At 36.1% G+C, this 72,089-nt stretch overlaps 6 protein-coding genes across 7 annotated transcripts; 1 reads left to right on the top strand and 5 right to left on the bottom strand.

Annotated features, from left to right (window-relative positions):
- Positions 1-7,860: 7,860 nt before the first annotated feature.
- Positions 7,861-10,334, bottom strand: LOC125130362 (olfactory receptor 6C2-like). Its single transcript, XM_047785732.1, has 2 exons — positions 10,324-10,334; positions 7,861-8,821 (listed from the first exon to the last, which is right to left on the bottom strand). The coding sequence occupies exons 1-2, from the start codon at positions 10,332-10,334 to the stop codon at positions 7,861-7,863; spliced, it is 972 nt and encodes a 323-aa protein (XP_047641688.1).
- A 16,448-nt stretch (positions 10,335-26,782) lies between these two features.
- Positions 26,783-27,721, top strand: LOC125130360 (olfactory receptor 6C2-like). Its single transcript, XM_047785731.1, has one exon. The coding sequence runs from the start codon at positions 26,783-26,785 to the stop codon at positions 27,719-27,721; it is 939 nt and encodes a 312-aa protein (XP_047641687.1).
- A 6,585-nt stretch (positions 27,722-34,306) lies between these two features.
- Positions 34,307-35,253, bottom strand: LOC125130359 (olfactory receptor 6C2-like). Its single transcript, XM_047785730.1, is given in 2 exon segments — positions 34,307-34,890; positions 34,893-35,253. Coding segments are annotated over 2 exon segments (945 nt in total).
- A 10,003-nt stretch (positions 35,254-45,256) lies between these two features.
- Positions 45,257-49,479, bottom strand: LOC125131711 (olfactory receptor 6C76). 2 transcript variants are annotated; one of them, XM_047788478.1, is made up of 2 exons: positions 48,566-49,479; positions 45,257-45,290 (listed from the first exon to the last, which is right to left on the bottom strand). In XM_047788478.1, exons 1-2 carry the CDS (start codon positions 49,477-49,479, stop codon positions 45,257-45,259), a joined length of 948 nt encoding a protein of 315 aa, XP_047644434.1. The 2 variants fall into 2 exon arrangements, with proteins under 2 accessions (XP_047644434.1, XP_047644435.1); XM_047788479.1 differs by lacking the exon at positions 45,257-45,290 and having other exon boundaries at positions 48,538-49,479.
- Positions 49,480-54,865: 5,386 nt separating this feature from the next.
- LOC125131710 (olfactory receptor 6C65) lies at positions 54,866-55,927 on the bottom strand. Its single transcript, XM_047788477.1, has one exon. The coding sequence runs from the start codon at positions 55,834-55,836 to the stop codon at positions 54,898-54,900; it is 939 nt and encodes a 312-aa protein (XP_047644433.1). The 5' UTR covers positions 55,837-55,927; the 3' UTR covers positions 54,866-54,897.
- An 8,876-nt stretch (positions 55,928-64,803) lies between these two features.
- LOC125131708 (olfactory receptor 6C76-like) lies at positions 64,804-65,739 on the bottom strand. The gene has a single exon (XM_047788476.1). The coding sequence runs from the start codon at positions 65,737-65,739 to the stop codon at positions 64,804-64,806; it is 936 nt and encodes a 311-aa protein (XP_047644432.1).
- Positions 65,740-72,089: the final 6,350 nt, after the last annotated feature.

Below are 72,089 nucleotides of genomic sequence, written 5' to 3'. Positions count from 1 at the left end.
GTGGCTTACTCTCTGGCTTTCAACCTCACAGTTTTGATAAAGCACTCCATTATGTATTTTCCTATGAATTGATTCAATATAAATATAATATAAATGTATTTCCATGCAATCATAATAACATACTCACACATCTCTTGCTATGGTCCAGGCACTGGTCTAAGTATATTATAGATGTCATCCATAGAAGCGTTATGATATCCTGTGAGGTAGGGATTTATATGTTCTCCACTTTAAAAATGGGAAAAATGGGGCACAGAGAGATAAAGTCTATGTCCACTGTTTCCTAGATGAATAGTAGTCACCCAGAACGGCTCCAGAGTCCTGGCCTGAATCACTGCACTCTGGTTATTGATGCACATTTACCTGAATATCTTGGTTTCATGACAACATTATTTGTATCGGTAATTTAAACAAAGGTACTATTACTATATAATTCATGGTCAAAACCAAGATACTTGAGATGCAAAGAGGAGAAGGAGTAACAAATAATTATATTTATGCATCTGATGTGATTGTTCACCTGAGGGAAAAAACTAAATGTGTTCAGTCACTCAATTCATGCAGCTGATGGGGCTGCACATCACCAGAGTGCAGCTAGCTAATTTTCTATTTTGTTTTTCATTCCTGTTTGTATATTGATTCTTCCATTATGGTTCAATATTTCTTTCAGTGAAGTATTAAGTCTGAAGAGTAGGGACTATATTATTCTGGCTTAATAAGATCAAGGTCGGTGAGAATCATTTCTCACATATCCTCAATTATACTGATAGATTATCATAGTTTTCTAACCTATAAGTAATGTCCTCAGGACTCCAGTCTTTTGCGTTTACTGAATACAAAATGGATCTCCTAGGAATAAGCTATTTTCTCATGTTTTTAGAATATTTTTCTCAGAAAGTACTCATACATGTACTATCAGAGCTTTTTCTTTTTTTAAAGAAAATTTCCCTTTATTTACTAATTTTTAAAATAATTCATTGTTCCTTTAGCATTGTCCACATATGACCAAGGAAATTTTTTTTTTAATTAAGGTATAGCTACATTTTAGCGTTATATTACTTTCAGGTAAGCAACATAATAATTCATTGTTTGTACACTTTGTGAAATATCATCACATTAAGTATAGTTAACATCCATCACTTTATATAGTTACCAAACATTTTTTTCCTTGTGATGAGGACTTTTAAGATCTACTTTGTTACTTTCAAATATGCAGTACATTATTATTAACTGTAGTCACCATGCTGTAAATTCCATCCCCATGACTGACTGACTTTTTAGCTGAAGTTTCTATCCTTTGAGCCCCTTCTACCATTTCTCCTCCTACTCCATACTCCCCATCTCTGAAACCACCAGTCTGTTCTCTGAATCTGTGAGTCTAGTTTGTTTGTTTATTTTTGTTTTATAGAGTCTACATATATGTGAGATCATACAGTGTTTGTCTTTCTCTGTTTATTTCATGGAGTTTTGAACAATATCTTTCTTTCATCTGAGCAAGTAAATCCTACCTACTTTACTATAGGCTCAGTATACAGGACGAAGTCCCCATTCTAGCCAGATGCCATCACAGGGAGGGATATTAATTGAGGCTCAGGATAGATAAAGTTTAATGGAAAGCTAATACCCTCTTGAACAGTGCATTATCATCTGATGGTGACCATAGCTGACATTGAGAAACTCTGTTCTGTTTTTTTTCTTTTTCATGAAATCACTTCACCTCCCAGTAGTTCTCTTGGTATTTGACTCAGTTTTGTTTGGGCCTTGAAACTATTTCATTTTTAATAATCAATATTTTGCTTTTACCTTAATCCAGTCTTACATAAATATTAAATATTTAACAATGCCAACCTATTCAAATTGACGAAGTCCTGCTGTAAGTATTTAACTTTAACAGAGTATTTTATTTGTGCAAAAGATGAAAAAAATGAATAAAATTTCAGTATGTGAGTCTGCAGTTGGTGTGTGTGTATGTACACTTGGATTTTATTTTTTGTGTGTCCATGTGTGTTTGTGGGATATTTTATTTCTGAATATTCCTCAACCAGGCCTGCTAATGATTTCTGGGGCTTTCATTCTAGAAAAAAAACTGTATCTCATAAATGACTGAAGTATAGTCCCTTCAAATGCTAACCATATTGGTTATTGAAGTCTAACCTTTTGCTTAAAGAGAGAAAACTATCCTGACATTTCCCATCCACCTCCCACCTTCTGCCAGAATTCATGCATACATGCTGTGAAAATAACTGAGGCAGAAACATTTTCATACTCACCCTTTAAGCTGTAGGTTACTTCATGGCATCTCTTGACAGTTTATTTGAACATTCTCTTAATGAGACACAGACTGAACAGGAATATGCTAGTGGAGACCTGAATACCCAAGTTTTCTGAGGAAACCACACTTGGCTAGAAAATCCCTGGAAATACCCAGAGCCCTCCTATATCATATATCACACCATGTACTTCCTATTCCATAGAACTTCTATAAGAAAACTGTGCCATTTTACACCAGGAATATATACTCTCTTGCTAGCTAAAATAAAGTAATGGCTGTTCTAAAGGGCTGGGTATATCATAGGCTATAGAGTGATCAGGGTTAGTCAGTCTTTTAAACTCACTGGTTAGGAGAACATATTTGGCACCAAATAGTGTGGCTTGTTAATTTATGTATTCCACCTATAGCAAGAATCATTAAAGTCAAAAAACAAGAGAGTCCATGGAGACCCAGGTTTGAAAGTCACCAAGGAATATTAGTATAAAGTTTTGGTCATTAACCTTATGGCAGTGGGGACACTGCCCTTAAAGACAAGAAAATGAAATAATAATATTAGATACACCATGATGGTGCTGGCTAATATAAGTCAAACAAGGAAATGTTTAATTTTTTTCCTATGTAGTCTAAGGCAATGAAACTGGCAGATAAAATCTTCTCTACTTTCCTTATGTAGTTCATGGATATTATGAAAAAATGTAAAGGTAAAAAGGAAAAAATGACATGGAGATTACCACTGTAAGTTATTTTATAAAAGTAGTGTCCGAGATTTTCTCACTCAGACCTAAGTGCATAAGTAAACCTACAAAAACTGCGGTAATCTAACATTTCATCCAACCTGTTATGGTCGTCCTTAATTATTAACACATGGAGATTTATAGCAATTTTTAATGACTGAATTTATATAAGTTAATGTCTCTTTTATAATAATTACCACCAGCTTGGAAACTTATGCTGTTCACATTTTTTGTAATAAAAAAATACTACTGTAAAGTTTTTATGTAAATATCTTTGCACACATGACTGCTTATACTCCAGACAATTCCTCTACGAGAAATTCTTAATTGTAGGTAGACAAGTTTTTATATTTTTATGGCTTTTGATATAGATTTCCCATCAGATGTATTAAAAGTATATGTAGTCCGAAAGAGACTTGTGGCTGCCTGATGGGAGGGGGAGGGAGTGGGAGGGATCGGGAGTTTGGGCTTATCAGACACAACTTAGAATAGATTTACAAGGAGATCCTGCTGAATAGCATTGAGAACTTTGTCTAGATACTCATGTTGCAACAGAAGAAAGGCTGGGGGAAAAATGTAATTGTAATGTATACATGTAAGGATAACCTGACCCCCTTGCTGTACAGTGGGAAAAAAAAAAAGTATATGTAGTCTCAGTCCAGAAATAAAAATCATAAGTATGAATGTGATTGGGTGGATAATCTTTTCTTTTCTTTTTTTTTTTTTTTTTTTTTGTCTTTTGTCCATTTAGGGCTGCACCCCTGGCATATGGAGGTTCCCAGGATAGGGGTCTAATCGGAGCTTTTGCTGCCAGCCTACACCACAGCCACAGCCATGCCAGATTCGAGCCGCATCTATGACCTACACCATAGCTCATGGCAATGCCAGATCCTTAACCCACTGAGCAAGGCCAGGGATTGAACTGGCAACGTCATGGTTCCTAGTTGGATTCGTTTCTGCTGTGTCATGACGGGAACTCCTGGGTGGATAATCTTAATATATTGTCTTAGAAAAAGACTGAGCATCTTTGTACTAGAGAGAGGTATCTGCACCTCCACAAATATAGAGATCAGTAGGCCATTCAATATATAATCTTGTCTTCCGTAGTATAAAGGGACATCACTAGAGGCTTCTGGGGAGAACTGCCTCCAGTAAGGATCAGAGATGTCAGAGAATAATGAATTAAAAAACCACCTTCACTACTTCAGTAAACTCTTGAGAGGCTGAGTGAGACCTTAACAAAAAAGCTAGAAAAGTGCACTACAGCAGGAGCTCCTAATGTTAATTTTTCACTCCCAGAAACACTAAGCAAGTGAATATGTCCCAGTGATTATCTGGGTTTAAAAAAAAAAAAAAAAAAAAAGAAAAGAATTGCCCTGTGCTTTTTTTGTGGCCATCTGCAAGTGCATGGATTACATGACAGTGTCTGGAGACACCTTCACCTGCTGTTTTCTGGCAGCAGGGAGCATCACCCTCATTTCAGTTACTTCAGATTTCTCCTTGGATGTCTGTGAATGTTTTCTGTAATCACTTTTGTTCTCTAATGTATAGTCTATGCTCAAAAATCCCATGATCAGAATCCTGGTTCATAAAGCATGTAGTTGCAGAGGTTGCTGTTGTAATATTCATTATTACCTTATATATGTATATCTATCCTATGTGTACACCATTAGGACAATTTTAATCTTAAGGATTGTTTTCTCCTGTTTTGCACCCATTATTGTATTTTCTCTGACTGAAGAAATTGAGCTTAAATGTTTATCAACTTTCAAACAATGAAGACATGTATACAAAGAAAGATTTTAATATTAGTGTCATCTAGTAAATTCAGTTGAAGCCATTTTTTATATGCTGAGAAATAAGGCAGAAAAATAAGAACATAACATAATCCAAACAATTGTCTTTTAAAGAAAGCAGTAAACATTTCCTAAAGCCTTGTGTTAGTTTTTTATTGTTTTTTATTGTGTTTTTATAGTTTTTTTAACTTAAGACCACCAACTTAGTGGTTTAAAACTGCATGCTTAATATCTCATAGTTTCTGTGCATCAGGATTCCAGGCACAGCTTTGCTGGGTCTTCTGCTTAGGATCTTTAGTCAAGGGGTGAACTGTGTTGTGTACTCATATGGAGGCTTAACTGAGAAAGGATTTGCTTCCAAGTTCATTCAGGTTGTTTTGAGAATTTATTTCATTATACTTGAGGGCCTGAATCTTTGTTCTATAATCATGGTATATCTATCTATCCATTCATTTAGACTGCTAAAATATTTTTTCACCAGTGGTCAGTGGGTTGCATTAGAGAGGTCTTGGATACTTTTTGTTGGGCTTTTTTTCCCTTACATATTTAGTATTATTTGATGCTTTGGTTTTTTTTTTTTTTGACATTTCTAGGGCCACACCTGTGGCATATGGAGGTTCCCAGGCTAGGAGCCACAGCATTGTGGGATCCAAGCCACATTTGCGACCTACAGTACAGCTCACGGCAATGCCGGATCCTTAACCTGCTGAGCGAGGAGGCCAGGGATCATACCCACAACCTCATGATTCCTAGTCCTACTCATTAACCACTGAGCCACGATGGGAACGCCTGATGCTATATTTTAATTAACTTTCTGATTACTGCATTTTATTGACCTTGTATCTCTTAAACTTATTAAAATAGTTACAGGAGATTTTTGAATATATTTTTAAAAATTTTCTATGTAAATAGAAATGCAATGAAATATTAAGACAGTTTGTGTCTTTCTTTCCAATCTGGACTTTTTTTCTTGCCTTATTCCTTTGGTTAGAAACTCTAGTACAGTAATGAATAGAAGTGGTGAAATTAGACCTTCATATCTTGGTACTGATCTTAGAAGGGAAGAATTCATTAATTCACCATTGAATGTGATGTAAACTATATGTTATATATGTCAGCTTTAAACCATCATTTTAATTAATTATCTGACTTTGAGTAAATAATGTTCAATTTAATTTTAACCTATTTTTTTTAATGGCTGCCCCTGTAGCATATGGAAGTTCTCAGACCAGGGATTAAATCTGAGCTGAGGCTGCAAACTACACCACAGCTACTCAACATCAGATCCCTTAACCCACTGTACTGGGCTGGGTATTGAATCCATGCCTCCTCAGAAACCCTAGCCACTGCAATCAGATTCTTAACCCACTGTGCCACAATGGGAACTCCCTTATTTTAATTTTGAAATGGAAATTGCCAGTATCTACTTTAAATACCTAGGACATAAAAGTTTCTTTTTTTTTACATTAGACAAAATATAAGAATTAATAAATATACTTTTTTAAAAAAATAGTTAAAATTTCTGGCAGGATTTAGTAAGAAGTATTCAATAATTTTTATCTTGGATGGTCTCTTCATGTTAAGGTGGCTTTGCCCAAAAATGAAAGGCTGCTTGTATGTGAATGCAGGGCAGGCTGCTCTTGTGATGACGCAGCCAGAGAGCACTCATGAGACATTATGCAAACTAGACAATATTGTACATTTATGGCACAAAAAATAGTTTAGCACATTGATGGGCAGGCCAAGCAGATGGCCTTACCTAGAATTCAGTTGCCAATACAAATATATTGCTTGATTTTAAATTGTACATATACAACTTTGGGAGTTGTAAGTAAGTCTGTTTTTTTCAGGGAAGGTGGAGGCGAGATTCTGGATTTATAGAAATTGGTAAGCTGAATAAAATTTCCTGTGAAATGGCCAGGCAATTGAATTCTCCATTTGCTATAAAACAGTGTTATGGTTCTAACTTTAGTTGTTAGTATGAGCTCTAGGTGGATAGAACAGGCAGAGTTTTCCAGGATCTCATCCTTTGAAATTCTGTTTTGAAGTACATTCAGGGACGAAAGGGAAGATTGCAGAAGGATGGACAAATTGCATTCTTTCACCAGGCCAAGTGTAAGAGTTATACCTGGAAACAGCTGGGGAGATGAAGAGATTGTTAGTTGCTTAGCAACCTACCCCTCATTATTTTTTCCCAAATGATACAAAATCATAAAAATGTATAAGTAAATTCTACACCAGGGGTGGGCAAACTTTTTCAGTCAAAGGCCAGGTAGTAAACACTAAGGCTTTGGGGACCATGAGGTCTCTATTAGACTACTTCACTCCTCCATTAAAAGCAGCCAGAGGAGTTCCCGTCACGGCTCAGTGGTTAACGAATCCAACTAGGAACCATGAGGTTGCAGGTTCGATCCCTGGCCTTGCTCAGTGGGTTGATGATCCGGTGTTGCTGTGAGCTGTTTCGTAGGTTGCAGACACAGCTCGGATCCCACGTTGCTGTAGCTCTGGCGTAGGCCGGCGGCTACAGCTCCGATTAGACCCCTAGCCTGGGAACCTCCATGTGCCACGGGAGTGGCCCAAGAAATGGCAAAAAGACAGAAAAAAAAAAGCCAGAGATATTATACAAATGCGTGGGAGTGGACATGTTCCAATAAAACTTCATAAGAACCACTGATGTGTGTATATATAACTGAATCACTTTGTTATATAGCAGGAAATATCACAACATTGTATATCAAGTACAAGTCAATCAAATGTTAGGACCGGTGGTGGATAGATCTTACCCTCAGGCCTTAATTTTCTGACTCTTGACGTACAATGTGGTCCTAACTGCTAAGTTACTTCTAAGTCATTTTCCCAAGTGTTCAGCAGGGGGGCCTGTGGTGGAAGAGATGTTGACAGTGTCTCTTTATAGTTATAATTGTGGTTGAGAGGGAGAGAATTTGTTCCATGTAGATTCACAAATCAAGATTTGAAGGATTCATAAGAAGGTTAATCTTACTGAACTAGGATTTTCAGAAAAAAAAAGTTGAGTAATAAATCCGTCATTTTGATTTGATTATTTAAATTCAGCTTGCTCTTGTGTAGGATAGATGTAATTTTTTTTGATCGTGTCATTGAAAGCTTGTTTCACTTGCTTGTTCCTCAAAGTATAAATAAAGGGGTTCAACAATGGAGCAATAGATGTAGTGAGCACAGATGCTCCTTTGTTAATGTCCACCTCTTCTTTGGCTGAAGGCTTGATATAGATAAAAATATAGCTGCCGTAGGTAATGGAAACAACAATCATGTGAGAAGAACACGTGGAGAAAGCCTTTCTTTGTGAAGCAGAAGGAAATCTGAGAATTGTCCTGATGATACATATGTATGAAAGAACAACACCTATCAGTGTAATGATGAATGTCACGACCGCACAGATTATAACCATCTGTTCTATGAGCCATGTATCTGAGCATGAGATCTTAAAGAGAGGAGATGCGTCACAGCCAAAATGATCAATGGCGTTGGAGTCACAGAATTCCAGCTGGAGGCCCACACTGAGTGGTGTGATGATGATCATCAACCCAGAGGTCCAGCAGCAGAGGATAAGGATGGTGCAGACTCTGCCGTTCATGATGCTCGTGTAATGCAGGGGTTTGCAGATGGGCACACAGCGGTCATAGGACACGGCGGCCAGGAGAATAAATTTGGTGGCTCCAAAAAGTCCAATAAAAAATGTTTGACTGGCACAGGCATTATAAGTAATGGTATTGTCCCCACTTGATATACTGTACAGGAATCTGGGAATACAGACTGTTGTGAATGAGATTTCTAAGAAGGAGAAGTTTCGAAGAAAAAAATACATAGGCGTTTTAAGATGAGAATCTGTGAGTGTAAGAATGATAATGGTCAGGTTCCCAGTAACGCTCAGCATGTAGGTAAGAAATAAGAAGATAAAAACCAGAACTTGTAGCTCTGGGTCCTCGGTAAGTCCCACCAAGATGAATGTTGTTATGACCGTGTGATTTCTCATTATTACCCTCGGGGTTCTAGGCGATCTGTGTGTAAAAAGTCAAACTACACAGAAGAAAGGAAATAATGAGTCAGAAATTGGTGAAATAGAAAACAGAAAAAACAAGAGAGATGATTACTAGAATCCAAAGCTGATTCTTGGAGAGGATGACTAACATGGATAAAACTGTCATGGAGACTGATGTGGAAAAAAGAGAAAAGATGAAATTTATCAGGAATGTGAGATGTGACATCATTACAGATAATACAGACAATAAAAAGATTAAAATGGAATATTTTGAAAAAGTTCTGCAAAGTAGATTTGGCCATTTAAGTGAATGAACTAATTCTATGAAAAATATTATCTGCTAAAGCTAATTTAAAATGAAATCTCTAACCATTGTAGCCCTATCTCTAATATTAAAGTAAATAAACGCATACTTAAATCATCCCACAAGAAGAACTGCGTTCTCAGGTAGCTGAACTGTAGATTTCTCCCAAACATTTAAAATCACATAGAAAAATACCAGCACTTTACCAATCCTCTCATACAGTTGTTGGAAGCCAATATTTAACATTATCTGATGGAATTTCCAATGTGCATAGATAAGATATAAATGATAACCCTAATAAAAAAGGGAAGAGTAAAGGCTATACGTATATTTACAAATAAATATCAGGATACATTCTTTACTTATGTTTCAAGGTTCTACTTGACAGAAGTTATTTACTCCCGATCCTCAGAGCAGATACTATGATGATGTTGAAGGTACTTTCTTCCACGGGAGTTTGTGTCATGCCTCCCTGACCCTTCAGTGCACCAATTTTTGAGCAGTAGAATGCAGTTGCTCAGGCTGGGCGTTTTATCAGCTCAACTGGCCACAGCTCCATGACTGTTCATTCAAATTTTTGCTAATATAGATCACTTACAAAATGGGAATTATAGACAAGTAACTCTAAGGTAGTGAGGCTTTTAAAAAGTTCTGGATATGAGCTAAGGATAATTTTCTATTGTGTTGTATTTACTTGAACTTTTTGGTGGAAAGTCCCTTGATTGTGTGTGGGGGATACTGTTTTTTATTTTACTGATAGTACAGAGGGCAAACTACTTAGATGGTTGTCTAGATAGACTAGAATTAGCCTTTTGTCTGGATGTTGTGTTATTGGATGGTTAGTTTCAACCACAGCTGGCTCCTGAATACCTTCTTTGACCAAATTGTCTCCGATGGAACCTATGTAATGAAAGGCAGATTCAGATTCTCTAGACATTATCAGTGAGGACAAACACTGATGTAGGTTCATGGGTGAATAATTTGGTCTAAATGCTGTTCCCTCTCCTGCTTTGTAGATCCACCGTTGAAGTACTTACAGTAGCTCAAATTGAGAAACACAGGATCGTTTTCCCTTAGAGCCCACCTTCCTTCCTTCTTGTGATCATCCGTTCTTCATTTCCCGTTGTAACCTGTAGCAAAAGTCTCTACTGCCTTAACCCAAGATGAAAAACCACCTTTTTGTCCTTTTAGTCACATACTTCAGAAACATGTCTCAGAAACCTTCAGACAAGTTGTATTGCAGGTGTATCTTACTAATTTGTATCAGCAATTTTTGTTTAATATGCCTAGATGTCAAAAATATCTATTTTTAAAAAGACAAGATTTTCTAGACGAAATATCAAGCCAAGTTTTATTAAGTTGGAGAGATATATTTATGTATTTGAGAATGTATCTGTGCACATGCACATGTGTCACTGTGGGAGCAACAGATGTTACATTATATGCCCATCAATATTGACTGTATTATTGCCCACCCACTTAGCAAATTTATAAAACAAGCTTAGAAATTTCTTAATTGCTGCCATGATGAATATTCTTGAAAATGACATTCAAGAAGTGAAATTAACTCCCCATATCCTTGTGAACTCTTCAAATTAAAAAATACAGGGAGTTCCCGTCGTGGCGCAGTGGTTAACGAATCTGACTAGGAACCATGAGGTTGCGGGTTCGGTCCCTGCCCTTGCTCAGTGGGTTAACGATCCGGCGTTGCCGTGAGCTGTGGTGTAGGTTGCAGACGCGGCTCAGCTCCCGCGGTGCTGTGTGTCTCTGGCATAGGCTGGCAGCAACAGCTCCAATTTGACCCCTAGCCTGGGAACCTCCATATGCTGCGGGAGCGGCCCCAGAAAAGGCAAAAAAAAAAAAAAAAAAAAAGAAAGAAATCATTAGGGAGTTCCCTGGTGGCCTAGTGGTTAAGAATCAGGTGTTGTCACTGCTGTGGCTTGGGTAACTACTGTTACGCAGGTTCATTTCCTGGTCCAAGAACTTCCATGTACCACAAGCGTGGACAAAAAAAAAAAAAAAGAGAGAGAGAGAGAGAAAAGAAACCATTAGTTTACACTGCTGCTTCTAATTTTAATTCAACACCATTGAATTATTTTCCCATTCATGTTTGATTCCCTCCCACTTCTTTTTTTCCAACCTATAGTGACATTGCTGGTTTGCAACATCAGTATATTTCCTAATTTGCCCAATGCTCAAATTCACAAAAAATGAAATTGGAATTATCCAATCAGTACCGCCAATGATAACACACAAATTATATGAAGTTAAAGATGTGTTTGTAATCCTTTTACCCTTTAGGTTCTCCTGCATAGTATAAATCATCAGGACATTTTATTTTATTTTTTGATTGGTATCATGTTTTTAAAATGTAGGTATAGTTTTTAATACTGTTGTTTTATATGTACGTATGTCATGTATATATGATTCTTTTGCCTTAAAGGTTATTACAAAATATGTACTTACAACATATTGAGGTGTTATACAGTAGATCCCTGTGTTATATAGTAGGTCCTTGGCGGGTTATCTGTTTTATACATAGTAGTGTGTATATGTTTATCCCAACCTCTCTCCACCATCCCTTTCCCCTTTAGTAAACATAAGTTTGTTTTCTATGTCTCTGAGTCTCTTTCGTTTTTGTAAATTAGTTCATTTGTATAAATGTATTTTTTAGATTCTTCCTGTAAGCCATATCATGTGATATTTGTCTTTCCCTGACTTACTTGGTATGATAATCTCTAGGTCTATCCATGTTGCTGCAAATGACATTATTTTTTTCTTTTCTATGGCTGAGTAATATTCCATTGTATATATAGAGAGATATATAGATATGGATAGATATATATCATCTTTATCCTTTCATCTGTCAGTGGATAGTCAGGTTGCTCCTATGTCTTGGTGATGGTAAACTGTGTCGCAGTAAACATCAGGGTTCATGTATCTTTTCAAATTAGAGTTTTCTCCAGGAATAGGCCCAGTCATGGGATTGTTGGATCATATGGCAACTCTACTTTTTGGTTTTAAAGGAATCTCTGTACTGTTCTCCATGGTGGCTATTTACATTCCCACCAGCAGTGTAGGAGGGTTCCCTTTTCTCCGCATTTATTATTTATAAACTTTTGATGATGACAAATCTGACTGAAGTGACCTGGTACCTCCTTGTACTTTTGATTTGCCTTCCTCCAATACTGAGCAATGTTGAGCATTTTTTTGTTTCATGTTCCTATAGGCCACCTGTATGTCTTTCTTGGAGAAATGTTTAGGTCTTCTGCCCCTTTTTTAATTGGGTTGTTTGTTTTTTGGTAATGTGCTATATGAGCTTTTTGTATATTTTGGAAATTAATCTCTTGTCAGTTGCATTGTTTGCAAATATTTCACCCATTCTATAGGTTGTCTTTTTGTTTTGCTTATGGTTTCCTTTTCTGTACAAAAGATTTTAAGTTTAATTAGGTACCAGCTGTTTATTTTTGTTTTTATTTGCATTACTCTAGGGGGTGGATCTGAAAAGACATCGATGCGATTTGTATCGGAAACTGTTCTGCCTATGTGTTCCTCTAAGGGTTTTATAGCATCGAGTATTTTATTTAGATCTTTAATCCATTTTGAGTTTATTTTTGTGTATGGTGTTAGTGTTCTAGTTTCATTCTATTACATGTCACAGTCCAGTTTCCTCAGCACCACTTACTGAAGAGACTGTATCTTCTCCATTGTGTATTCTTGCCTCCTTTGTCATAAATTGACCATAGGTGCATGGCTTTATTTACCAGAGCATGATATTTTAAAAAGTTACATACTAAATTGTTTGTTTCTTTGTTTTCCACACCTTTGGTTTTTTATTCAATGTGAAATACATTTATTTCATTTAATTATATTTATCTTCAATTTCATTTTTTCTTATGGTGCTTTAAACTTTAATATGTATAAAAAACTTCATGATTTCATTTCTTTCAAATTTTTTCCATATATGATATGTACAAGAAATGTACATTTACGTTGAAATGTAAATATTTCAGTTATTTTTTATCATTAAAAATATTCAACATTTCAAATTTGAGGTTTGGTTAGAGGCACTAGATTATCTACCTATCGATCATCTACTTGTAATTTAACTATCCATTTACTTAATTAGAAGTATTGCATAATGGCTAACAAATTATACTTTGGAATCAAAAGATCTGATTGCAATCCTATCTCTGTAATTTCTTAGTTTTGTTTTGACTGTGAGCAAGTAAAATGATTTCCCTAAATCTTTTTTCAAAAGCAAAAAAAAAGTTCATAATTTTGTGTACTTTGCCTATTGAAGATTCAATTAAACAATGTTAAGAGAGCAGTTAGCAAGGTACATCGTGCATAATAAGATGGGTGTGATAATAATGGTGGGTGTTATAATAATTAGTAGTTCTTCAAAAAGCTTGAACATGGATGGGTGCACATCCTCAAAATATTCATGCTCAAATCATAGTATTATGCAGAAGTTCTAATTTTTTCTTAATATTAAACAAAGGTCTTTAAAAAAATAAATAGGAGTAATATTTGTGGTAGGTATCCACATGCTCCTCTCCTAGTGATAATTCACGTATTGAAAAAGGAAAAAACCTCAAAAGAAATTGTCTTAGCACATCTTCCATATGAACCAATATAAACTGCTAGTTTGCAGTGTTTAAATGACTCATTTGTTGGTGGCTTTTTTTTTCTTTCTTTCTATTTTTTTAGGGCCACACCTGGGGCATATGGAAGCTGCAGCTGCTAGCCTATGCCACAGCCACAGCCACAGCAACACCAGATCTGAGCCACATCTGCCACATCTATACCACTGTGGCAGCACCAGATCCCCAGCCCACTGAAGAAGGCCAGGGATCAAATGCGCATCCTCATGGATACTAGTTGGGCTCTTAACCCGCTGAGCCACAATGGGAACTCCCTAAATGACTCTTTCAAAATGAATATTTTTTAATGCGAATAATCTTGGCCAGGGCCATACCACCCTGAATGCCTGATCTCATATGACAATGTGGTAATTCTAGTGATATGTTATCATACTTGAAGCAGTAAGTTCGTTTTTAATTAAATGATAAAAGACAAAGGCCAAGTGGTGTTTTGTGTGCTCTTCTGAGTATTTTTTCATCTTTCCTATTTCTCCTTAGAGACATCATCTCCTTAGGTTTCCTATAAAAAAGCACTCACTCCTTTTAAATAATTTGAACCTAGCAGGTATTTCCCATGTTTCAAACTAGCGAATCATCTCGTCTATAATAATCTTTATGAATGTTTGTGAAGTGGGATTAGTTGCACACAAATCTTAGGATTTATCTGGTATCAAAAAGAAGAGTTTATTAGAAATCTTTATTATTCAAGACATAAATCCTACCATATATGTGATAGTGAAGAAAATGATTACTAAAATGGTCACACTTTAGCTCTCTGGAATTAACCTGAACAATTAATTTATACTGTTTTTCACAATTAAATATTGTTTTCCAGTAAATATGTTTGTCTTTTATTATGGGGATCCTTGATCATGTAGTCTAGAGGAAAAAAAAAATACCATCATATTCCACTAATGGTCAGTAAAACAGAGTCTTACTTTTCTTTTGTAAATTTAAGAGTAATTACAGCTATCATTGTAAATTACGTACAAGGAAAAGACAGAGATTTAAAGGTGATGTTTTATTATTTCCCTTTAGTAGAAATAGAATTTATTTCTCCTCATCTATTTGATGAGTCCGCAAATGCAAGAGGATGAAAGTTGAGCTATGCATTTGCACCCATTTCCGATACTTAGCAGCTTAAACCAGACTGCCCTGTGGAGTCGTGGAGGGAGTGATTATCACCGGACTGCTCTCCAGACAAACAGAACCTCAACAACCCCAAAAGTCCATCACACATAATAAAAATGGAGGATATTTTTCCTGGACAATTGACTTCACATGTTTTAATACATTTTTTAAAAATAGAAAAAAATAGCTCTTTAGGGAGTGCTAATTCTGATCAACATTTTAAGCTAATTGAGCTATGAAAATTTGTCATTTATAATTCATGATTACCAAATTTGTACTGGTTGCTGAACAAATATCTGCCTCTTAATTTTGAAATTACTCTGATACTAATAGTAAAAGTAGAGGGATGTGCAGTATATTTTTCAGAAAAGTAGAAATTAGGGTAAGGGCAAGGACATAGTAACAAAATGAACAGGGCCCAAGGAAGATGAGATCAAGGAAGGAAATTTAGATTCATCTGTGGTTCTCTAAGATCTACCATTTCCCAGCAACCTGGAGCTAATTCACTGGACAGTTAGTATAAGAGGAGAAGAAATGTGCTAAGAAATATGAAATGAAAAACAATTTGCTAAAGTAATAAAATTGTTAATCTAAATGATTCGTGAATTCCTATATGAAGTAATGGGCCAACTGATATAGAAGGAAAAATATTATGTAGTCAGTAAAAAACAGAAAGCTTCAGAACAGGCAAAAATACTGATTGGCAAAACAGTTTCTGAGAAGAAATGCAATTAAAAACTTTATTTACAAGAAAGAAAGCATTGTATATTGCATGATGTAGTTTATTTTCTCTATCAGTGTGTATGTATGTTCCAAGTTTGTTTGGAAACAGTCTATTGCAAAGATTAACAAAGATTTCTTCAGGGTAAGAGGAAACTAAAGGGCCTCACTAGATATATTTTAGTTGAAAATATGGCTTTAAAATATACAACCAATCAATAATCTGAAATTACTGAGTTTTTTTTTGCCTTTTAAAAGTGACAAGTTAAAGAATTAAAAAAGTTTTATTGAATGATTTCCTTTGATAGGATATTAAGAAACATATTTTTGATGAAAAATATATATGTACTCTAATTTAATATATCACTGAAATAGTACTTTTTTCCAGCTACTGTTGTTTTTGTATCTATTTGGGGAAGACCTACCTGAATTTACCATATGTATACAGCTATAAAAATAGGGTGAGTTTTTATAAACTTTTTTGTAATTTTGTATCTAAAATATATTCAGAATATTTTAATGAGAATATATATCCATCAGAGTCCTTACTTCAGAGTGTAATTATCTGAATGAATAAATTATTTAAGGAACTCCTTGTTTTAAAATACTTAGGCTGTTTTTTATTTTTAACCATTCAACTCTGCCATGACCTATAGCTTATATCTAATATGGAAGTTGAATTGCTTTTTGAGAAAGGTAGGTTTCCATTATATGTCTTAGACATTTTTTTCTTTTTTAGAAATTTGGTTGTTTTCCTTCATATCACTGAACTATTTATATCTTCTGGTTGTAATAGTTTTGGTGTATTATCTTAGATGGTCTTTAAAAATTTATTCTTTTTTTTTGTTTTTTTTTGTCTTTGTTGTTGTTGTTGCTATTTCTTTGGGCCGCTCCCTCGGCATATGGAAGTTCCCAGACTAGGGGTTGAATCGGAGCTGTAGCCACCGGCCTACCCCAGAGCCACAGCAACGCGGGATCCGAGCCGCGTCTGCAACCTACACCACAGCTCACGGCAACGCCGGATCGTTAACCCACTGAGCAAGGGCAGGGACCGAACCCGCAACCTCATGGTTCCTAGTCGGATTCGTTAACCACTGCGCCACGACGGGAACTCCTAAAAATTTATTCTTAAACAATAAAAGGCAGGTTCAAGCTTTCATCTTAAGCGTGACTTGTCCTTTGTCTCAGTAGCCATAACTGAGTTCTTCTTCCTCAGCTCTTTAGCTGCATTATTTGTGGATGGGCGCAGTTGTGGGTTAGTTTGTAACTGCTAATAGGCCCCCAGCATTGCTATACTTCTATTCCATCCTTGGCCATCTGAGATTCTGAAAACCTGCAATTACAAACACAGTTGTCCCAGCCAAACTTCCTACACCAGTGCCTCTTTAGATTCATAGTTACTGTTCAGGTGTATGAGTGTTTACTGGGAATGTGGCATAGGTAATGTGATAAGACCATGATTTTTCACTCTCACAGACCTGCATCTGGAAAACAGGATTAGACTCTGGGTATCTGTAACTGAGTGGAGACTGTGATGGCACTTTCTGTGTTTTCTCTTTTCTTCTCATGACCTCCATTATGTGTGGCAAAATGTTGACGTTCTAAATATACTATTAATTTTTGGTAAATGTGTTTATATATGTTTCGTCTTCAGTTTCATTTTTTCCTTGATTCAGCTGGTATTTATTTTGTTATGATATTAGACACATACACACTCTCTCTCTCTCTCTCTCTCTTGTTTTTTTTTTTTTTGTCTTTTTAGGCCACACCTGCAGCATATGGAAGTTGCCAGGCTAGGGGTCAAATCGGAGCTGTAGTTGCTGGCCTATGCCTCAGCAGCTCCAGATCTCTGCTGTGTCTGAACAGTTCACAGAATTTCCAAGAAGCTATAATTGGGCTCTAATCAAATGTCATTTTAATATGAAATCTAAAGTTTTGGAATTTAACTGTAGGTCTTTATTCTGGCATAATGGTATTTTGATGAAGTTAATGATTAAAAATGAATGAACTATTTTTGAATCCTGAACCAAGAACTTATCTAACTTATTTAACAATGGACCAATTTGGAATCAGTTATAATTGACTGGAAGGTTGTATATAAGGGTGAAAAAATCAACCTTTGCAGGATTTTACAGGTCAATTCAGGATTTTGCAGATCAATTCCAAAACTGACTTCTGTAGTAATAGTTTTTACAGCGCAGTTCTGGACCGTATCTTTAACCTGATGTAAATGGGTGTGTTAGTACACATGGATCCTTATATATATCATATCTTGGAATTAAATCTACTCATACGCTTTCTTATTTTTGTACCTTTTTATTTCTAGAATTTGTTTGAAATCACAAAAGAGAAATGACGGACCATACAAGGCAGATAGAGTTTGTCCTTCTGGGACTGACGGACAATCCTCAGTTACAGATTGTAATTTTTTTATTTCTGCTTCTAAACTTCATGTTGAGCATGCTAGGAAACTTAAGCATCATTGCCTTCCCTCTACTGGATTCCCATCTTAAGATCCCTATGTATTTCTTCCTCTGTTAATTTCTCTTTCTCGGAAATTTCCTTCATAAGTGCTTTGCATTCCCAGATACCTAATCACCCTTGTAACCTGGGAAAAGACCATTTCTTATAATAGTTGTATATCTCAGTTGTATTTTTATATATTCATGGGGGCTACAGAGTTTTTCCTTCTTGCAGCAATGTCCTATGACCACAGTGTTGCCATCTGCAAACCTTTGCATTATACATCCATCACGAGCAGCAACATTTGTCAATCAGCTTGTACTCAGTTCTTGGGCACCTGGATTCTTGGTCATTTTCCCTCCACTGATTTTAAGTCTTAGCCCGAATTTCTGTGCTTCAAATGTTATTGATCATTTTGCTTGTGATATTTCTCCCATCCTGAAACTTTCTTGCTCAGACACAGGTTTCCTAGAAATGATTGCATTTTCTTAGCTGCGATGACCCTCACTGTCACATTGTTGTTGGTTCTTCTTTCTTACTCTTACATCATGAAGACAATTCTAAAATTCCCCTCAGCTCCACAAAAGAAAAAAGCCTTTTCCACCTGTTCTTCTCACATGATTGTTGTGTCCATCACTTATGGTAGTTGTATATTCATCTGCGTAAAACCATCAGCAGATGAAAGAATCACTTTAAGCAAAGGAGTAGCTGTGCTCAACACTTCAGTCGCCCCTTTGCTGAACCCATTCATTTATATTTTCAGGGTCTAGCAAGTAGAACAAACCTTTGGAGATGCATTTAGAAAGATATTTTCTGCTTCAGAGAAGCAGTACTGTTTACTGAAATAATTAACATGGAAACATAAAAGGGTGTCAAACAGAAAACTATTTTGACACTTTAAGAATTCATCTCTACTGTTTAATTATTTGGATCACTTTAACTTACCTGATCTTAGAAACTCATTCCGTTCTAAACATTCTGAATTTAATTTTTTGTTCTTCATAGAAAGTGAATTCTTTCTATGTTAGAAATATAAAATTGCAAAGTTAATATTCTCTAATAGCATGTTAAAACAAATGGTTTTGATTGTATTATGGACTATCAGTTCTAGAAGAGCTGTACCTCTCCTCTTAAGTAATTTAAATGAATGTACCATGTTTTGTTTAAAAGCCATATTGTTTGAGATTCTTAAATTGGATTTTGTCATGGTTAAACATGCTGAAGATGTTCCAAGAGATCCTACTCTTTAGAAGAGTGATGTAGAGAATTAATTTGTCAAGTGATTCTTTGAGATGTCAATTGTCAACGTAGAAAGCATAACATCCCTTGAAATGAGGCACACAGTTCATCTGTGTGATTTTATATTAGTATTTATGTTGGTTAGATTTTTCAAATTTCAGGAGATAATAAAACATGGTCTAATATGCAACTAGTTTATGTCTCATGCAGTCTTTTCTAAGAGCATATAAGAAAGTTAAAGTGAACATGGCAATGAACATATTTAATACATAGGAATATATGATGAATTTCATGATGTCATATAATTATTCATTTTTAATTCTATACAAGTTTCCCACACTAAATCAAATATAAATTTCTCAAAATTCAAATGACTTCCTTAAGGATAAAATTATGTTTCATTTCCTCCAAAACTGGGGTATGAATTTTTTTTTCACTCCAAGTGTCAGGGCTAAGAACACATAGATGTCACAACTCTGTAATTGTCCTAATGTATATGTCATACCAGTTGGTTTATACCACAATGGTGATTAAACTCTTTGCACAAGATTCCATATCTTCCATTTGTATTTGTTCTTGTCTATTTCTATAGGTACCACACATTTCTCTAATCAAATATCTTGAAAATATTTATCTGTTAATTATAATGACAATAGCAAAGAAAACATGAATGGATTAAATAAAATTGTTTTCCAGATTATTGATAGGTTCTGCTCTTCATAGTAAAGTATAAGATGGCAGGACTTTTAGAAAGATACTTGCAAGATTAAAAAGACTGTTTCTTAAACATCAAGATAATGATTGTTGTCGTCAGTCTGCCTGGAATAACTGGAGGGATAAATGTGTAGAGTAATGTCTGCATAAACCTCTCATAATTATTCCTTATCTCTACAGCCTCATTGAAAAAGAAGTAAAGCTTATTTCACTTGGTATGAAAATCTCTAGTTGCCTCCATGTTGCTGTACACGGCATTATTTTGTCCTTTTTTATGGCCGAGTAGCATTCTCTTATAAATATGTAGCATATCTTCTTAATCCATTCACCTGTTGATGGAAATGTAGATTGTTTCCGTGACTTGGCTGTTGTGACCAGTGCAGCAATGAACATAGGGGTGCATATATCTTTTCGAGTGACTGTTTTGTCTAGAAATATGTCCAAGGGTGGTATTGCTGGGTCATATGGTAGTTCTATAATTAATTTTCTGAGGAACCTCCATACTTTTTTCCATACTGGTTATACCAATTTACATTCCCACCAACAGTGAATGAGGGTTCTCTTTTCTCTACATGCTCCCCAGCATTTATGTGTTGACTTGTTAATGTTGGAAATTCTGACATTGTAGTTTTAATTTGCATTTCTCTAACAATGAGTGATGTTGAGCATTTTTTCATGTGCCTACTGACTAACCTTATGTCTTTGGAGAAATGTCTCTTAGGTCTTTGCCCATATTTCATTTGGGTTTGTTGGTTTTGAGTTGTATGAGTTTTTTGAATATTTTGGAGAGGCAAACTGGGACATTAGGAATGGAGAAGCAATGGGGTCCTACTGTACAGCACAGAGAACAATGTCCAATCTCTTGCGTTGGAAATGAAGGAAGATATTATGAAAAAAAATTTTTTAATGTACATATATGTATGACTGGGTCACTCTGCTGTACAACAGAAATTGAATAAACATTGTAAATCAACTATAATTTAATTTTAAAAGTGTTTCCAAAAAGGAAAAAGAAGTAAAGCAATGTGTTGTATACTCCACTTTCAGCTCTGATGCAGAGTCTGCCCCTAATGTCAGTAACACATCTCCCATCCAACATCCTCTTATAATATGACTTTGACACTCCTTCCAAGGAGAAGTAGAATTTAAATTCCTTCCTTTGAATTTGGACAGAAGCTGGTGACTACTCTAACCAGTAGAGTTGATACTGTGTCATACAAGGTTAGGTCATAAAAAAAATATGGCTCTTGTCAAATCCCTCTATTTTGGGAACTTACATTTGGAACCCAATCACCATGCTGTGAAGAAGGCCTAAGTGGCTCTGGAGGGAAACCACATGGAGAAGTGTGTGTTTGAAGACCGACCCTGAAACTGAGGCCTCACCCTGACAGCCAGGTTCATTGAGCTGCCAGACATGTGAGTGAAGGTGTCTTAAGAGGATTCCCGTTCTCAGTCTTCAGGTTTTTCCTATGAGGCCCCAGTCACCATAGAACAGAAGTAAAACCTGGTGTACACTCTGTATAAATTCCTGACAGCAGGATCTGTGAGCATAGGAAATGGTTGCTTTTTGCAATAAAGTATTGAAGGGATTTTTAGTGGTGATCTCCTGGCCTATAAGTGCTTACAATCGATGGAAATCATACCCAAAGTAATCCACAGCTAAAAGAAACCTGCAGTTGATTAAATGATCGATGTTAATAATTAATAGGAATGTAGCTTATATTTGTCAAAACTCACCCAATTGGATACTTAAGATTTTTATATTTCTCCATGTGTAAAGTTGGAAAACCCCTATATATCCTAGCTCCCCGACTTGCCTCCTTGGAGCAGTTTGTTTCTCAGGGCTATTTGAGATGTTGCCTCTGGGGCTATAGCCCTCATTTTGTCCTGAATAAAACTCAGCTCACAACTCTCATGTGCCTTTTTTTTAAGTCAACACTGTGATCCAGCTTATGTATTGTATTGATCAAATCCTCATTTTGTTGTGGGAATTTGGCCTCTGTCTGCTGGTGATGTGTTGAAATGCAGAAACAGAGTTTTTGGTAAAGGAGAAAAAAATAGCTTTATTGCTTTGCCAGGCAAAGGCGGGGGGGGGGGGTCCCAGCAGGCTAATGCCCTAAAGACTGTGCTCCCCATTAGAAAGAATTGCAAGGAGTTTTTTAGTAAAAAGGAGATAAACAGGTTTTCATATAGGAATCAGGGTTGGGACAAACATGCATTCTTCTTTCTTTGGGGAAATCTTAGTCATCAAAGCTGATGTCAGGAGATCTTGGTGTGGTCATGATGGCTGGCTTCTGGGTGTTGCCTAGAATAACAGTACTTGGGAAAAGGGCATATTGCTCAGAGAAGAGAGCAAACTAGGAAAGTCCCTGCAAAACATCACGTGCTATTAATCTTTAACCCACAGGCAACTGTGCTCAGGGTGCCTGATCTTTAGTTTATGGGTGATTGTATTTAGGGTGCAATTAAGTCAGGGAGAAGGACAAGGAAGGAGTCTAAGCTGTTTGGTTTTAAAGTATTCTTTTCTAAAAGAAGCATAAGGAATATAACTTTTCTCTTAGATGTATACAATGTCTATATTATTTTGTCTATTCCTTGAGAGGGAACCCGGATCCTGCCCCAAGGCTGTACTATTGCTTGATGGTTCCTCCGTTGTGTTTGCATCCTCTTCCTTCCCTGATCAGCAGCTGTCTCAACCTGCCCCTGGGATCTCAGGGAAGGTCGTGGTGGCTGAATGAGGCCCATTTCCTAAGAGCAAGTGATGGAGGACACAGAAAGGCTTTTACGCCCTGGAGCCCCTCCAGGCTGTGGTCAGTTTCAATTTCATATACTCATTTCCTTTTCTGCTTGTTCCGTTAATTACTAAGAGAAATATAGTAAAAGCTTACTACTCTGGGAGTTCCCACTATGGTACGTCTTAGGTGGAAAATGAAACAGGGCCTAAAAGAACAAAAACATCAGCATAACTCAGCTGAAGCCAGACTTGCGGATTCCTTCTTATTGAAAGGCCCTTGTAATGGCTTGAGTTTCCTAAAACAAAGATAGCCCCAAGGCTGTAGACTACAAGGCTCAACAAAATGACCCGTGTATTAAAAAAAAAAACAAAAAAACAACCAAGTACTCCCCTGTGGCTGTGGGGGCAGCACTGAGTCTTGCATGCTCAGAGCTCCAGACCACTCTGTTGGTAAATAAATAAACTCTGTTTGCAATCCTACTGCTCCAGCCTCTGCCTCCTTCTTCCTGGCTGATCTAACAGTGCAGTGGGTTAAATGATCTTGCATTGTCTCTGAGGCAGCTTGGGTTCCTCTCCAGCCTGGCAAGTGGGTTAAAGATCCAGTGTTGCTGCAGCTCTGGTGTAGGTTGTAGATCACAGCAATGGCTCAGATTTGATCCCTGGCTTGGGAACTTCCATATACCCTGGATGCGGCCAAAAAAGAAAGAAAACAAAACAAAACAAAAACTTGTTGCTCTGTTTCTACCTCTGGATGTTAAACCTTGAAGATTTTTACACAAACTTATACACACACACACAGACACCTTGTAAATATATATAAGAATTGTTTTGTCTTTATCTGAATTCCTGGCACAGAGCTCCTAAAACTCTTTGAATTTTCTGACTGATAGGGGTGTATTTTGTTACCCTGACTTTAAGCCAAAAAGGAGACTTAGGGTGGGGACCCTAGGTAGCTTCAGAATAGGGCTGGTCATTAGAAAGACCCAATGACTAGAGGACTGAAAGTTTCAGCCCTGTCCACTGATCTCTGGGGAGGGTGGGCAAGAGATGGTGATGATACTTAAATACTATAAAAGGGGGGAGTTTCCAGGTTGGTGAACACATTGAGTGCTGGGAGGGTTGAGCCAGGAGATGGCATGGATACTATGCCTCTCCATCCCCCCACACCTCGCTCTTCCACCTGGCTGTTCCAGAGACTTATCTTTTATAATAAACTAGTCGTAGTAAGTATAACAGTTACATAGTACTATAGGCAATATTTAGAAGGACAAACACCAAGATAATTTCCTTTCTGGAATTGACAGTTTCTATGTTTTTTCTAGTTTTTAAAATCTGTTTTTGAATTTTTCTGTATTAAATATTTTTATGGATATAATTTTAGATAAGATGGCTATCTTCCTATTGCACTGCATAAACCATGTGTGAACAAATAATAAGATTCTGATTGGTCACTGGAATCATTTTTTTTTTGAATTGTTTAGATTGCATTTATTACGATGATTTCATCTTTTTCTCTCTAAGGAAATTATCCTCATTGGTGCTTGTCCTAGGGCTTTTTTTGGGGGGGGGGAGAATAAATTACATTTTAAATTCAATAGAGAGTTTTGAATGAGGTCCTCCAAGGATGTTTTAACTCAGATGTTTTCTTCTCGCCTGTTGAAGGAAATAAACTCTTTGCCCAGAGAAAATGAGAACGTCTGCTTTTGCAGAGGCGTAAAGGCTTTTGAATTCCTCCTTGCTCTTTGGACTTTGTCTTCTTTCAGTTACCCAGAGTGCACAGAAGTATGTCTTAATTTTAAAGTAGGATCATATTTCTTATAAGTTTAGAGACCATATATATATATATATATATAAATATACAGTGACCACTGGTTTCTGGGGGCAGGGGACTAGGAGTGCACTTAGATAATCATACTGGTCCTTTTTTGTTAATCTGTGAAGCTCACTAAGGTCATCTGAGGTAGAGTTTTCTGGTGAAACCATGAAGAATGTCCAAGGTCAGTAATGGGATGTGTTCCAGCAAGCACATTCACACAGGTAATTTATACAGCATGTGTTTGTGATTATGTTTCCTTCTAGTAAAAAAAAAATGAATTACTAATTTCAGTATTTCTTTTTGATATTTTATTAAGAAATCCAGTTATTCCTGAGATTATTCATAGAGTTCATGAATCTTCCCTAATTGAAAATATGCACAGGGCTCATTTTATGTATCACGTTGATACAATCCCACGTACAGTGATTGATCCACACACAGGAAACGTTTTCCTAATCTTTCTCTCTCTTTCTTTGTCTGTCTCTGTCTCTCATTTATCTATTATGTGTACATGATACAGGTAAGTATTTGGGGAGTGGTCTTAATACTCCATTGAAAGATAAATTAAATAGAAAAGAATTGCATTCATAATGAGAGGTAAATTATATGCTTGGAAGATAAGATATTTTATTTTATTTATTTATTTATTTATTTTGTCTTTGTTGTTGTTGTTGTTGTTGTTGTTGCTATTTCTTGGGCCGCTCCCGCGGCATATGGAGGTTCCCAGGCTAGGGGTCCAATCGGAGCTGTAGCCACCGGCCTACACCAGAGCCACAGCAATGCGGGATCCGAGCCGCGTCTGCAACCTACACCACAGCTCATGGCAACGCCGGATCGTTAACCCACTGAGTGAGGGCAAGGACCGAACCCGCAACCTCATGGTTCCTAGTCGGATTCGTTAACCACTGCGCCACGACGGGAACTCCAAGATAAGATATTTTATTTTTGAGTGTGTAGATTAATATGTTTCCTAAAATAAAAACTATATAAATGGTTTGCCACTTCCTACTAGTATTTTTATTCTTTCTTTTTAAAATATAGGCCATACCAGAGAGTATTTGTATGCTGAGGATATGAATCTAGAAAAGTAGAAGAAATTGATGTGTGTGTGTGTGTCTGAGAGAGAGAGGAGGGGAAGAGAGAGGGTTTGGGGGGGTACAGAGAAGAGAGATAATGCTTCTTATACAGGTAAATGCCTTCTTGAGCTAATGAAAGATTGGCTTCAGGAGAAAAAAATGTATACTGTTAATTATTTGCGAAGTACAATTATATACATGTTACATGGTTTCTCTCATTTAAACCTGACCTTAACCCCATAATGCAGTATTCCTGGGGATCCAGTTTACAGCTTGGGAAACAGGGAGTACACAGAGATCAAATAACTTGCCCAAGATCACGAGGCTCATGGAGAGATAGGACTTGGTCCCAGACAAACTGTTCCAAGGTCCATATGCTTAACCGCTGGGTGTTACTGTGAGACCTCTGTTGTCTAAAAGGAGGGAAAGCAAAGTTGTGTTGATATACTTCAACTATTTATACCTTTCGACCCTTTAAAAAATTAAACTAAAATAATCATGCATGTAAGCCCTTTGCTGAGGAGAGTCATGGAAATAAAGGAATACCAGAGGAACTTAGCGAAATTCAGGAGAAAGGGCCATTGAATGACTTATTTTCTGGGAGAAATCTGACTTGAGGGCTCTGAAGAGATTATGCACCCAGACCATAATCCCCTCCTCAGTATATTTGCATTTTCTCAGGTAACACAACTTGAAGCAAAGGAATTTTAGGATTTAGCTTTTGAGTGCAAGTGTTGAAAAACACTCTGTGACCCATACAAGTATAGCTCAGAAGCAGCCAACTCCTGATCCAACAGGAGAAAGCTCAACCAAAATAGGAACTTAAAGTGAGTTGGAAACAGAGCTGTGAACTGGGAAATCCTAGAATATTGAAAACAATTTCAATAGCAGTAATCTTCAAGAGAAACTTCCCATCAGCTTAGCCTCCCCGTGGTAGATTTCAGTGGACTTGAGGGAATTCCCTCATCAAAACCTGATCATGACGTTACACAAGGAAGTGTGTGTGTGACTGGATTTGTTTGGTGTTGGTAGATGCTGTCTGATTCGGTCATATTTTGATGTTGCTTCTCAGATTGTGTTTCTGTGACTTTTATGTGAAGATTGGGCATGAAGCCAGTGATGAGAAACCATTCAGCCATAAGAACATTTATCATACTCGGTTTGACAGGTGACCCACAACTGGAGATTCTGGCCTTTATCTTTCTGTTGATCGCATATATGTTCAGTGTGATTGGGAATCTGACCATAATTTCTCTGGTCTTGGTGGATTCTCATTTAAAAACAGCTATGTATTTTTTCCTTCAAAATTTCTCTTTCTTAGAAATCTCATTCACAACAGCCTGTGTGCCCACCTATCTGCACATCATATCAAGTGGGGACAAAACCATCACCATCAGTGCCTGCTTCAGCCAAATCTTTTTTATTGTCCTCTTTGGAGCTACAGAATTTTTCCTCTTGGCAGTGATGTCCTATGATCGCTACGTGGCCATCTGCAAACCCCTGCATTACATGAGCATCATGAACAGCAGAGTGTGCAGGAATCTCATCCTCTGTTGTTGGGTATCTGGCTTATTGATTATCCTACCACCCTTTGGCCCGAGCCTCCGTCTGGAATTCTGTGACTCTGTTATTGACCATTTTTTCTGTGATGCTTCTCCAATCCTGAAGAATTCCTGTTCAGATACATGGTTCATAGAGCAGCTGATTGTATTCTCTGGCGTGTTGACTTTGATAGTGACCCTTGTGTGTGTCGTTCTGTCCTACATATACATCATCGGGACGGTCCTAAGATTTCCGTCTGCCCATCAAAGGAAGAAAGCCTTTCTCACCTGTTCTTCCCACATGATTGTGGTTTCCATGACCTATAGCAGCTGCATCTTTATGTATATTAAACCTTCAGCCAAGGATGAAGTGGCCATTAATAAGGGAGTATCTCTGCTCCCTACATCTGTTGCCCCTTTGTTGAACCCCTTCATTTATACCCTGAGAAATAAACAAGTAAGGCAGTCTTTCTATGACACCTTTAAAAGACTTGCCAATCTTTCAAAGAAATTTTGATTGAGATATATTTCGATCTTTTTTTTTTTGTCTTTTGTTGTTGTTGTTGCTATTTCTTGGGCCGCTCCCGCGGCATATGGAGGTTCCCAGGCTAGGGGTTGAATCGGAGCTGTAGCCACCGGCCTACGCCAGAGCCACAGCAATGCGGGATCCGAGCCGTGTCTGCAACGTACACCACAGCTCACGGCAACGCCGGATCGTTAACCCACTGAGCAAGGGCAGGGACCGAACCCGCAACCTCATGGTTCGTAGTCGGATTCGTTAACCACTGCGCCACGACGGGAACTCCTATTTCAATCTTCACATTGGGAATTCAAATTAAAACATAAATGTCAACCTATGGATGGAAACTGAGGCACTGGAGTTGTGTAATCCCCTAATGTTGAGGAGCAGTAGAGATTTGAGAAGCAAGTCAGAACCTTGATAGTCCTGGCATCGTGCAGGTGGACAGTTCTCCACTTTTCTGAAACTTATGTCACCTCGTTCCACATTTCAATGCATTCTTTTTAGTTTTCTCAAATACACATTAGTCATTAGTCTTCTGTATTGAATCTATTCTATGTTGTGCTTTCCCCTCTTTGTAACATGACCTCTTTCAAATCACTTTCCATTTTCAACAGGATAAAAAACATTGATTCTTAGGAAATATAAGTGCCTTACATCTTTAGATCTGCCTCATTAACCCTGCCTCATGATAAATACTTGGGTTTTCAAAAATTATAATAAATAATATTCCTTGCCTGTGCTAATCTGAATTTATTAAAACATATGCCCCCCCAATCATAACATAAATACAAACATAACCAAATAGTCTTTAAAGATAATTGACAGACTTCCTCTTCTGATCACAGGCATACCTTGTTTTGCTGTGCTTTGCTTTAATTGCACTTTGCAGATATGGCATTTTTAACAAATTGAAGGTTTGTAGCAAGCCTTCCTTGTCAAATGATGGTTAGCATTTCTTAGCAGTTAAGTATTTTTAAATTAGGATATGCACATTGATTTTTTTAGACATAGTGCTATTGAACACTTCATAGGATTTAGTATTGTGTGAGCGTAACTTTAAAATGCACTAGGAACCAAAAAATTTTTGTCACTCCTCTTATTATGATATTTACTTTTATTACAGTGTTCTGGAACTGAACGTGCAATATCTTTGAGGCATGCCTCAAAAACAACTAGCCAATATGGGTAAAACACAGAAATTAGTGACTTTGAGACATCAGACTGAGTTTGAAACAATGGGGACCATAGAGGCTGAGATTCTAAAAAGGGCAGAACTGTGGAAGGATGGACTGATTGTAAATAGCTCCTTTTGCCCTCGAGACCATTTTCAGATTCATGACTGTGGTGGATTAAAGAAATTTTTCAGTTTCTTTGTAAGTTCCTGATCAAAAAACGGTTTCTTTTCTCTTCTTTTAATTTTGACTGGCTCTTTGACTCGATGTTGACCATTGGAATGTTGTAGATGTGAAGTTGTGTCCCTTCATAGATTAGGTCATTGGAGACGTGTAGCTTCTATCTTCTTTTTTGGAACATACGCTCTAGAAGAGTCCAGGAGTTATGTGAGAAGCTCATATACCCTGAGACTGCCATGCAGTGAAAGCCCAAGCTGGCCAGAGACACCTATGATTAGCCCCCATCTCATCCAGCCATCTTCGCTGTAGTGACACGTGTCTCAGAAGTCATCTTGGATATCTGCTCAGTTGAGTCTTTACATGCGGTCAACACTGATTACAACAAAATGAAAGACCCACTTGAGAGCCACTCAGCTATCCCCATTCACTCTTATAACTATTAGTGATAAAATTTTGTCTTATGCACTAAAATTTGGGGTGATAAATTGCACAGCAACAGATACTCAAAAAACAGGGTAGAGGGAACATGCTTTGCCTGCTTAGTGGACTACAGGGAACCAGCAGAACACTCCATGATCTCCTAAGTCTAGAGAAAACACATTGGCTACCAGAGAAACAGAAAGGAAAAATCTCAAACTGTAGAATTTTGGAGATTTTTCCTTTCTGTATGTACAGCATATTAAAAAAATTATTAACCAAAATCTTAAAAAAATGAAGCCTATATATAGAAATAATGGATCAAAAACAATTTGAGCACCAATGAAAATATATTGCACTTTCAAAGAATATAAGGCTTATAGTAATGTGGAGTTCCCATGGTGGTGCAGCAATAAGGAATCAGACCAGTATCCATGAGGTTGCTGGTTCTATCCCTGGCCTTGTTCAGTGGGTTAAGGATCTGGCATTGCTGTGGCTGTCGTAGGTCGCAGCTACAGCTCCTTTCTGCCCCTGGGCTGGGAACCTCCATATGCTGTGGGTGTGGCCCTAAAAAGACAAAAAAAAAAGTGTTAGTAGGGGAAATACATGTGGTGATAAGATTATGATTGATTAAGAAAGCTGGTTTTCAATCATACTGATAAGTGCGTGACATTTTATGTATTATTGCTGATTCTCGAAACAATATTTTATGAAATTTTAAAATCTCGTTTTACATTTAGAGAAAATGAGACTCTTAGAGGTTGGGTAGTTTTATAAGTGATGGATTCATGATCAAATCCACTTTTACATGACTCCAAAGTTGTGTTAATATCATACCTGATATTGCCTCAGAGAAGTGCATTTTTTTTTCTAATGAGGTAATTTGAAAGCTGACTTGAGAACAGTCTATATTTACTGAGACAGGCAAAATTTAACTGTTAACAGTACTAAAACTTTCAGAACAATTTTCTTTGTTTCTCTGGCAAAATAGCACATATTATTTTATTAGGAAATACACCCTAAGATAGTTAAATAGGAATAAAAAGGCATGGCTTCCGACTTAATATGGTTCAGAAAAGTGTAAGTATGTATATATATATACACACACACACACACATACATACATATAAATCATATAAAATGTAAAAAAAAATGTAACTGAATAAAGGGCACATGGAGTACTTTGTACTATTTTTGGACTACTTAATTTTAAAATTACAAAAAGGCTGCAAAAAACAGGCTTGTACTAAAAAGAACAGTCTCAAAATATAAGTCATTGCTGTGGGTTTGCCTTGTAAGAGTAGTTATGATGGGCTATGGATTGCACTAAAATTCTCTGTCATTTCTTCATGTGTAAGTTGATTTGAAGATGACTAAAAGCTATTGAATACCTTAATTACTGACTCATTATGAGTTTCTAAAATTTTAAGATCATGCAGCATGTTACAACATTGTAAATATTTACTGACGAGTAATTTGGTATTTTATTAAGGATAACTTGATCCCCTTGCTGTTTAGTGGGAAAATAAAAAAAAAAAAAGAAACCAAGGAAGAGCCTAATGTAAATCAAAAGAGGATGTGAATAAATTAATCCTGTTCAAGTGGAGAAAAAAAAAAAGAAGCTTGTATGCCACAAACACATGTGAAAATTTTGCCTTTGTTCACCATTCTCTTTGAGAAATGAGTAACATGATCTTACATGATCTTACATTGATTGAAGTTTTCACTTGGTATTATTTTCTTTTTTTAATACAGAAGTATTATTTGATTAAATTCAAACTTATCATTTACCTCCCTTTTGAGTTTTGGGTTATTTTAAGAGAACATAGCAATAATAATGGCATCTAACACAAATATTTTAACCTTTTTTAAAAAGCTGAATTATAGTTAATTTAAAATTTTGTGTTAGACTCAGGTGTATAGTAAAGTGATTCAGTTATACTTACTTTTTTTCAGATTCTCTTCCATTGAATGTTATTGAAAAATGTTGACTATAGTTTCCTGTGCAATACAGTAGTCCTTGTTTGTTATCCATTTTACCTATAGCAGTGTGTATATGTTAATCGCAAACTCCTAATTTATTTCTCTCTGCCCATCCCCTTTGATAACCATAGGTTAATCGCAAACTCCTAATTTATTTCTCTCTGCCCATCCCCTTTGATAACCATAGGTTTATTTTCTATGTCTGTAGATATACTTATGTTTTGTAAATAAGTTCTTTTATATCACTTTTGGCCAATTTTGTGGCTCCTACTATTATAGCTTTTCAATTTTACATATTGGTGTCCTGAACTTTTACTCATTTTAACTTACAGATTTCATATTACATTATATAAATTAAGTAATTAAAATTATTTGTTTCTTTTGCAAATATATGTAATATAGTTATTGTATTCACTATTTATTAACGTATTAACCACAGATTTCTAAATGTCACATAATTACTTTGGTCTCAATAAAGAGACTTTAGGGTATCTTGTGCAGATTTCTTTTTTTCCTTCTTTATTTTTTCAGGGCCGCACCAGTGGCATGTGGAGGTTCCCAGACTAGAGGTCTAATCAGTGTTGTAGCCGCCACCCTTTGCCACAGCCACAGCAACGCAGGATCCAAGCCGTGTCTGCAACCTACACCACAGCTCATGGCAACACCAGTTTCTTAACACACTGAGCGAGGCCAGGGATCGAACCCACAACCTCATGGTTCCTAGTCAGATTCATTTCTGCTGCACCATGAGGGGAACTCCCAGATTTCTTTATTCATATATTTTTTTATAGTAACTTTAGTACTGAAGAGCTCTTTGTTGTGTGCTCCATGAGATCACATTCATAATACGTTTTGGGAAAGTGATAATTACAGTTTTATCTCATGTTCCTTCTTCTTATAAAAACATAAAATCTAAATATGCTACAACAGGACGAATTGTGCTATAAAAATCTAGTACATATATTATGAAATATTTAGACAACTTAATTTTTGATGTGATGTCAATAAACAACAAACAGAGATAAGCAGACGCATTTATAACCTTAGAGTATATATTTGCAAAGAGAGAGCTTTTCTGCTATGTTGGCTTATACACTTTCAATTAGTGTCTTTTCTCACCCCTCTCCCACCAAAACTACACTACTGCTTGACAGGTAATGTACTGCAGCAGGTTGACCTTGACTTGAAATCAGAATCCAGCCTCCATTATTTGCTACAGAGATATATAGGTTAATTCCCTCAATCTTTTTCAGATTGTATCTGTTGATACAACTAAAACATACTGACAGGATTAGGAAAGGCATGTTTGAAAACATTTTAATGTATCATTGGTAGTTCAAAAAATACCTTTATTTTCAAAATTATGCCAAAAAAGATAAGTTAAAAGAATCTTTAATGGCTATTTCAAAGCCCACTTTAAAATAAATAGTTCTTGAATATTTAATATAATATCAGGCACATTTTTTCAATTTTTAAAAAAGAATTAATTCTTTGTTCATTTTGTTAGCCAGATGTTATTATTTTCTTCCAAAGATAATAATGAAAAGGGGAGGGGGCTATTATCAGTGAAGAGTAGTTGTTTTCTTTCTTTCTTTCTTCCTTCTCTCCCTCCCTTCTTCCCTCTTTCCTTCCTTCCTATTTTTTCTTTTATTTGACAAGCACTTTGTTAACTTGCTTCAAACTCTAACAACTTTAGTTTAGCAGTTGTTCTTCTATTGTCCCCTTGATCAAAATTCCAATATTTAGTCCCTTTTTAATTCCTTTTTTTTAAAATTGCTGCTGGTTAGAAATCCTTGATATCTTCTTAAATCATTCAGTTAGCCTTGTTTTGATGTGAATATTTGACTTATTTCATTAGCATTTAAAATTTGGTCTTCCAACTCACTCATACATCTAATCTAATTTTGTAACTCAAGTGATGTGCATTCACATTTGTTTTAAATGTATACCTTTTAAGTGAAGTTCACTCAAGAATATAAATAAAATATCTGATACATCTTATCAGTGATTATGTAGATGCTTCCATTTTGTAAGTTATGATCATTCCCCAAATCCTGTTTATAGCTCCATTTCCACTTTGTTGTTTCATTACTGTAATTAGTCTGGGATGCCTTATTTGGTTAAATTTATTTTTAATAATCTTTGCTGTTGTTTCTTTCTATTTTTATTTGATTCTTAGATTTACGGTATTAATTTTTTTTTTTGGCCTTTTTTTGTCTTCTCAGGGCCAACACCTGCAGCATAGGGAGGTTCCCAGGCTAGGGGTCCAATCGGAGCTACAACTGCTGGCCTACACCACAGCCACAGCAATCTGAGTCCAAGCCGCCTCTGTGACCCACAGCCCATGGCAACACCAGATCCTTAACCCATTGAACGAGGCCAGGGATTGAACCAGTCACCTCATGATTCCTAGTCAGATTCATTTCCGCTGCACCACGATGGGAACTCCATATGGTATTAATTTTGATAACTGTTTTAGAGGAGGAAACTAATATTATTGTGACATAATGTATCTTCCATATAATTTATACTCTCTAAAAAACTATTACTTTCCTTCCTCCCTGGGATCCTTGAAGAAAAGACTAGGTCAGACGTGGAGACACATTTAATTACTTGGAAATATATTTTATGGCTTCACAATGAGAGAAAACAACATGTATGAGTTTGGTTTGAAAGAAGGAGTTGGGTTAAGGTGAGACTAGGATGCAGTGTGAAATGCGTTTGGGAAGTTTAATTCAACTAAATTATAGGTACAAAGCAATGAAAGATGTCAGACACTGTAGTGAAACATTTAAAGGACTTTCTTCTTTCATTTTTTTCTGATTCATTAAAACTTTGACTTCTTTGAGAGAAATGTAATCCTCTTTATGGAGTTATTAAAAGCTTGTTTCACTTGCTTATTCCTCAGGGTGTAAATGAAGGGATTTAACAAAGGTGCAACAGAAGTGGTGAGCACTGAAACGCCTTTATTTATGGCCACCTCCTCCTTTGCCGAGGGCCTGACATAGATGAAGATGCAGCTACCGTAGGTCATGGAAACGACAATCATGTGGGAGGAACAGGTGGAAAAGGCCTTTTTCCGTTGTTGGACTGAGGGGAATCTCAGGATTGTCCTGATGATGTATGTGTAGGACAGAAACACACACACTAGGGTGATAATGAGTGCAAATACAGCCACAAGGATAACCATTTGTTCTATTACCCATGTATCTGAGCATGAGATCTTTAGGAGGGGCCCTGCGTCACAGCTGAAGTGGTCAATGGCATTGGAGTCACAGAATTCCAGCTGGAGGCCCAAGCTAAGGGGTGGAACAATGATCATCAAGCCAGATACCCAACAGCTGAGGACTAATAAGGTGCAGACTCTACTGTTCATGATGCTCATGTAATGCAGGGGTTTGCAGATGGCACGTAGCGGTCATAGGACATAGCTGCCAGGAGAAAAAACTCGGTGGCTCCAAAGAGAATAACAAAAAATATTTGACTTGCACAAGCATTATAGGTAATGGTATTATCCCCAGTTGATATACTATACAGGAATCTAGGAATACAGACAGTGGTAAATGAAACTTCTAAGAAGGAAAAATTTCGCAGGAAGAAGTACATAGGCGTTTTCAGATGGGAGTCCACCAACGTGAGGCTGATGATGGTCACGTTCCCTGTTACGCTCAACATGTAGGTGAGAAATAGAAAAATAAAAATCAGGACTTGGAGTTGTGGGTCATCCGTCAGTCCCAGCAGGATAAAAGTTGTCACTGCTGTGTGATTTTTCATCACCGAGTTTTGAAATCTACCCAATCGGCATGTCAGAATCACAGAGATTTTTATAAGGAGGTCAGTCTTTGAATTCTGTAGCAAAGGGACCTTGCAGATAAAAGCCAGACAAAGCAGTCTGCATTTATTTTCTCCCTTCACATGATAATGAATATTGCCACTGGTGCAATAGCCTTTCTGAATTTACTTGGGTGGACAGTGAAGTATTCCTTCAGGATTCGTGTTATTATGAAACGATCCAAATTTTTCCCAGATCACTCTTTGCCCCTGAGTAGGTACAAATGTCGTTGGTTGTAATTTGTGACCTGGATTGGGTTCACAAATAAATTAGGGCAAAGAAAGAAGATTTTACTTCATGTGTACTCAAACATTATTTTCCAAGACAAATCTTGGATGTATGACATATCCAGATAATGAAGAACATGAGTTCTCTTCAGCTGTTACTTTCTAAGGATTCTTTGAAGGATGAGGTACATTTTTTCTTCTTGGAAAACAAACAACAAAGAAAATAAAACCACCTTGGATCCTGAGATTTTGCTTGTCTGTTAATTCTTCTCTACTTGCATTCTTAACTCTTAATTCATCGATGCTTTGAATTACCCCTATTTTACCTACAGTGTGAGGAAAGGTTGTGTTCATGATACTCGAAAAAGGAATATTGTTGTGTGCATTCATGTTATTTTTCAGGTAATTGAAGTGGTTCCTAAAGTTCTGAGACAAAACTGTGTTTAATAATACAAAAAATAGTCTTCAAGCTGTGTTTCTTTCATCCATTATGTTTTTAATTTCTTTGCAAAGACATTACTGTCTTCACCTTCTCATCCTACCCTCTCTCGGGTTATGCTTTTAATTCAGCAACCTGACTTTCACTTCCAATATCCCACTGCTTTTCTGATACCTACTAGAATTTCATTACTGCCGAAGCCAATGGCGCATTTGAGGGGGTACTTATTTTGTCTGGTATTCCCACTGTGTGTGTATATTATATATATATATATATATTTTTCTTTCAGTTAAAGTTCATTCTTTAAATGGATTCCATATCATCATTCTGATTTTTCTCTTAGCTCCAGAATTTTTTTTTTAGTGTCCTACACAGTCTCCTCATCCTCTATTCATCTGTGAAATACTGTCATTCCCCAATATTTTATCTTGAGATGTCTCACTTCTTTTCTCTTGTTCTGTTTCCAGCTTCATATTCTCTAAGGTTGATATCACTGGTGAAATTGGTTTGATTATCATTGATATGATGGACTCCTAAGGCCAACACTTTCCCAAATACAAATCATTGCCAAGTACTTATCAGTGAGTGGGATATTTCACAGACATCTCACATACTATATGCTCAAAGTGAAATCATGCTCTCTGTCCAAGTCGAGGGTTAACTCTTGATAAAGGTTAATGTTGTTTCTGTGGCCTGCAAGGTTCTTCATGGGCAGAACCTTCCTTATTTTCTCACCTCATCACAAATTCCTTACCTTTCTTCCTCATAACTTAAGTTCCACCAACCTTGAGTACTTGCAGTTCTTTGTATTTTCTACAGGCTGTCTCCTCTACAAGGGCAATCCTTTGACTACTTAATGCCCATTGGTCCTTCTTATTCTCCTTAGGTGTCACTTCTTCAAGGAAATCTTCATTTACTCACCCAGACAGACTATGTGAGATTGTATTGCTGTGTTATTTCAAACACCTGTTTCATACCCTGCTTTGGGATGTATCCCATTGAATGCTTCGGTATCGTATTTCTCTTCTTTGTTTCTCCAAACTTCTCCAAAGTAGAGACTATATTTTATATACCATTCTATTCTCTTATATTGGAACATGTTGAGTGTTATGTTCATGTGAACTGAAGAAACAAAACAGAGTTGTCTATGAGCTGAAACTCAGCTATGTTCTTTAGTGCCTATTCTGTCAGTTGGCCCAGGATTCTTATTTTCACATGTGTTTCAAGTTGCTCTGTCATGTCAAGTGTATTCTTAAATAAAAGACCCGAAAAAATCCCAAACCTGAACTTTATAAATCTTCCTTCTCTGGACATTTTCCTCTGGCCTTTAACCTAGTCCTTACTCTATCTTTAATATTCTAATTCTCCATCTTCTGTTTGTTAGTTTGTTTCTAGTGATCTTCCTCCTGGACCTCTGCTTGTTAGGTGGTTAGATTTTTTTTTTTCTGTCATCCAGAATTTGTTTTGTTATTTGCTGTTTGTTGGTTTTCCAGGAAAAATAAATCTTCAAAGAAGCCTTTGAAAGTGACAATTGAAGATAATTCATGTGCATGTGAAGTAAAATCATCTCTTTTTCCCCTAATTTATTTGTAAATCCAATGCAGATTGTGAATTACAAACAAGCAGCTACATTTGTAAACACTGGGGGGCAACGAATGATTTAAGAAGAAGTTGGATTGATTTATAATAACATGAATCCTGAAAGAATAACCCTTAGGCTTGACCATGGACCCCAGGAAAAGCAGACTCCCTGTCTCCCTCTCCCCCCACTTCTCCATCTCTCTTCACATGACCTCACTGTGTGGCCCCAGATAATTCATACCATGTCTACCCCAAGTTTTCATATCACAAGCTGAAACAAGTGTAACTACATCATAGCAGAAAGTGACAACAATTATTTCTTTCTCTTATCTCTCAAAAGAGAAAGTGATTTTCCTGTCTACCTTGTGGTACTTACCCTTTTGATAAGCTTTTGATATTTTTTCCTGGGTTCAGCTGGCAGCTCCTTACCGTGTTGTCTCGCGTTGTGATAAGGGAGTGTGCTTCTGCGCTAGGCCGCCAGGATCATCAGCCTACATTTCCTCTCCAGGCATCTTCTGGAGAGTCTTGAGTTCTGCATCTCCCATTTTCATAGCATAGAAAGACTCTCATTAGAGACTCACTGTTGTATCAAGCCTTGGAAACGCTTCCCTTTGGTCTCTATCCTGAGGGAAGAGAACCTAATGTAAGAGAGGAGAACAAAAGACCTTCCTCTGGGTTTTGGAAGAACGTTGCTGTTTCTAAGCAGGGAATTGGGTTTCCTGCTTCAACATTGATGCTACTTATAGTCTTTTGCCCAGTCTTCTGAAGGTGCCTTGGGATCTCTTGAATGAATACAGTAAAGGGTCCTCACTGACCTAAGTTCTAATATCACTAATGAATGTTTTGCATAATGAGCTTTGGCAAAGCACCTAAAATAGGCAGTAGCCTAGATACTGTCCTTTGAGAACGTAAATAGCCAAACAGCATCAGACAAAGACCAGGTTCCCATTTTACTGATGAGGAAAAAAAACAATAGACGGATTCAATTCTCTACTACATTTTTTAAGAATGTAAGAGATTTTAATAAGCTATTTTACTTGTCCTGATCTTCCATGATATAATTTTGGTAAAATATTTATTTAAAGTGAAAATATACATTTTGAAAATACTATGTATTCAATACTAGTAGGTTAAATTTATGTGTTTTTATTCACAAGAACATTTACTTAAATTTGAAAAAAAAATATATATGCAGACATATTCTTTACTCTGCCTACAGACAATGTACTCTAAGACCATGGAACATGAATGACTCAAAATAAATTCTTCCAGTTAAAAATACACAACTGATCTAATGAATTCCTGCTTTGAAATATCTGCCTCTGTAATTTGAAATAGGTGTGTTTCAAAGGAACATCTCAACCCATCTGAGAGTGTTTTAAGATGTAAAATTAGGAGTTCCTCTCCTGGCGCAGTGGTTAACGAATCCGACTAGGAACGATGAGGTTGTGGGTTCAATCCCTGACCTTGCTCAGTGGGTTAAGGATCCGGTGTTGCTGTGAGCTGTGGTGTAGGTCTCATTGCTGTGGCTGTGGCTGTGGCTGTGGCATAGGCCAGCGGCTACAGCTCTGATTGGACCCCTAGCCTGGGAACCTCCGTATGCCCCGGGAGCGGCCCTAGAAAAGGCAAAAAGACAAAAAAACAAAAAAAGATGTAAAATTAAGGTTTGGAGGAATGGTTAGAAGAAATGTTGCTTTTGGTCAATTAAAACGTGAGGTAAATGGTATAGTAACTTGAAAATGGGATGACTATTTGGAAATCTAGAAAAACTTTGCACAATTATTTGTTAGTTGCTTAGGAGTTTATGGTTTGATGATGGTGGATTAGGGCTTATGATTAATAAATTTGTCCTGATTAAGAAAGAAAGTTCCTATGTTAAAGGGAAATGTCCTTATTCTGTTTGCTTGAATAAATGAAACTCCTCTTTTTTTATAGTTTTTATTATATCAAAATTTCTTTTATGAATTAGTTTTCCTAATTCTCATTTAACATTTTATATAAGGCAAATATTTGTTTTTAATTATTATATATTTTCATATTTTCAAATGTATGTAATAAACTTTATTCATAATTGGGACGTGTGGGAGACAATATATTATAGGATTATCATGACAAGAAATATGCAAATTTTTGATCTGGGACATAGGAAGAAGCTAAAACAGTACATTTCATTAAAATTTATAAAAATCATGACTTTATATGTGAGATTTGATGAAGAGAATGAATCATACCAAGAAAGTAATGTTATGCAGTTATGCAGATTTAGTCCTAGATAGTTTTTTATTTTTTTATCTGTTAAATCATTGGTTGTCGAGGTTTTATATTTTTTTCTAGTGGGATTTAGACTCCAAATATGCTGCTAATCATCACTTTTTATTTATCCCACAAATTTCATATTTCATAACTCCCTATGACATAACAAACATTTTTCTGATATTTGTTGTGATTTATTCATTGATCAATCAATGTTGTGTTGCTATTTAAAAATGTCCAAATGTATGATGATTTTCAATTTATTTTTTTAATATAATGATTTTTTTTTTTTCCATTAGAGCTGGTTTACAGTGTTCTGTCAATTTTCTACTGAACAGCATGGTGACCCAGTTACACATACATGTATACATTCTTTTTTCTCACATTATTATGCTCTGTCATAAGTGACCAGACATAGTTCCCAGTGCTACACAGCAGGATCTCATTGCTAATCCATTCCAAAGGCAAAAGTCTGCATCTGTTTTTTCTTTACTGCCATTCTAGGCAGAATTTATGCTGTACTAACTTCACTTTTTTGTAATTTTTAATATTTGTTTTATGGCTCAACATAAGGTTATTCTCAGTGTATATTCTGTAAGTACTTGCATAGAATACCAATTCTCGAGTAGGAGGAGACAGTATTTTTTTGCATCTCAGTTAAAATTTATATATTACACTTGCCAAGTTTTTTCATCCTTAAAGATATGTTTTATATCTTAACTTATTTATTATTGTCTCTTATCAGCTACTGAGAGTAGTTTGTTGAAATATTTACTGTGGATGTGTCTATTTCTCTTAAAAGTTGTAATGATTTTGCTGTGTATATTTTGATCCTCTTTATTAAAGACATATAAATGTAGACTTAAATTAGCTGCAAACCTTTTGTCCTTTTGAAGTTTCTCTTTATCCTTAGTGATTTTTAAAATTTAATCTTAAAGAATACTTAACCTTATAATCGACATTGGTATACCTGTTTTTTTTTTCCAGTGTATGTATTATGTACGCTTTCTGTGCTTTTACTTGAAATCTGTACACATATTTAGAAGTGTCTTTTGCAAGAAAACATATAGACTTAAACTATTCTGACAAGGCTTCTATTTAAATACAGCATTTATTTTACAAACATTTATAAGTTTGTAAAAAAAAGCAGTTTCAACAAAAAAATTTTTTCCTCTTGCGCAGGGGAAATAAACTGTGTATTACACATCTTAACGCTGTGTTTTATACTTCTCTCTGATAAAGGTAACATATCAGCTGTTATTCTAGGCTGCATCACTTATAGTAATTCCAATCCTGATTGTCATGTGTACTGGGACAAGTGTGAATGAACTGAAAATACAAATTGGGTGACCTTAGCTTTGGACTTTGCTGAGTGTGGTAACTAGAAACTTGCCATGTCTCTTCTAGGTACCGTGGAAGCTGTGCTCACAGATTATTACGAGACACTTTAATTTCCTGGAAGCATGAGGCTTCTAAACTTAAGTGGATCTGCACTTATCCATGAGAATTATGATTCTTTTGCACTTGGAATTCTAAAGGAGGCTTGTTTTGGATGCTACAAGGACTGGGAGACACCTGATGTTACTGTTCTGACATGGTGAGTTTCCTGCGCACAATACTTGTGAGTTAATACTGTAAACTGTTCTGGTTTTGTGAAATGCAGTATCTGTTTGAGCCTCAGAAGAGTCACTGTGTGTTTTGTTATATTTAAAACTATTACTGATATATTTGAATTTACATCTACAATTTTATCACTTGATTTATTTATTTTGTTTGCTCAGGTGTGCAGTTGTTGGATTGTAGGGTAAGTGTATGTTTAAATTTCTAAGATATCACCAAGCTCTCTTCCAAAGTGGCTATACTGTTTTGGATTCATATAGTAATGCATGGGGTTTTCTGTTGTTACACATCCTGGTCAGTATTTCGTGTTGTCAGTGCTTCAGATTTTAACCTTTCTGATAGGTTTTTGGTTTTTTGTTTTGCCTTGTCTTCTGTAAAGAAAATATGTAAGTTTCAGGTGTACAGCATTATGTTCAGTATCTATATACACTATAGAGTGATAGCACCACAGGTGTATATACCTCCATCACCGTAGAGTTGACCCCCCTCACTCATTTTACCTACCCCCTACCTCATGCCTCTGGTAACCACAGGTGTATTTTATGTATCCATGAGTTCAGTATTTTTCTGTCTTGTTTTGTTTTTGGATCGCATATGTAAGTGAGATCCTATGGTAATTTTCTCTTTCTGAGTTATTTCACTTAGCATGATACTCTCAAAGTCCATTCATGTTGTCCCAAATGTCAGGATTTCATTCTTTTTATGGCTGAGTAATACTCCATCGTGTATATATGTCATGTCTTTTTTTATCTGTTCATTCATTCATGGACCCTTAGGTTGTTTCCATGTCTTGGCTATTGTCAATAATGCTGCTATGAACATAGAGTTGCATATATATTTTCAAATTAGTGTTTTCATGTACCTGAATCTAATTCAAGTTGGTTATAAGCCTATATTGCTACCAAGCAAAGCTATTGTTTCCTATGTTGCAAAACAATAACTTAAAAATAACATTTTTTTCTTAAGATTTTCACTTGTTTTTTTCTAATAGATTTTTAACTAGTACCTCATTATTTTAATCTATAATTTTCTAATGATACATGATGTTAAACATCTTTCATGTCCTTATTTGGCATCTGTATATCAGTATTGGCGAGGTGTCTGTCCGTTTTAATTAGGTCGTATATATTATTATTGTTGAATTTTAAGAGTTATTTGTTTATTTTGGTTAATAGTCCTTTATCAGATATGTCTTTAGCAAATATTTTTTCCCCAGTCTTCTTAATTTCTTGACAGGGTCTTCCACATAACAGAAGGTTTTAATTTTTAATAAAACCCACCTGATAATGTTGCATTTTCATAAGTTATGCCTTGGTTGTTGGTATCTAAAATACTGTAAAATTATTACCAATACAGACTAATGTAAAATTATTGCCAAATGCAAGGTCATTCGTATTTCCTCCTATGTTACTTTAGTTTTGTTCAGTTGTTTTGCATTTTAATTTTATGTTTATGATCCATTTTCAGTAAATTTTTGTGTAGGGTGTAAGGATTGGGTCTAGATTTCTCTCTTTTTTTGCATATGGATATCCAATTTTTCCTTTGACTCTTCATAATGAATTCATGGTACTTCCAGTTCAAAGCCTTGGGATGATTACCTGAACTTTGCCTCTTGTGTCCCCTAATCCAAATTATATAATTTTTTTTTCACAATTCCATGGTTCTGTTATAAACTGTATTTAGCTTCTAAGCTTCACAACAATCTCTTCCAGTATCAGCAGATGTCTCAGGGGAAAGGTAGCCTTAAATGATGAGTAACGATATTGCTAATTAACTCTACTTAAAAATATGTATGTCCATCTTTTTTTTTCTGATTTTCAGTATAATTTTAGATATAAACCACTTAGCCCATCATTTTCAGGAATAGAATAATATTTAATTCAACTTTTCCTTAACTTCATTCCTCAAGAAAGCTAAATTTCCAAAATATTTAGATGTCACTTTCTTCATTTGTTAAGTGACTTTCTTAGCCTTTCTGGATGAAATGGCAGTTAGTGTTTTTTTGAAATTCACAAGTTATGCATGTGATAAATGGTATGCTCTTGAAGAGATTATGGAGAAAAGGCATGTATTTCAGAGTTCTAAAGAAAGAACAGAATAAGATAGACTAAAAGAAGTTTGACTCAGCAGTTTATGACCTTTTAATTCATTGTGGTTCTTTTCCATCTGTTGTCCATTAGAAGAAGTAGTTTTTCTCACAGGCTACTAATATGGCTGTGAAAAGTCCCAAAACAGTAATATTCCACAAGCCAGTGCTTAAGAAGCCAATTTCAGAAATGATGCTCTTTTACAAGAAAGTCCTAAATGCAGTTATAAAGGGGCTTTAACTGATCTTTGCTGTGGTAGTGCTGTACCTGTGAGAGTTAGCTATTGTGTTTATTAAACATTTGGTGTACAATAAAATTATATGTCACTACATATTGACAAAAAACAAAAACAATGAGATTCTAAAACACTGAAGCCTCAAGCCATAATGTGGAAAGTGTTAGACCTTGAAAGCAGAGATAAAAAGAAGACAGCACCGATTGAGCAAATATTTCTTAAATGTCATATGTTAGAGAAGGAGTAGAAACACTTTAAGAAGTTTTAAATTAAAGAAAGAAGAAACTCAACTAGATTCATTTCAACATAGTATGAAAGCTACAAATGGTAACAAAATAAATAAAGAATATTGATCAGAATATTGATCAGGAGTTCCCTTTGTGGCTTAGTGGAAATGAACCTGACTAGTATCCTGAGGCTATGAGTTTCATCCCTGGCCTCACTCAGTTGATTAAGGATCTGGCATTGCCCTGAGCTGTGGTTTTGGTTGCAGACATGGCTCAGATCCTGAGTTGCTGTGGCTGTGATGTAGTCTGGCAGCTGCATCTCTTATTCGACCCCCTAGTCCAGAAACTTCCATATGCCACAAATGTGGCCCTAAAAAGCAATATATCAGACGTAGGAAAAGAAGTGCCATAGTGATTTTTTTTTTGTGTGTAAAGATTAAAGATATAATGTAGAATAAACAAAGATGTCTGGAAAGACTGAAGGTATTTGTGAATTTGTGTGAAAAGGAATCCTCTAGGGCACGAGAGGAATATGCGTCAACAACTTAGTAATAGGAAATACACCACAGGAATTAATCAAACTCAAGGGAAAAAGGAGAAAATTGACACCATCAACTCAATGGATAGATGTAGAGTAGTACAGCATATACTAGTACCTCTCCGTATCTGTCTGTCCTCTGTCTACCTAACATCTGTCTATCATCAATCCATCTATAATCTGCACTAAGAATCACCAAGCATTTAACAAAGGAATTATGTGGAGGGCATATAATTTTGGGTTGTTTATGCTTGTATAGCCACATAGTCTCATTTTTCACTAAAATAAGCAATATTTGTTGATTTACAAAAAAACAAACGAATGGAGAAGTAAAAATGGGTCTTTGTCCTCATCATTCCTCTACTCTTATTATTACTCTTGTACAACTTCTTATCTTTGAGAATTCTATGTCCATAATGAATTTTCCCCTAAAGTTTGTTATTCTATAGCTCCTACAATGACTTTAGAACCAGAGTCACCAATAAATGTCTAAATCATTCAGTTTATGCACTTACGCACTGTTAAAAAACAAAATTCAGCTGAGTAAATTTGAAGATCTAATTGGCTTCATAAAATGATTCATGAACCAGGCAGCATTCCATCTAGTTTTCATTAAATCTTGTGAGTTCTACTTCCAAATACCAGTAAAACCTTTCTAGTGTTGTCAGTTTTCAATACCAACATCTTAGTTTGGTTCTTGAAAATTTAGTGTCTGGGTTAAGTCAAATGTTCTGGCTGTTAAAATAATTGAGAGTTCTCGCTGTGGCATAGTGCAAACGAATCCAACTCGGAAACATGAGGTTGCAGGTTCAATCCCTGGCCACGCTCAGTGGGTTAAGGATCCAGCATTGGCCATGAGCGGTGGTGTAGGTTGCAGACGTGGCTCCTATCTGGCTTTGCTGTAGCTCCAATTAGACCCCTAGCCTAAGAATTTCCATAACCAATGGGTGTGGCCCTAAAAAGCAATATTAGTAATAATAATAATTCTCTATTAAGGGGATTGTGGAGGGGAAATTGAAATACCCAAGGTATTTCAGGTGATGAGAGAATTAATACAGGGTAGGAAATTAGAGGGCACAGAAGCAATGGAAAAACTAGGAAGGCAAAGGAAATAATAAAAATGCATATAGTGTATGAATATGAGAAAATGCCTGTAGTCATCTCAGGTACCTTTAGCAATAGTTCTGCAATTTGCAGAATGTATGGATACTGCTGAATCCTTATTGCCAATAGCTACTGCAAAACTATGCTGTCTTGTCCTTACACTCCATATCCCAAATTCCATGAGCACTTTTTTTTTTTTTGAGGGGGGGTTGCCTTTTCTAGGGCTGCTTCCTGCAGCATATGGAGGTTCCCAGACTAGGGGTCTAATTGGAGCTGTAGCCACCGGCCTACGCCCGAGCCACAGCAACATGGGATCCAAGCCACGTCTGTGACATATACCAGAGCTCACGGCAATGCTGGATCCTTAACCCACTGAGCAAGGCCAGGGATCAAACCCTCAACCTCATGGTTCCTAGTCGGATTCGTTAACCACAATGGGAACTCCATATGAGCACCTTTTTAAAGTGGATGCTACCCAGAACACTGCTGGCAAGGCAGGGTCTACAATCAAGCTCAATTTAGTAAAGGAGTTTAGAGGTTTACAGGATGGAAAATTAACTTAAAAATAAACATTTCTTTATGGTGGAAATAAATAGCTAAAATGCAATGGTAGAACCAAAATCTGATGAATTATGTTGCTTGGACAAGACAGAAGGCTGACCCTTAAATATGATAAATTTACCAAGAGGATGCTGCTTTTTAAAGAGTGTGGATATGCATCCTTAGGTGGCTTTTAATCAGCTAAGGGCTTCTGCATCTGCAGGTATGCATACTGTAATTTTTTTAAAAATGGCTGTCCTTAGCCTAAGGATCAAATTGGAGCTGTAGCTGCAGGCCTACACCACAGCCACAGCAATGCTGGATCCAAACCACATCTGCAGTCTACATTGCAGCTTGCAGAAATGCCAAATTCTGAGCTAGACCAAGTGTTGAACCCTCTGAGCAAGGCCGGGGCTAGAACCTGCTGAGGGAAGCCGGGGGTTGAACCTGCTTCCTCATGGATTCTACATGGGTTCGTAACTGGCTGAGGCACAAGAGGAACTCCTTAAAAATTAAAGCATGGTTGATTTACAAATTTCTGGCAATTTCTGCTGTACAGCAAAGTGATTCTTTTCATCATGGCTGTCCCAGGAGATTGGGTATAGTATGCTTTTTATACAATCAAACTGGCCAAGTGAAGTTGGCTGATACAAATCTGGATGGTATTTTCTTTATCCAAGAACTATTTCCTACTCACTTAAGGTAAGAGGAGCTACCAGCCTGCAATTCTACCTGTCCATAAATAATATGACGCAGGCATATAAGTGAACAGAAGTAACTTATGAGAACAATGACAGTAAAAATGATTAACATTATAAACACTTTTAGGATGACCAGCAGAGTCTCAAGCTTGTAAATGGCAGATCCAGAGTACAAACCAGGCAACATAAAACCAGCACATTTAAACTAACCAATACACACACGGTGGCTGAGAATCAGTCAGTGTTTAACACTCATTCAAGGATGGGTGGATCAATTCTTTCAAACTGACATTTCTGTTGGAGTTGGTGGTTTGGAGTTTCTTCCCTTTGCATTGTGAATTGAAAAGAATGAATTGGAGGCTACGAAGCAGCATGTCATTTATTATGTGAAGTAGAGTATCTGTATGAAGGAAGAAGGAGAACATTCAAACAAAACCATGATGTAGAAAAAATGAGAAAAAGAGGTGCATGTACGAGTGAGATTAAGCAACAAGTTATAGCATATATGAATCTTTCTTCCTGGCTCCTAGGCTTAGAAAATTTAACGGAATTTATAAATCAGCCAAAGATTGGCAATCCCCAAAACTTTTTTTCCTTAATATGGTTTTAGTTTTTATGTGCATTTGGCAACAGTATAATCCCACATATACCCATTGGTGAATCTTATCAAAACTATGCTGAGACAACTAAAAAAAATGAGAAGAAGCAGTACTATGAACTTGTATATTCTGTGGTTAGAGTATTATTAACCACAGTCTTGGGTAAAGGTCTCAAGAGGGCATCATTACCAAGGCAAATGCTAGCTCTCAGTGGAATTGCTTTATAGAAAAGTCATTATTACATGCTAGTGTCTTTCCTTTATGTAATAACTAATTAGAAATCATCTGTAATCATGAAAGTATTCTTAATGATATAGTTTGTTACATTATTTTATTCTTATTTAACATTCATGCAGCAAATTGCTTTAAAGAAGAGAAAAACAGCTCAAAGTTACTCTAATACCTTACTGCTTTGCTGCAATAATGACAGATATATGGTTCAGTTTTTCTATTTTATGTTGAAACTAAGTAAATTGTGAAGGAAGTTCCTTGATAAATATAAAAATCAATGTCCTCTAATCACCATAGTTTGACACAAAAAATTTAATATTTGTTTGTATATGTGATATTGTATATTCCATGAACTTCTTCTAAGTGTCATTTTACAGGGGGAAAAAAAACATTAAAGCAGTAGAGATATATATACTTTTACACAAATAAATAAAAGCATATAAATATATAAATGTAAATACATATCTATATGTAGATACTTTTGTTTATACATTTATATGATTTAATAGTTAAAATACTAATGCTATATGCTGTTTTGAATAAATTAGATTGTGATAAGTATCACAACGCATAATTTTTGAGGTGCATATGTTAATACAGAAACTGATTTTAGCCATTTCTTTTTGTTATATCGTAGGAAATTCTACAGGTCATTTCATAATGATTTTGTGCTTAAATTCACATAAGGAGAATAGAATATGTCATATAAGAACATTGAATAGAAGATACCATAAGCAGTTATAGCTCTGAGAGGGGTAAAGTTAAGAGAATAGAAGAAATAAAACATTGAATTCTTTATTGCTTCTCTGCTAACAGTTGCTGTGCGTTTTGGTTATAAATTGTGTTAGATCAATGTTTTTGAGGAAAGTATCTTTCTTGTAAGGTCCTTAAATGCCTGTTTCACCTGCTGGTTCCTTAAGGTGTAAATAAATGGATTCAGCATAGGAGCCACAGAGGTGTTGAGCATGGCCACCCCCTTTGTCAAAGCAACCCCCTCCTTTGCTGAGGTTTTCACGTACATGAAGATGCAGCTTCCGTAAGAGATGGAGACAACAATCATGTGGGAGGAGCAGGTTGAAAAGGCCTTTTTTCTCTGTTGGGCTGAGGGGATTCTCAGCATCGTCCTGAGGATGTAGCAGTAGGAGAGGATGACCCGCGTCAAGGTGGACATGAGAGTCAGCACAGCCAGAGCAAAGCTCATGAGCTCTAGAGTGCTTGTGTCTGTGCAGGAGATGCGCAGTAAAGGAGCGGAATCACAGGTGAAGTGGTCGATGACGTTGGTGTCACAGAAATCCAGCTGCAGCCCCATGGTCAGTGGTGGAAAGATCACCAGGAAACCCGCCAGCCAAGAGCTGCCTACGAGCTGGTAGCAGACCTTGTGGCTCATGATGGTTGGGTAGTGGAGGGGCTTGCAGATAGCCACGTAACGGTCATAGGACACTGAGGCCAGGAGGAAAAACTCTGTTGAGCCAAGGAGGATAAAGAAAAAGAGCTGAGCAGCACAAGCATTATAGGAAATAGATTTGTCCCCTGTTAGAATGCTGGCCAAAAATCTCGGATTACAGACGGACGTAAATGAGATTTCTAAGAAGGAGAAATTCCTGAGGAAAAAATACATGGGGGTCTTCAGGTGGGAATGCAGCAGGGTGAGAACGATGATAGTGAGGTTTCCAGTAACACTCAGCACATAGGTGAGAAGTAAAAAGAAGAAAATCACAGCCTGTAGTTCTGGGTTGTCGGTCAGACCCAGGAGGATGAACTCGGTCACGGATGTTCTGTTTCTCATTTCTGGTGGTTTGGTTTTTTTTTTTTTTCTATTTTTTTCTTTTTTTGTGTGTGTGTGTGTCTTTTTAGGGCTGAACCTGTGGCATAGGGAGGTTCCTAGGCTACAGATTGAATCGGAACTGTAGCCACTGGTCTACAGCACAGCCCCAGCAACACCAGAACCAAGGCATGTCTGCAACCTACACCTCAACTCACGGCAGCACAGAATCCTTAACCCACTGAGCACTGAGAGAGGCCAGATATTGAACTGCATCCTCATGGATACATCAGATTCGTTTCCACTGAGCCGCAATGGGAACTCCCAGGTGGTTGATTTTTGATAAATCTTACTGGCAAAATCAAGACAAAGAATAAGTCCATTAGACAGGCCTAAATTATATCTGTCATATAATTGGTAATGATTTTTTGTAATGATTGTATTTTCACAGAATGTATATAGCCTTCTATATTTATAGTCTATTTTCCCTATATCTGTACACATATTGCAGGTGTGTCTTCTGCTTAACATCAGTCTTTTTACTCTTCATATTGCCCTCGGGTTCATTGCTCTGTGTTTACTCTGCCTCCATTTATTTCTGTTGTTACTTGGGAAATACAGTGATTGAACCTGAACTCTTTTCATGCTTCATTGTTTAGCTAAAATATAGAGGAAATTATGCTTTTCTTATGTTAACTTTTCCAGGCATAAAATTCTTACCTATGATGGAAATCAGTGATCAGCCCATCCCTAATTAATATTTTCCAGTGAATAGTCTATATATTCTTTGGGAAAAGTAGTGATTTCTACCCTTGTTGTCTTATTTATTTCCTTTGTCTCTGTAAAAAAATCTAGAGATTGAGTCATTAATGTAGTATAAATTTTAATTTATATTAAACAATGGCTTATGTATATATAATTCATATTTTCAATTCCACTACTCTATTTCCAAAAATTAATGGAGCCTCTTACTCCCTATCTTTATTCTTGATTAACTAAAAACCAGGAAAATGCAATAAACTTAGTGATTTTCCACTCAATTGTTTCAAAATTACCAATAAAATAATTTTTAAAAATTTAATAGTTCAGTATCAAACAATATGTTCACGAAATATGTTAATGAAGCTTGGAAGTACCCATATGTATAATTTACAAACTTGGCATATGTTATTTAGAACTATCTTGGATTCCCACACCAGGAATATGCATCAGGCCTTGTAAATGTACCAACATTAAGGAAAGCATGCCACATTCCACATATTTTTTAAATGATAAAAATCACCATTTGAAATCTTTTTACATTTAAGTTTACAGACTTAACTATGGAATACACATATTATGTAGAGTTTATATACCCTATATATAATGAATATATAGAGAGAGGGGAAGACAACAGAAGATAGTAATCAGTGCTTTTAATGAATAAGTTGAAACATCAGTTAACAATAAACTGAAAATACTTACATATTGTCCAAAGATGGATGAGTAGTGTGAAGTACTGAATGCAGACTAAATGCACTCAATTATCATAAATCATAAGACAAGCAGTAGCCTGATGCTTCATGGAGAAATAACTGTTTTTCCCTCTCTTCCCACAAAGCTCTATGTTCCTTCATAAAAACCTTCAAGTTTCGTCTCAAAACATCTTGTGGAACAGTTTCCTCATGCTTTTCTTCATCATTGTTCCAAATCTGAAATCCAAAAATATCCCACCTGCTGTCTTAAAACCAACTTTTCGTATGAAAGTTATAAAAGAAAAATAATCTAGACCTATTTTTTTTGCTGGGCTCTTCTGATATTTCACAGAGGTCCATTGCCATTTATATTCCTTATGAAAAAAGTTAACCTAGCACTTTCAATGTGTTTAGCTATAGACGTACTTTTTTTCTTCAGAAATAGTCTATGAGATAAATTCTTAAAGACCTTTGGGAAAATAGTAATAGGTCACTGATGAATCATGCGCAAGAGCAACTTTGGTGAGTATATTTTAATTGATATTATGGGACCTGTGTCCCAGGAGAAGACTGGGGAAATTATCCAGCAGTGTGATGCCCAGGTATTTGGGGTGGGGGGATGGTGGGAAGCTTAGCAAAAATAAACCAACGGTTTCTGATGATCACGTTCCTATGATAGATAAATAATTCTTAACACAGTGTGGTGTCTGTATAAAATCTGAAAGGCAAGCAGGCAGAAGACTTTAGTGAAGAAATACCTGGTTTCATTTTGTATAAAATAATTTTAAAATTATTAAAGTCTCTTAAGCTATATCATTTCAGCTAACATTTCCTTAGGAAGTATTTCTCCCTTCATCAGTTGAGCTAATTAACTAGTATACATCTAAAATTAGAAACAATGAAACTCTCATCTTTATGTGTCTATATTATTTCTAATGTGTTGGACTAAAACCAAAGATACATTTTAATGTCTGCTAAAGCTATAAGCAAATTAAGCACAGTTTATTCCATAGTGAATAAGTACAATGCTGAAATATATAACTTCTTTGAAATAATATCTTGTTGAACATATATAAGTTAAAACTAGGATATTTAAATAATTTTTAAAAAAATTTTTAAGGCCACACCCGCGGCTTATGGAGGTTCCCAGGCTAGGGGTGAAATCAGAACTACAGCTGCCAGCCTATACCACAGCCACAGCAATGCGGGATCTGAGCTGCATTGACCAGGCAAGGAACAAGTTCACAGGAAAAATGGTGTATGGAAAGTTACTTGAATTGGGAAGTAGACTGGAATTTGCACTGATTCACTTGAGTCAGTTGGGAGAATTCCCTTCCCCTTTCTGGGTTTACTTTCTTTAACTCAAAAGTGAGAAAGTTAGATTACATCAAGAGTGCAAATAAATCTCATCTCACAGCTCAACTCTTACAACACTGACTCTGTGTTGAGAAGAATTCTGGAGTCATAGCTTCATTCTTCAAGAAAGAATTTTCCAACCTATATTTAATTATTTGCCACAGTCATGGGAAAGGGATGTTCAGGGCAAGTCTCTTTTATTTGCTATTCCTGCAACACGGTATATGTATAATCCCCCCTGGATGGAAAATTCAGTTATTTTAAACACCTTAATAGTTTTTTTGATGCTAGAGACTAGAAAATGATTTTCAACCCCTCTCAAGAATATAAAATGATACCCGACACAAATCTTCTACAAAAATATGAGATTATAGGCTCTGTTCTTGGATATAAAAACTATATGTAAAGCACTGAGACTAGTCATTCAGTTTACTAGGGTTTTAAGTTCCTTCCACTGTGTTCCTGCATGTGAACTCTGCCACACTTTAATAAACTACAGTGTGTGTTGGAGTTCCTGTCATGGTTCAGCAGTAATGAACCTGACTGGAATCCATGAAGACATAGGTTCTATCCTTGGCCTCACTCAGTGGGTTAAGGATCTGGCATTGCTGTGAGCTGTGGTGTAGGTTGGAGAGGCAGATTGGATCTCATGTTGCTGTGGCTGTGGCATAGGCTGGCTGCTGCAGCTCCAATTCAACCCCTAGCCTTGGAACTTCCATATGCTGCAGGTGTGGCCCTAGAAAGAAAAAAAAATTTTTTTAAATTAAAAAATAAACTAGTGAGTGGAATCAAACACACAAATAAATGGTTTTTGCATCTAATATGATATTAATAAGTCCACAGCTCTTCAAAATTTGTATCGTTTTTTAGTAATTACTTCCATATTTTATGTATATATTCACATATATATTCATATTATCTGTTTATATATGAATATTTGGTAATTAATACTTTATCCTAAAGATTTCAAGAGTATTTTAAATATAATTTTACATAGTACTAAAATTACATTGGTGTCATATAATTATACAATTTTATGGTTTTGTCAACATTTGGAATGTTGTAATCTTACATTTTTGTTTGCTTCATATTATATTATATTTGAATTGCAGAAGATTTTTTAGTAATTAGCTTTGTATCAGTCTTATTGTTTTCTTATTTTTATTTTTATTTTTTTTGTTTTTTAGGGCTGCACCCATGGCATATGGAAGTTTCCAGGCTAGGGGTCAAATCAGAGCTGTAGGTACTGGCCTACAGCACAGCCACAGCAACCCAGGATCTGAGCCACATCTGTGACCTACACCACAACTCATGGCAACGCTGGATCCTTAACCCACTGAGCAAGGCCAGGGATTGAACCTGAGTCCTCATGGATGCAAGTTGGGTTCCTTACCGCTGAGCTACAGTGGGAACTCCTAATTACTATATTTTCATTCCCCCTAATTAAATAACATGATTGTTTGAAAACAGCAAAGGTGTGTGAATTGTCTTTGAATTTCCCTTCTTATTTGAGTACCCATGAAATTGGGTTCTCTTATCCCTATATGTGTGTTAAATAGGTGTGTAAACACTCTGCACTGATTTTCAGTAATTTCATGAACTGAGTTTTATGACTATCCACCTCGGTCTATTTAATGCTAAAACTTTCTGATAATGTGATATGTCAAAAAAAAGTCACCACATGTAGCGTAAAAGCAGTCATTCCTGATAGTAAGTCATTAATTGTTTTATTAATTTATAATTAGTAGTAATTTCTGTTTGTATCAGTCATTGGGAGAAATCACCCTCCCAAACTGCTGCAGTCTATCACAATTTAAGTTTACTGTCCAATAAAAAATGTGTAACCTGAGAAGATATAGATAAATATTTTTGATGAAGCAGAGCTGGAGGAAAATAACCTGGACAGGTTGAATAACCCATTATCACTGGGAGATAATTATTTATCAGCTATTTTTCTCTTGACAGATTCTGACTATCTGACTCAATAGAATAAGGAAATAAGAGGAGGGATGGGGCAGAGTCCTTTGGTAGACATAATCCTAAAGCATGGGTTTCTAAGCCTTGAATTTAGGTTTTATTTCATTCATTAGTGGGAGGTTGTTGTGAACTTCATTTTGCACCGTTTATTTTCATGTGGGGTTTGAACAGGCTATCTAGAACTTTCTGCTTGTCTTTTGAAATTTAAGACCAATGTTTACTTCAGTCACACTTCACATTTCCCTGTGTTTGACAAGTGTGAAATAGATGAATACAGGGACCTGGGGGAAATTATTGGAAAAAAAAGTTAATGAATACAGATAAATACTTTTGGAAATAGAAAAAGGGAATTAAGAAGGAGCTGTAAAATGCCTGTGAAATCGTTGACCACCCTATTTAATGTGACTTCTACCTTCCTTTCCTTAAAGTATTTCAGTTTTGTTCATAGCATTTTCACTTACTAAAATACTAGGTAATTTAATTTTCTGTGAGGTTGACACCTTAATATGTATTATCCCTCACTAGAAGTGAGCTAGCTCTACAATAGCAAGAACTTTTTTGATGCTTTATCCCCTTCTGTATACCTACCACCTAGAACAGTAATTGGTATTTATGTGTGGTTAACTTGTGATTTCAGCTATAGATTTCATAGTGATTAATGCTTGTTTGATAATGACATCTTTTGGGTGATGTCCTTAAGGGCCTGTCTTACCTGCTGGTTCCTTAAGGTATAAATAAAGGGATTCAGCGTGGGAGCAACGGAGGTATTAAGTACTGCCACCCCTTTGCTCAAAGCGACACCTTCTTTTGCAGATGTTTTTACATACATAAAAATGCAACTCCCATAAGAAATGGATACCACAATCATATGGGAGGAACAAGTAGAAAAGGCCTTTTTCCTTTGCTGGCCAGAGGGGATCTTGAGAATTGTTCTGAGGATGAGTGTGTAAGAGAGAATCACCAAGGGCAGAGTTACCATGAGTGTGAATACTGCTAAGAAAAATGCCATAAGCTCTAGAAACTTTGTGTCAGTGCAAGCAATCAGTAGCATAGGAGAAGAGTCACAAGTGAAATGGTCAATGATGTTGGAGTCACAGAAATCCAGCTGGAGGCCCATAATCACCGGGGGAAAGATAATGAGGAAACCAGCCAGCCAGGAGCTGATGACAAGCTGGTGGCAGACTTTGTTACTCATGATAGTTGTGTAGTGTAGAGGTTTGCAGATAGCCACATAGCGGTCATAGGACATCACGGCCAGAAGAAAAAACTCTGTGGAACCCAGAAGGATTAAAAAAAATACTTGCGTCATGCAAGCATTATAGGAAATGGTTGTGTCTCCCGTTGCAATGCTGATCAGAAACCTAGGAATACAGACCGTAGTGAATGAAATTTCTAAGAAAGAGAAATTCCTGAGGAAGAAATACATAGGAGTCTTCAAACAGACATTTGATAGCGTTAACATGATGATGGTCATGTTTCCACCTACACTTAATAAATAGGTGAACAGCATAAAGAAGAATATCACAGCTTGTAACTCGGGGTCATCCGTAAGTCCCAGAAGAATGAATTCTCTAATTGTCGTTTTATTTGGCATGACTGAACTCTGAATTCTGCAGATCTGTAGGTAAAAATAAGAGTGGATATCATCTCCTGATATGATTTTCTAATACATTTATAGCGCTCTTCTTCTGGACAAAGAACAGTAAGGCATGCATTAACAAGAAGAAAAAAATTGTTACCATCAGAATAGCAAACTCTTATTAGAATGTATTTAGTAGCGAAAAATTATGTTTTATTACTTTAAAAACTTGGAGTTTAATCCAAACTTGGATAATTTCCTGCTGTATATTTTTTATTAGTTATTTTACACATAGATGTGTGTTTTTTTACAGTCCTAAAAATGAGTAATGATGATAAAACTACTTAGCATACTTCATTGGAAGTAATTCACTGGGAAGATTAAACAAGATATTAAGTACATAGTATTTTTGAAAACATACTGTCTATAAAATTCTACAGGATAATTTTGCTTTTGGAAAACTTATATTTGAATTGGAAGGCAATCTTTTTATAAATAAGTTTTTGTCTAAGTAAAAAGTTAAACAGAAAATGTTGCATTTATTAATTGATTCATGGAAATCAGTTCCCTTTGCCTTTATGGAAAATTGATCCTACTCACTCCTCTTTGACTAAATGTGACACAAGCACAATGCTAGCCCTCATCAAGAAACAAAGCCACAGTGTAAAAGTTCCAATTGGACTCCTTATATATAGTCAATCATGTAAAGAATGAAAGAGATCATATTGTTTCCTCTATGATTAAATAATTTTTCCAGCAATTTATTGCATGACAACCTTCATCAAACTTGGCTTTCAAAAATAAATATTTGGTAACTTCATTGTTTCTCAAACTATAGTTTGTTTCTCAAACTATAGTTTGTTTCTCAAACTATAGTTTTTGAGGTTCTGATTGGGAAAGAAACTATATTGGAAGAAAAGTAATAACAGCAATAATAGCAATATATATAACAAACTATACAATATATATAACAAACTATACAGTTTTATTTTTATTTTTATCATTAATATTATAGCAAAGATCTCAAGAAGCTTGGACCCTCTGCCACAAAATGTTCTTGGTGGGTCCTATTAAGAGACTCACTTTGCAGCTGAGGAAATTGAGGTACAGAGGTGGTATGTAACCTGCCCAAGGGCACATGAGAAGTATATATAGGTGTTAGCATCCATGTCTGTCTGCCACTGCATTATTCCTAGTGCTTAACACTGATTCTGATTCATTTTTTGATGAATTGAATTCCAAATTAATAATTGAGTAATGTGTATGCAACCCTGATTAGAAGTGGCCTCAAAATCCAGAGACTTCATTAGCTGTATGGATTTAGCTCAGCATTTATGCATCAACTATTCAAACCAGTCAATCCTGACAGATCCAGATACTAGGAATAATGATTGTCCACAAAATGGGAACTTTTAGGTCATGGGAATTTTGGAATCCCAGTGAGGTAGATGCTCAATATCTTGAAAGATACTTATCTGTGTAGTTCAGCACGATGTGCCTGCTACCAGTACTAGAAAGAGTACTTTCTAGCAGATTGATGATAATTGAACTCTGAGGGTAGACTGATTTCATAACAGAATCAAGGTGTGGGTTGTTAGGACTATGTGAATGACAGAGACATGGGATAATGCATCCTGTGGCTGGTATGACTATACTTGGTCACATAAGATTAGAACTCGCTGAAAAAATTCTCTCTGAGTCCCTCTACAGGCAAGTGTGATATATGTATGTTCTCAGCTGTGACAAATTTAGGATGCTATAGGAAGAGAAAATAAGAATTGACATAATGTCCCCATGCTGCATTTCAAAGAGAGTAATTAGCATTATATGATTTCTAAAGATAATTAACATTGCAGATAAAGAAGAAACATATTTTCATGCTAGTCCTTGATGGAGCCAAATCATAGTTTAAGCTGAAATATTTTTCTGATTATCTATAGGAAGAGAAATGTAATGTTTAGATATAAATGCTTCCTTCATTTTTACACATTTTATAACCTAATTTACATTTGTGTACTCACTATTTCAAATTTAAAGATTTTTGTTCAGATATTCCTTGTCATAAACCATCCATTTCTCAGTCAAATAATCAGTCTGTAAGGAATCCAATGAACAAACTTCCAAAAATATTTTGTTTGGAAATTTAAATGTCATGTGTTTCACAACTTTTCTGAAACTGTTCAGTGGCACAGTTTTCCAAAAAGCTCTTCTCCAAAAGAAACAGAGTATGTGTGTGTGTGTGGGGGGGGGTATATATATATATATTTGAATATAAGGTCACAGAAAGAGTTTGTTTTTGAGGGAAACATAAAACAAACCTCTCTAGAGATGGAAAACTAGTGCATTTACAATGCAATTAATTTTAGCCACACTTTTTAATGAGGTACACTTGGGAATCATTATGTATTGGAAGGATATAGAGTTCTACCTACAATATTAGACTCTGCATGAAACAAAGAGAAAAGCTGATGAAAACATTATCTCTTCCTTGATTATTTTCAAATTATTTTCCTAATTAGTATTTTAAAAGAAGAGAGACTCTCATTGAATGTCTTGGAACTTTCAATCAGAAAACATGAATATGAGGTAGAAATTTAACTGGGAAATAGAAGAAATCCCAACCTAGGTGATTCTGTAGTACAAACAATGATGAGTGTTTTTTTAAGTATAGCCGAGGTTCTCTGTGGAAGGTTATGCATTGTTAGTTGAGAGATTGAAAATGTTATAGATACCTGCATTCTTGGATTTAGAGAGAATAGATAAAATGTGTGACCCAAGAGTGGGTATTTTACACTTGAATTTTAGTTAAATTAATCAGCTAATGAATTCCAGGATGTAATTAATGGTGTCATGGGGATGCCAGACCATGTGGTCAGTGCTCTACCAAGAAAATCAAAGCTAAAACAATAGCTGTTATTTTGCAGAATATGGACCATTTGTAGCACTGGAGGTAATGATTATGGTAAATACTGCTCTATTATCAGGCATTGGTATTTAAGATAAAACCTAATAGCATGAGGCTCTCTGGGGGAATTATATCATTCTTATACCAACCTCAGCCAGGAAATCTCTGACATTTGAACAGTGGATATACTCAGTGATATTTGACTGAATTTTCTTCTCTTTTTCCCTTCCTTCCTTCCCTCTCACTGTAAAGAAAGGGTATAGAACTAAACCTCTGGGAAAAAAATCCACCTGGAAAGAATATTTTGTCAATTATTTAGTGTCACTTTTTCATGAATGATTCATAAAAGAAAAAGAAGAAAACAGATGGAAAGCTCCTTGATTTTGTTCTTGACCACACTTTTTTGGCATAAGCAACAAAAGCAAAAATAAACAAGTGGGATTACATCAAAATAAAAAAGCTTCTGCACAGCAAAAGAATAAAAAAAATGAATAGCTAGCCTGAAAAATGGGGGAAAATATTTGCAAACCATGTATGTGACAAGGGGTCAATACCCAAAATATATGAATAACTCATACAACTCAGTAGCAAAACCCAAATAAATCCAAACCCAAATAGAAAGTAGGCAGAGGATCTGAACAGGTATTTTCCCAAAGAAGACATACAGATGGCCAACAGGTACATGAAAAAGTTCTCAGTATCCCTGATGATCAGGGAAATGCACATCAAAACCACAATGAGATGGCATCTCATCCTTGGTAAAATGGCTATTATCAACCCGACAAGTAGCAAGTATTGGAGAGGATGTAGAGAAAAGGGAATTCTTTTGCCCTGTTGGTGGGTGTATAAGTTGGTACAGCCACTAGGGAAAACTGTCTGGGGGTGGGTGGGGGTTTAAAAAACTGAAAATAGAATTACCATATAATGCAGAAATTCCATTTCTGGGTATTTACCTGAAGGAACTAAAAAGACTAACTTGACAAGTATCTGCACTTTCATGTTTGTTGCCACATTATTTACATTTAGCCAAGCATAGGAACAACCAAAGTGTCCCCTGTTGGATAAATGGAAAGGAATCCACAGACATGTCCTTTTTGAATAAGAGGGAGAAGGTGTAGCCACAGCACATGCAATTTTAGGAGTTTGTCTCTGCCTAGTTGAATGGTTTCTTACATTTAGGAAGATGGGGTTAAGCACCAGATTTTAAAAAGTCTTTATAAATTTAGATGTAAAAGATGTGTAAAAATAGTACAGATCTCCTTTACATATTTTGCTCAGCTTTCTATAAGGGCAGCATCTTATATAGTCATGAAACATTAGCAAAACTAAGAAACTAATTTTGTTACACTACTAATTGTTAAAGTACAGCTTTTATTCGGATTTCATCAATGTTTCTCTCAATGCCCTTTACCTGTTGAGGGTCAAGTCTGTAGTCCTTCATTGTTTTAGAGGTCAGGTTTCTAAGCTTTTCCTAATCTGTGAAAGGTCCTAAGTCTTTCCTCATTTTCCATGACCTTCATGTATTTTAAGAGTATTGGTCATGTACTTTGTAGAATACCTCCCAATTTTGTTTGTGTGATGTTTTCTAGGAATATATGAAGCTATAATTTTGTGTGTGTGTGTGAAGAATACTACAGAGAGAGTATGGCCTTTTCAGTGTGTTATATTAGAGAGACTATGATATCCATATGTCTTATCACTGATGCTAACTAACTCTGTTAAACTTGGTTAACGGATATCATCCAGATCTCTCCACTATAAAGATTTCCTTCTGAAATTAAGTATTTTTGAGGGAGATACTTTGATTTCTGTTGTTGTGGTTTTAAGTTGTAAAGAATAGCACAAGAGAATAGCAAAAGAATAGCATTCTTACCTTATGATTAAATCTCAGGCTTTTAGGGTGCCTGTGTTTCTGGGCCTTCGTAAGTGTTTCTGGTACAACTTTTTCCTTGGAATGTAGACCTTTGTCTGAAGAGTATTCTGGGATTATTTCAGAATGGTTCCCCTTTCTCGCCTGAATCAGGAGGTGATCTTTCTCGAATTTTCAGCTTGAGAACATGGTGGGATTAGAGGAGGCAAAACCTACAAAAAAGTGGGGACCCCCTTTTATGACAATCCTTAGATAATTTTCACTCTCATGATAATGAGCTCTTGTCTCCAGTAGTGTGTCTTAATTACTAATATAGTGTTCCTACCTACTCGTGATTCCAGTATCATGTGACGAGCAAGTAGTCTCAACTGTGACTCAGGATTCTCCTGTTGCTCCAGATTTTAGGGTGCAGTTTGCTCTGCAGCTTCACGTCTCTTTTGGATCCAGATGAAGTTATTAATACTGAGTTTTTTTCACCTTATAAAGCAGAGGTGAGAATTTCTATGCTCTTTACATGTTGGAGCTAAAACAGAAAGTCATAGGCTTTTCTATGTAGGTGTTCATGCTGTTGGCAAATAAATTCAGTTTTGCATCTTCCTTTCCAATATGAATGCTTTCATATTTTATTATTATTATTACTATTATTTACTTGGTTGTATAAATGAGGATCTACAGTACAATGTGAAGAGTGAACATCCAGTCTTATGTTTTCCTTAGTTTGAGATACTTCAGGTTTTCACAGTGAAGTAAAATGTTAGCTGTAGTTTCTTTTTCTTTTTTTAAATTATATTTTGTATGTCCTTGGTTATTTGCCATTAGATCTACTCGCTGAGAGGTTTGTTTTTTTTTTATCAGATGTTCAGTTTCCACAATGGATATGGGACTATTATATTTATTTTTTTCTTAATGAACTTTTATTATTTATGTCTTTCCAGGAATTTTACCATTTCACTTGTTTTTAAATTAACCAGCCTAAATTGTTCAAAATATCCACCTTCTGGAGTTCCCTTGTGATGTAGAGGATTAAAGAGTCAGCATTGTCGCTGCAGCAGATCAGATCACTACTGCGGTGTGGTTTGATCCTTGGCCCAGGAACTTCCACATGCTTTGGGCATGGCCAAAAGCAAAAATAAAAATTCAGTCTCCACATTTTTCACTCAATAATTTCCCTCTCAATGTGGCTAGAAATTTGCCAGTTTTAATGGCACTCTAAAAGAGCCAGATTCGTTTTCATTGTTATATTCTTACTTACTTTTCTGTTATCTTTTTCATTGATTTCCACATTGATCTTTATTATTTCCTTTTATTTGGCTGCTTTGAGTTTGATTTGCTCTCCTATTTTTCTAGTTTATAGAGATGGAAAGTCAGATCATTGATCTGAAAATTTCCTTTTTTTCTAATATAATTTGAGAATCTTAAGTTTCTTTTATTTATACAAAGGCCTTTGGAAGGCAATTTAAAGTAGACTTTATTTATTTATTTGGCCATGCCTGCAGGATGTGGAAGTTCCTGGGCCAGGGATCGCACCTGTGCCACAGCAGTGACCTGGGCTGTTGCAGTGGCAAGGCCAGGTCCTTAAACCACTGCACCACAAGGGAATTGTAAGTTTCTTTTAAAGTAATGCTTTTGCTGTACCCTACAAATTTTGATATGTTGTAATTTCATGTTATTTTATTTAAACTGCACTTTAATTTTTCTTTGATTTCCTTTCACCCATAGATTACATATTGATATATTAGTTTTCAAATATTAGTGGATTTTCCAGGTCTTTACATATTTATTTCTATGTTAATTACACAGTCTTCAGTAAACATACATTGTATGGCTTGAGTGTTGGGAATTTCTTGAGATTTTTTTGTCACCCAGATTATGGCCTATTATGATAATGTTTTGTGTGTTACTGGAAAGAATGAGTATTCTTTTGATATTGGGTGGAATATTCTAAAAGTGTCAATTAGATTGATATTTGTTCAAATCTCCTATATATTTACTAGTTTTTTAGACAGACATTTTTATACCAATTATTGAGTATATTGAAACTTCTGACTATAATTGTGCATTTGAGTGCCTTGTCAAATTCAAAGCCATTTGTCAAATTGTGGTGGATTGGCAGCCAAAGTTTGGAAATAGTCGTGAGTTTGGTGAAAGTCAGTGAAACCATTCTTTGAAAGTCAACTGAGCATATAGAACTTACAGTGATGTTTACTGTATGTTTTATTATTGTATATTATATTAGTAACATTTATAATATGTCTGTGTATATTTTTCTGAGAACTGGTGGTTAAACATTTACCAAAACACTATTTCTCTGCTAAATGCTTTCAAGGATCTGGACTTGACTGAGTACCATGTTACTTGAGTCATAGCTACATCAGCATATGCAAAGCAAATATTTATATTTTCATAGAATCTCCAAAACAAATACTGAAAAAATAAAAAGTCTTATCAAGCAAAGAGATAAACACAAAGGTAATTCTGGAAAAGCTGGAAAATTCACACCTATGATGCCTCAGAAAAGGCCATTATATTTCCCAATTCTGAATGAAGTTACTATCAAACTGAGCAAAACACTTTTTTTTTCTTTTCAGGGCCACACCCATGACATATGGAGGTTCCCAGGACAGGAGTCGAATTGTAGCTATAGATGCCAGCCTGTGGCACAGCCATAGCAACGTGGGATCCGAGCCATGTCTGCTACCTTCACCACAGGTCATGGCAACACCAGATCTTAACCCACTGAGCGAGGCCAGGGATGGAACCTGCATCCTCATGGATCCTAGTCGGGTTCATTAACTGCTGAGGCACAATGGGAACTCTGAGCAAAACACTTTTTACAAGGAGAGATAGAAAATGTTTTTTCTGAGACAAGAAAATGTAAATATCCTATGGATGTTTTAGGCATTCATATTCTCAGAATTCGTTAATGTTCACCTGTTTTTGATTATGTATAACTCTATTTCTGTCAACAGTGGAAAACGTTTTAGGGTAACGTCAGTGTATCAGAAATTTTTAGAACTATCTAGGAGATAAAAATATATGGTTTTAATTGTCAAAAACTTCAGAGAGGAAATTCTTAAGAGAAGCAAAAGCCTTCTTTCCCTAGGAGGTTCTTTGCATAGGAGCCTCAAATGAGCTCCATGCTCACTCTTAACAAATCGAAAGAAAATAATGGGCTGTGGATCAACCATCTGCATAGTTTCCTGAAGACGTTTCATTGTGCGGGTATTGGGGTGTTACAGAAATGTCAATACCATGCTTAGAGTAACTCTGAAATTTAGTACAAAAAATATTAAATATATTGTAGTATTAAAGCCTGGACTTCACAATGAAGATATAATACCTATGCCCCAAATAACAAAGGTCAACATTTATTATGTAAAAACTATAGGAGATACAAGGATAAATAAAACAGGCACACTGGATGTAGGAGACTTTATTACACAGACAGGTTTTTAAATTTTTTCCGTTTAGGGCCGCACCTGGGGCATATGGAAGTTCTGGGGCTAGCTAGAACTGGAGCTGCAGCTGCCAGCGTGTGCCACAGCCACAACAATGTTGGAACTGAGCCCTATCTGCGACCTACGCATCTGTAGCTTGCAGCAACACCAGATCTTTAACCCACTGAGTGAGGCCAGGGATGGAACATGCATTCTCATGGACACTATGTTGGGTTCTTTACCCACTGAGCCACAGTGGGAACTCTAAGATATATTTATTTTAATACCTCATGCTTATGTCCTGGGAGAAATCATCTTTTTAGAATTCCTTAATGATAACTTTTCTTTAACTCTTGATTAATGTCCAGAAAGAAAGTCCTTCAGTGATTATTAAAACTAAATTCTTGAATTTTTATTAAATTCCCATTCTCATTTATGTTATATCAAATCACTCAAGCTCAGAAAAATTTCGGGGCATGTACATATAAAAAGATAACTGATATAATGGCATTATCACTAGTTAAACTAGGAAACACTCTTGGTTCCTAGATCCCATTGCAAGGTGTGAGGTCTAATTATTACAGACAAATAAAAGTACTCATGTTGATCTTAAAAATTAAATAAAAATATAGATGAAATAAGTGAGGAATAAAAGAATAAAACCTGAAGGAAAAGGACATTGAAAATAATATCAGATGGAGAAATATAATATTAATAGTTGTGTTAGACATAGGTTCCACGTAAAGTTCAAGGCATGAATTTCTGTCTGATTAAAATTTATCTAAGAAGCACTTTTTGACCAGCTTCTTAAAGGACTCCTTTACCTGCTGGTTCCTTAGGGAGTAAATAAAAGGATTTAGCATTGGGGCAACAGAGGTATTAAGCACTGCTATCCCCTTGGTCAAAGCCACTCCTTCTTTGGCGGAAGTTTTAACATACATGAAAATGCAACTTCCATAAGAAATGGAGACAACAATTATGTGTGAGGAGCAAGTGGAAAAGGCCTTTTTCCTTTGCTCAGCAGAGGGGATCCTCAGAATTGTTTGAAGGATGAATGCATAAGAAAGAATCACCAGTGTTAAGGTTACCATGAGCGTGAATGTTGCCAAGAAAAATGCCATGAGCTCTAGGAATGCTGTGTCTGTGCAGGAGATTAGAAGCATGGGAGAAGAGTCACAGGTGAAGTGGTCAATGATGTTGGAGTCGCAGAAATCCAGCTGAAGTCCCATGATCACAGGTGGAAAGATAATGAGAAATCCAGCCAGCCAAGAACTAACAACAAGCTGGTTGCAGATTCTGCTGTTCATTATTGTCGTGTAATGCAGGGGCTTACAAATGGCCACGTACCGATCATAGGACATAGCAGTCAGAAGGAAAAATTCTGTTGAACCAAGGAGTATGAAGAAAAAGACCTGGGCCATGCAAGAATGATAGGAAATGGTCCTGTCTCCTGTTACAATGCTGACCAGAAATCGAGGAATACACACTGTGGTGAATGAGATTTCTAGGAAAGAGAAGTTCCTAAGGAAGAAATACATGGGAGTTTTGAGGTGTGAATCTGTCAGAGTGAGGGTGATAATTGTCAGGTTTCCAGTTATACTCAGTATATATGTGAAAAATAGAAATAGAAAAATCAAAACATTTAGCTCTGGATCATCTGTTAATCCCAGAAGTATGAACTCATTCACAGATGTGTGGTTTTTCATTTCTTAATTGTTTCTTCCAGGCTTATAAATGCAAACAAGAAACAAGACTTAGTGAATATAGGATTACTTTTTTAAAATCTCCTCTGCTGGTTTAAGAAATGTATAATATAATGGTCCGATAAATTGTTCACCAGATTTTACTGAATTCTGAAAATGTATCTAAGCCAGGACAGAAAAACATATCTTATAGATCATAGTCAAATTGATAGGACTAATAATCACATTTGTATAGAAATATCAAATGTGTTGTACTTTCTTTTAAAAATTTGATCATATGTGTAAAAAAATTAGGTAGACCTCTACAACATGTTTTAATGTTCAGTTACATGTTCTAATGATTTTTCTGAAAATGAAACATTTTGAAGTTTGTCCTTTTCGAGAGTTATTTTCCATGATTTTTTCAAGATCTATAATGTCATTCCTGCCTACATAGATAATTAGTAACTTACTGAAAGGGTCAGAGCCATCAAAATTAATATTTATATACTCCTAAACAAACAATATCAAGACAATTTTTTCTTTTGAGAATTACATAATAATCTTTCATTTTAGAAGAGATTCTTACAACCAAAGTTAATTGAGCTAAATTATAAATTGAGTATAAAATGGAAAAGAAAATCAATGAGAAATGAAAAATGTACTCACAATTGCATAATCCCATGTGGTAGCAATTTGACTGTTCAAACTCAAATATTCTGTTGCTTTCTTTTGAGAGTCAGTGTGTGATGCTTTACATTTGGAGTATTTCATAGATTTCACAGCTTGTTTCTTACATAGTATGTAGGTGGAAGTTGGCAGAATGATCTTGGTTGTATAGAGTGAGATGAAACATATTGAAGAATAGGAATTGAAAGCATATTCAATTGAAAGTATATTCCTGAAGGCCCTGAAAGGAAGGTGACATAGTCCCAGTTGCTGGTGGCAGGTGTTACATTAAGAAGAAAAGCAGGGTATTCAGGACTTCCTGCAACATGTGATCCACAAAAGGGTCGGTGACATGGTGGCAAAGCTCTGTGGGCCATCACAAGTAGTCAATTCATGAACCTGAATCACCACAGAGACAACTCTGGATCCTGAACTCCATGCACCACAGTAGGAACTCCAAAGTTAGGTATTTTGCTGGTTAATGAAGTGAAATTCTTAGTACATAAGGAGAGAGCTCGAACCTTCCTGAATGAGAATCAAGTAATAGCTGTGGGAAAGAGGTGAGCTGCATGGCCTATGAGGAGAAATTTATGAGAAAGAAAATCCTTGAGATGTAAAGAACTATCCCGAATTGCACAGTCTAAGGCCAGGCATTTAGTATTTCTGGTTTCCCCCCCAGTTCCATAAAAATAGCAATTACCTAACCTTAGATGCAAGGAAAACCTAGTAATGCAATATCTTACTTGATTCTCAGTACCTTTTGAATGAGAGATGGTTCTAATTCTTGTTTTACTTTCTTTACCTTCTACTGTGTTGTCTCCAAAACAAAGAGATTCATTTTATCTGCCTTTTCCTCAGAATAGTCACAGGGGATTCTTGCAGTAAAACGGCGTTAAAATGCCTCTGGAGATGGTGATGATTACTTCACTCTAAATTTAGGTGAATAATTTTAATTGGGTATCCTTGGGAAATAATTTTTTTAAAAAGTATTGAGAAGAGAGGTGTATAATGCAAGGAACACCAGCAGAGAAACAGCAGTCTTTGAAATTTTGGATTTCATATTGACAATTTTATATTGTCAATATCTATTTTTAATTGAAATAAATGTCTGCCAAGTCAGTATGTTTCAATTAACTTAAACAGGTGAAAATACAGAAAATAGCAAGACGAGGATTTCCTATTGTGGCTCAGCGGGTTAGGAACCCAATAGAGTGTCTGTGAGGATGCAGGTTTGATCCCTGGCCTCAATCCTGGTTAAGGATATGATGTTGCCCCAAGCTGTGGTATGTGTTGCAAATGTGGCTTGAATCCAGTGTTGTTGTGGCTGTGGTATAGGCTGGCAGCTGCAGCTCAGATTCAACCCCTAGCCTGGGACCTTCCATATGCCACCAATGAACCCCTAAAAAAGAAAAAAAAATAGCAAGAGGAAAGGGTTGTAAGGGTGTAAAATGTGCTATGCAAGCATTTTATTTCTTATATATATTGAGTACCTATCTCAGGTAAGCTACAATCAGAATAGAAACATTCACAAGATACAATAAAAATTGAGAGACTGGGAGCTCCCATCATGGCTCAGTGGTTAATGAACCCAACTAGTAACCATGAGGTTGTGGGTTCGATCTCTGGCTTTGCTCAGTGGGTTAAGGATCCGGCATTGCCGTGAGCTCTGGTGTAGGTCATGGACGTGGCTCGGATCTGGCCATTGCTGTGGCTGCGGTGTAGGCCAGCAGCTGTTGCTCCTATTGGACCTCTAGCCTGGGAACCTCCATATGCTGCAGGTGTGGCCCTAAAAAGCAAAAAAAAAAAAAAAAAAAAACCTGAGGGACTGATAAAATACACACAGAAAACTCATGAAATTGATTATCTGAAAAACTTTTGTAAGTATCGCTTCCTTTGCAGTAGAGAATGAGGCAAACGAAATTTGTATGCTGTTTTTATAATTCTTATTTTTTCATACTCTCAACGTGATTTATCACTGCCAATGGGAGCAGAGGTACTGTTAGGGTTCTCCACCATAAAGTTGCTTTGCCCCTTCAGCCTCCACTTTCTACACCCTATTCTTCAGAAGGAAAGTACTCTGTGCAGCTCACACTAAAGGGGTGGGAATTCAGCTCTGCCCCATTGAAGGTGGAATATCTATATATATTATTTGAGATTCCTTTCCATGGGTAATTTGTATATTCTTCCCCATTTATTAATTTATTCAATTATTGATTTATGTCAGTTTGGATTCATGGATATTTGTTTTGTACTTTCAGTTATACCTAATGCTGTTTTATTTTGTTGCTAAATTTTTTCAGCTTTGACCCCTGGGAGCTCTTTCAGTTGGCTATTGTTTCCTTTGACATAGAGCCATTGCAATGCTTTAAAAAAAAATCATTTCCTTTCTGGAACTCTAAAATGCTTTAGGGTCGTCTTCTCTATTCCTTACCACATCCGTCTAATCTGACATTTCTCCACTGATACCTGGTTCCTTTTATTGGAGAATGGTATTAGGAACCAATATCTCAGCTCTGGGTGTGTTCATTACTGTGGTGTCACTGCTTCTTGGTCCTATGGGAGGATAGAACCAGGAAATATATGTCAGCCTACTAACCTGTGCATAAATATGTATGTGTAAATATTACTCTGTGTTACCTTCTGAATCTGTATTAAGCTAAAAATGGATCCATACTGATATGATATCTTCATTACTACATAGATTATTATAGGTTGTTCTTGCTCCTCTGTAACCTTCCACTACAAAACTGAGAATCCTGGCTCCATCATCTACCATTTATTTACTTAATTGTTCAATTTCTACATACATGGATAGCATTATCAAAATTATTGATCTATACCATGATGGGGAACCACTTTAGTAACTAGAATATTGTACTCATGATCCTTTTTCATTTTTTGTCTTGGAGATTTCAATCATTTCTTAAGTTTCTTGGGTCAGCAACATTATATCCTATCAGCTTTAATAAGATCATACATTTAAAATACTGTAATTTGGAGGGGGGTCACTTTCTACATCTCATCTGTGATCACTTAACCACATGATTATTTTCAAACATTTTGATAAATTAAGATTTCTTTGTAATGCAATGTTCTATGAATTTTGACAAATGCATAGTACTATGAATTCACCATTTGAATTATACACAGAATAGGTTCTTTGCCTGGAGTCCTCATTTACCTCACCTATGTAAACTTCCCTTTCTCTCAACAACTCCTGCAAACCATTGATCTTTTTACATTTTATGTAGTTTTCCTTTTTCTGGAAGATCATGTATTGGAGTCATACAGTATGTTACTTTTTCAAATGCTTCAATTAGAATTACTGATTTAAGTGTCATCCATGTCTTTTCATTATTTGATAGCTCATTCTTTCTCTCAGTGAATGGACCACAGTTTGTTTATCCATTTATCTGTATAGGAGCAGCTTGGATACTTTTAGTTTATGGTGATTATCAATAAAGCTTCTGTGAAATATTTGCATGGCTTTTTTTTTTTTTTGGACATGAGTTTTCAAATCAGTTGGGTAAACATCAGGGACTGCAATTGCTGGATCATACGAAAGACTAATTAGATTTTAAGAAGTGCAAAATGTCTTCCAAAGTGATTATATCATTTTGTTTTTACCATTAGCAATAAATGAGAGTATCAGAATTCCTGTTGCTCTGCATTATCTCTAGCAAGTGGTGTTGTCGATGAGTCATTACAAATGAGTCATTATAGTATGTGCATAGCTGTAGTACACTGTTTTAATTTGCAGTCACCTAATGACAGTGATGCTAAACATATTTTGATATATTTTCCTTCTATATTTCACCTTTGTGGAGGTGTCTGTGGAATATTTTTCTCATTTTTTATTTAGGTTGTTCATTTTTTTATTATTGAATTTTAAGAGGCTTTTTTTGGTAAATTTTGGATAAACAATCCTCTATCAACTATATATTTTCCAGTATTTTCTTCCAGTCTATGGCTTGTCCTCACTATGTTGACAGTGCCTATTGCAGCCAGAAATTTTAAGTTTTAATGAAGAAAAGCCTAATGATTGTTTCTTTCACAGGTGATATCTTTATTGTTTTGTTTTCTTTTGTTTTAGGTTTTTTTTTGTATTTATTTATTTTTTAATTCTTATTTTCCCAATACAATTTTTTTTTCCCACTGTACAGCAAGGTGACCCAGCTATACATACATGTATACATTCTATTTTCTCACATTATCATGCTCCATCATAAGTGAAAAGACATAGTTCCCAGTGCTACACAGCAGGATCTCATTGCTAATCCATTCCAAAGGCAATAGTTTGCATCCATTAACCCCGAGCTCCCACTTGGCAAGCACAAGTCCATTCTCCAAGTCCATGATTTTCTTTCCTGTGGAAAGGTTCATTTGTGCCATATATTAGATTCCACATATCAGTGATATCATATGGTATTTGTCTTTCTCTTTCTGACTTACTTCACTCAGTATACGAGTCTCTAGTTCCATCCATGTTGCTGCAAATGGCATTATTTCATTCTTTTTATGGCTGAGTAGTATTCCATTGTGTATATATACAAAATCTTCCTAATCCAATCATATGTCAATGGACATTTGGGTTGTTTCCATGTCTTGGCTGTTGTGAATAGTGCTGCAATGAACATGCAGGTGCATGTGTCTTTTTGAAGGAAAGTTTTGTTGGATGTATGCCTAAGAGTGGGATTGCTGGGTCATATGGTAGTTCTATGTATAGTTTTCTGAGGTACGTCCATACTATTCTCCATAGTGGTTGTACCAGCTTACATTCCCACCAACAGTGCAGGAGGGTTCCCTTGTCTCCACAACCCCTCCGGCATTTGTGATTTGTGGACGTATTAATGATGGCCATTTTGACTGGTGTGAGGTAGTATCTTATGGTAGTTTTGATTTGCGTTTCTCTAGTAATTAGGGATGTTGAGCATTTTTTCATGTGCTTGTTGGCCATCTGTACATGTTCTTTGGAGAAATGTCTATTCAGGTCTTTTGCCCATTTTTCTACTGGGTTGTTGGCTTTTTTTCTGTTGAGTTGTATAAGTTGCTTGTATATTCTAGAGATTAAGCCCTTGTCAGTTGCATCATTTGAAACTATTTTCTCCCATTCCGTAAGTTGTCTTTTTGTTTTCTTTTTGGTTTTCTTTGCTCTGCAAAAGCCTGTCAGTTTGATTAGTTCCCATTGGTTTATTTTTGCTTTTATTTCTGTTGCTCTGGGAGACAGACCTGAGAAAATATTTATGTGGTTGATGTCAGAGAGTGTTTTGCCTGTGTTCTCTTCCAGGAGTTTGATGGTGTCTTGCTTTATATTTAAGTCTTTCAGCCATTTTGAGTTTATTTTGGTGCATGGTGTGAAGGTGTGTTCCAATTTCATTGATTTGCATGCAGCTGTCCAGGTTTCCCAGCAATGCTTGCTGAAAAGACTGTTTTCTTCTTGGAATGTTGTTAATTATCAATTAAATTTCTTTAACTCAAATAAATATATTCAGATGATCTTTTTCCTTGTGTGAGTTTGGTGGTTTGTATTTTTCCAAAAAAAAAAAAAAATTGGTCTCATTTAAAATTTCAAGCTTTTGAGCATAGAGTCATTTTTTCTTTTTAAACACTGTTTTTAAAGAGAACTTTTAGGTTCACAGCAATATTGAGAGGAAGATTCAGAGATTTCCCATAGGTCTGCTGTCCCTACACATGCATAGCCTCCC

This window comes from Phacochoerus africanus, chromosome 7 (genome assembly GCF_016906955.1).
Source record: "Phacochoerus africanus isolate WHEZ1 chromosome 7, ROS_Pafr_v1, whole genome shotgun sequence".
Lineage (NCBI taxonomy): Eukaryota > Metazoa > Chordata > Mammalia > Artiodactyla > Suidae > Phacochoerus > Phacochoerus africanus.
This window is presented reverse-complemented; position numbering and strand designations above follow the sequence as displayed.

Excerpts from the sequence above, each read along its gene's own strand:
- LOC125130360 (XM_047785731.1), top strand. The coding sequence starts at position 26,783 with ATGAGAAACCATTCAGCCATAAGAACATTTATCATACTCGGTTTGACA.
- LOC125131711 (XM_047788478.1), bottom strand. The coding sequence starts at position 49,479 with ATGAGAAACAGAACATCCGTGACCGAGTTCATCCTCCTGGGTCTGACC. Across the intron at positions 45,291-48,565 it reads TTTAAGGACCTTACAAGAAA|ACTATGCCACAGCGAGAACT; the intron begins GATACTTTCCTC and ends GGATTCGTTTGC.
- LOC125131710 (XM_047788477.1), bottom strand. The coding sequence starts at position 55,836 with ATGCCAAATAAAACGACAATTAGAGAATTCATTCTTCTGGGACTTACG.
- LOC125131708 (XM_047788476.1), bottom strand. The coding sequence starts at position 65,739 with ATGAAAAACCACACATCTGTGAATGAGTTCATACTTCTGGGATTAACA.